The sequence below is a fragment of the Panicum hallii genome, chromosome 7 (assembly GCF_002211085.1).
Source record: "Panicum hallii strain FIL2 chromosome 7, PHallii_v3.1, whole genome shotgun sequence".
NCBI classification, from domain to species: Eukaryota; Viridiplantae; Streptophyta; class Magnoliopsida; order Poales; family Poaceae; genus Panicum; species Panicum hallii.
The window spans coordinates 16,898,768-16,970,856 of record NC_038048.1 but is presented as its reverse complement, the minus strand read 5'-3'; positions in this window follow the sequence as shown (position 1 = coordinate 16,970,856).

Genomic DNA, 72,089 nt, shown 5'->3' with positions numbered 1-72,089 from the left:
GATTCTAGTTAATCATCCATTTTAGGTAAGCACCTATAACTAAGCAAGCATGGTATAATCTTTGGTCAAACATCATCTTTGATAACCATAATATTGCTCTTGTTACTCTATGTGGAAAAGGGATCAAGCAGTCTCAATCTTCGTGAGAAGCGGACGATTCGAATCGAATTTAACCTTGCAAGGTAAACCTAACTCACACGCTTGGAACATCCAACGACAGTTCCGAAGCAACCGTTTACCTTTCATTCCGACTCGTGGATCAGATCCACCACAAGCGACTGCAGGAACATACGCACACCCAATGTGTGCAGGACATACGTCTGTAGCGCGACTACAAAACCCGTATTCCTGGTTGCCCTTGCAACACGTATTTCCCCAGTCGAACCAAGTAACCAAAAGAACCAAATACATGTGGTGGGAGGTATGTCCACTCCTCGGGCCGATTGGCTACTAGGCTTACCGCTTACCCATAACTCACGGTATGTGGCTAGTACTTTCAAACACTTAACCCGCACTTCCACACACTGCGACCTTATCAGATTCATCAACACAGACGGGGTATCATCTCGACCATGATACCTCATAAAACTCCCGTCCGGCATCCTTACAGTGATAACAGGAATGTAATCATTACAACTCCTATATCGCGCGAGTGACAGGAAATCACTCGACTTCTACCGGTCCTATTAGCATAGCATCTAGTCGATATGACCTCAGGTGCAATACATTGGTTCCTAGGATTCATGCATCTAGGGTTTCAAGCAATTCCTAAGAACTTAATGCATAGAATACGTAAATAAATATAGATTGCAATGTAATTAAAATAGTGGGTTATGTCCGGGGCTTGCCTTTACTGGTGGGTCTGAAGTCAGAAATGTTAACATCTTCCGAACTTTGGTTCGGGGCTTGCGATATTCCTTGGTGACATCCACTTGGTCTTCAGAAACATCCTCCGCAGACTCCAAGGAGATCTCGCAGGTACCGTTGCTGAAGTAGTCGCATCTACATGCAATGCGACATCACATTCAAAGTGTGCACACAAAACTATTTTACTTCACAACAAAGTTGCAATTCAACATTCATATAACACACTATTCACCTAACAATCAAAAAGATCTGAAACTAAACTTAGATAGAGCTTTAGGGGGACAACTAACTAGAATCGGCTGCTCGTTGAAGATCACAACAGAGTCGATTGGAAACAACAGAGGTTTAGCCAATGGAAAGGTGCATCGGGTTCCTAGATGATCGATGAAAGCATCGATTACTTTGGCAGAAGGATGATTCCTAAAGCAGTTGTGTCTTAACTGAGATGTGCTTAAGTGTTATATGAGGTAACTAGGTGTGGTTATATCGACTCGATTACGTCAACACAACAATTGAGTGACGTACAGCCGATTGGAATGTGGTTATGGGTATGTGACTGATAGATATATAGCCGATCTCTCAGTCGATAAATCGGCTGATAGAAGTGCGGATAAGGATGGAAAAACTAAGGATTGATCGGCCATATTTGACCGATACGGAAAACAACTAGAACCGGCTTGGATCGGCCGAAAGCAAGAACCCTAAGATTGAGTGTGCACCTCAGATTGATCAGCTACGTGGCAGCTGAGGTAGGACAGGACAATAGAAATGTTACCGGCAGTAGCCGATACTAGAAAGGTAACAACCGTATCAGCTATCCAGCCGATGGTAGAAACATATCAAGAGGAATGTTTCGGCTGATAGCTGTTACACAGAAACATCATAGATTTAAAGAAAACGGATGCTAAGTGGTTGGGTTGATAACCTGACATTGAAGCATAATTGTCGAGACGTATTAGCTAAGCAATAGATGCACACGGACTAACAAGAATCTATATACGGCAAGGAACTTAAGGAAACAGCAATCAAGACAAGGATAACGTCTTGACGGTAGGGATATGAGCATTTGTGTAATGTATTAACTAATTACCACACTTTTCCACTTGAAACATACATCCTATGATTTATCTTTCAGCTAAAACACATGCATACAATATATGGTACAAACAAAGCATTCATTCCCTAACATTTAACCTAGACCACAGATCAAGATTTTCAATTCAAGAGCATAACACGAACTTGTAAATGTTCACTGATTTGAAACAAAGAAAGTTTTGAAAATTTTACAAAGGACACCCTAGAACTTTTTAAAACATAGCAATTAAGTCCCTGGTCCGGGAAAACAGATAACAGGAAGTTAACGGCGGTATTCCGGTAAAGGAATCGCCGGCATTAAAAAGATCTCGCAAAACAGGGCAAACCTTGGGTAGCCTTGGTTATGAAGAGGAACACGCGGAATGTGAATTCCCGCGGTGAACAGGTTTGGCGATGAGAAGAGCTCGACGGTGATGAGATTTCGTGGTTGACGAAGAAGTTCGTCGGGGAGGGTTGCCATGGGTGGAAGATGGCCGAAGGAGTAATCTTCATGATGATTCGTGATGATAGCGGTTGAGTGATCCACGAGGGATACGAACTATTGGAGGTCGTGGACTCCTGGGACGAGACGACAGAGTCGGATTGGTTCGCTAGGACAACTCCTCCACGAACCTCCAGGGTCCAACTGCTCACAGGCTAAGCCTTCCTTTGCTTCCGCATCCTTGGCCCTCAACCTGCTCGCGCATAGCCTGTTGCCTTGCTCGCGTATACGCCAGGGCCATCTCCATATCCTCCACGAGTAACTCGCAGTGCCACCTGACCTCGTCTGTTGCCTTCATTTTGACGGCTTCCGACGTTCCCCATGCATGGCTCTACTGCCCCCTGGGCGGGTCCGCCCCAAATCATCACGCTGCATCTCCTCCCGCACTGCGTGCGACTTTTGTATATATCAATTCAGTCACGGCGTCGCCACCCTGTACGTCGTTGCTCTACATAGCTCCTCTTCCTCCTTTTGTTGTTGTATCCGCGCTTGCTCTGGTCTTGTCACGTCGCTCCTGCGCACGCCCGAACTGCGTGCATTCTTGGCCCGTGCTACATCTGCTTACTCCGCCCATCTTCTGCTCGCACGCTGCCATGCCACGGCCGCAGCTCTGCTCGCACGCGCGCCATTGCTTCCTCGGGCCACCTGTTCCAGCGCCGCCAATATCTGTGCCCGCTCTGCTCTGCCGCGCACACGCTCGCCCTGCACTCCAGCGCCTGGGGCCACTCATGTCCGTGACGTCCGCTCCCATACGCCACCGCGTGCACGCTCGCGCCGTTCCTGCACAGCGCCCGCGTTCACGAGTCCATACTTCAACGCCACCCAAACCGCCCCCGCGTCGGCTCGTTCCCGCGCGCCTCCACACCTGCTCGCGCGCCAGGGCCTGTCCGCGCCGTGCGCTCACGCCCAAGGCTTGCACTGTCCGCGCACGCGCCCCACACATTCCTGCCCAGCTCCACGTCCGCCGCCAGCACCTCATCTGAGCCGTTCGTGCTCTGTTCACCATCGTGCTCCAGCTCGCGAGCCACCGCGCCGCGTCTGCCTCCGCGTGCTGCCGGCCTCACCAACCGCGCGCTCTGCACTCCGCGCGCCGCCGGCGACCACCTGCACGCCACCTGCCTCCACCTGCGCTCCAGCTTCTGCGCCGCCACCAGCGCTCGCACGAGCCGGCCTCCACACACGCCCGCACCCGCCTGGTGCCGCGAGCCGCACGCCTCGCCAGCTCGGCCTCCACTCCTGCGCAGCGCCTCCCCGCCTGGGCCCCGCGTCCGCGCGCCTGCGTGCCTCGCTCCGCCAGCCGCGCGCTCGCGCCCCAGCGCCGGCCCGCACGCCCACCTGCGCCGGCCGCTCTCCGCCTGCTCCGCGCCCAACCCACCGCGCTGCTCGGGCCCGCTCCAACCCCGAGCCGCTCTGCCGCCAGTGCGCCTGGGCCGCGCGGCCGCTCGCCCGCGCGCGCCCCGCCTGGCCTGGGCTGCTCGCCGCCCTGGCTCCCGCCGCAGCCGCCGCTGCTAGCCGCCCGAGCCCGCGCTAGGAGCCGCGCCTGCTGCGCGTCTGCACGCAAGCCGCCGCCCGCCGCTCGGCTCCTGCCGAGCCGCCCGCTGCCGCCTGCTGCGCTTGGAGCTGCCCGGCCTGCTCCTGCCTAGATCCACTGCCCCCGTTCCGCTCTGGCGCCGCTAGCACTGCCAGACCGGGTGGAGGAGAAGAGAGAGGGGAACTCGAGTGGAGATAGGGATGAAGCCAGGGATGTGCCGCCGGTGTGGATAAGGAAGCCAGGGAGAAGAAAAACAGGGGAGAAGAAGAGATGGAATTCTCCAAGGACCTATATGTAAATACAGAAAACTGCGAGGGCCTGTTTGTAAAACAAAATTTTCCGTTGATTTAAAACCCAAATGAAGAAACGCCCAAAACGAAAGTTGGAGAGTTTTTCAAGCTCTACAATATTGCTTTAGGGCTCAAGTTCAAAAACTCAAAATTTATATTTTTACACGTGAATTTTTGAATAAAAGTTGGATTTGAATTACTTTTGTCCTAAGAGTGTAATTTTAAAATGTTCAGGACCTAAATGCAAGAATTTATGACACGTCATAATGACGGGATAGACTCGTCATAATGAGTGGATAGACATGTCATGATGACTTGCACTTTTACACTTTAGTCCTAAGTAATTTTGAAAGTTACTTTTGTAAATCAAATATTTGCATAAAAGGACTTGTACTTTTATAAAATTACATAAATACCCTTACTTTTACCATTTTACCCAAAATTTTTACACATTTCAACACACACATTTCAAATACAACTTTCAAATAAGCATACATTTTTTTACAAGGAATAATATAAGAACAACATGTTTATCAAAACCACGTTTCACTTATTTCGAAATTACCCTTATCCAAATACATTTTGCAAAAACAACCCTATGTTTTTCTGTAATTATAAAAATACCCTTTTTACTTGTACTTTTAAATTTCCAAAAGCTTCACATAAACTCACATAAGCTTTATATAAACAATACATATTTCACACTAACAAATTATATGCCTAGTTTACAAACACATGAACTGTCACATTTGGCATGCCTCAAGGCAAACTACTTGGGTTCATTGTCAGTAACTGCAGGATCAAAGCTAATCCAGAGAACATCAATGCCATCACAGCCATGGATGCTCCAAAGATGATCAAGGACGTCTAGAAGCTCACCGGCTGCATGGCCGCTTTGAAAGGGGACTACCTTTCTTCAAGTTGCTCAAGCTCCACGACAAGTTCAAGTGGACTGAGGAGGCAAACCAGGCACTACAAGATCTCAAACACCACTTGCAGTTGCCACACATCTTGATGGCTACACAACCAGGTGAGAACCCGCTACTCTACATCATCGCGACTACTCACGTCGTCAGTACGGCAAAAATGGTGGAATGACAGGAAGAAGGCCACGCCTTTTGGCGTGCAGCGACCAGTTTACTTCATCAGTGAAGTCCTCTCTGAATCTAAGGTTCGTTACCCGACGATTTAGAAAATACTTTACGGTATACTCATCACTTCCAGGAAGCTTCGCCACTACTTCAATGCATACAATATCCTGGTGGTCTCCGACTTTCCATTGGCGGATATCCTCCACAATCGGGACGCTACCAGGTGCATCTCCAAGTGAGTAGTGGAGCTGGGAGTCCTTACACTCGACTTCAAGCCCCGAATAGCCACCAAGTCGCAGGCACTAGTCGTTTTCATGGTGGAGTGGTGAGAAAACCAAGTGGAAGCCCAAACCAACCAGCCGGAGCATTGGGTCATGTACTTTGACAGTTCACTCAAGCTCGGTAGCGGTGGTGCAGGAGTACTCTTCATCAGCCCGAGAGGAGAACAGCTCAAGTACATATTTCAAATACTGTTCGAGGTCTCCAACAACATGGTCGAGTACGAGGCATTGTTGCACGGGCTACACCTGGAAATCTCTCTGGGCATCAAGCGACTACTCGTCTATGGAGATTCCTTTCTGGTGGTTCAACAAGTCAACAAGGAGTGGGACATCAACAAGGACACCATGGATGCCTACATCCAGGAAATATGCAAGCTCGAGAAAAAGTTCTTGGGGCTGGAAATTCACCATGTGGTTCGCGACAACAATGTGCGCGCAGACGTGCTCTCCAAACTGGGTTCTGATCGAGCTAATGTCTTACTGGGAGTTTTCGTTCATGAGTTGCATCACCCTTCCATTAGGGTATCAAACTCAAGCTCCTTCGCTCAGGGTCCGAAGGAACCCAATCGAGAGGTCTTGATGATCGAGTTTGACTGGAGGGTGGCTTTCATTGACTACATCTAGGATCACAAACTACCCCCCGGTGTCGACCCAAAAAGTGCTGAAGCTACTCGCATCGTACGACGCAGCAAAGGGTATGTTCTAGTCGGGGGCAACCTATACAAGCATGGATCAGCATCTGGCATAGTCATAAAGTGTGTCAGCACGGAGAAGGGCAAAGAGATTCTCCAAGAGATTCATGAAGGCGTGTGCGGGAACCATGTAGCCTCTCGTACAATAGTCGGCAAGGCGTTTCGATCTGGTTTCTACTGGCCAACTGCTTTGGCAGATGCCGAAGCACTCATTCGCCGGTGCACCAACTGCCAATTCTTTGGCAAACAACCTCATGTTCTGGCTCATAACCTCATCACTATACCACCTTCATGGCTGTTTGCATGTTGGGGCCTGGATATGATAGGGCCTTTCACAACTGCGCCAGGAGGTTTCACTCACGTGTTGGTGGCCATCGACAAGTTTACTAAGTAGATCGAGTACAAGTGAATCGCAACGCTTAGTGCAGATCGAGTTGTTACTTTCATTTGCGACATCTTACACTGCTTTGGCTTCCCCAACACCATCATCACAGATTTGGGATCCAATTTCCACTCGTATCAGTTCTGGGATTTCTATAAATGCAGCTCCATTGAAGTCAAATATGTTTTAGTGGCTCATCCGCGGGCAATTGGCTAGGTTCAACGCGCCAATGGTTAGATTCTTGATGGACTGAAGAAAAGACTTTATGACAAGAATAGCAAAAAGGACAGCAAGTGGATCAACAAGATCTCATCAGTAGTCTGGGGGCTTCGCACACAACCAAGCAAAGGCACAGGCTAGTCACCTTTCTTTCTCATATACGGGTTTGAAGCCATATTACCAGCTGATGTGATGTCGAAGTCTCCACAACTGGAAATATTTGAAGAAGGCGAGGTTGACACCGCAAGATATCTTGAGCTTGACTCAGCTGAAGAAATCTGATGCAATACATTGATGCAGTTGGCCCGCTACTTACAAGGAGTTCGTCGTTATGATGATAGGGATGTTCAATGATGCTCTTTCAATGTTGGAGATATGGTTCTTCGACGAATCCAGGATGATACTGGTCTACACAAGCTTAACTCACGATGGGAAGGGCCTTTCATTGTGCATAAGGTTACAAGCACTGGATCTTATCGATTACAATACCCGGATGGCCAGGAGGTTCCAAATTCTTGGAATATTGAACATCTACGTCGGTTTCATCCTTGATCTAGTAGGGACATTTTCTATTGGTGCCTGGAGATTGATAGTACCAGTACAACTCCGTCTTACCGGTTTACGACTAGTACTACGCATAAGTTTACTAAAGGGGCCTCGCTTCCATACTCCCAGTACCTAATTACTAGAGTACGACTAGTCTTTTGGGTTTCTGAAGGGCCTTTGTGCTAATACTTCCAGTACAACTCTGTTTTACTAGTTTATGACCAGTATCATGTGCAAGTTTGCTAAAGGGATCTCGCTCCCTTATTTTCCACTAACATATTACTTGTTTTCGACTTGTACACTATGTTATTGAAGGGGCCCTGCTCCCATGACAAGAACTTTACTTGTTTACGACTGGTTCCACACTTGTTCAACTACTTCGACTACTTGTCTTGACTACAATCCTAGTCGGGATTGATTCCGACTAGATGGCTTCATCGACTGCTCATGCACTAGCGGCTATTTGCTCTACGCTTGGGCTCGGGGACTAGCGCCACCTTTCTGCTATGATTACTTTATACTCCTAGCTCGGGGGCTTGATGTGACAAGGCACTTAGTTTTCCTCAAGGGGCAGCTCTCATGCTTACATGCTGGACGCTCTACAATTATTCGACAACGCCCGATCCAAGAGGCTTTTTAAGATTTGTCTTGGGTATATGTTTGTTAACCAATATTTCAGGGATTTTATTATGAAATAAGGGGTTTGTTCAACTTGTTACCCAGTGGTTTTATCTAGTCATTGGCTCAGGGCATAAAGATTAGTTTGAGAGGTAATTCTGGGCGTTTGTTGGGGATGTTATTTGTTTCACCATTTTTTTAGGGAACTCATCCCGAAAAAAAAGATTTTCAAATTTACTATACCAATTTGCCTATGATTACCATCAAATCTTTACCGTCATATATTGCATGCCGTTGTGACACCCTAGGTGTCAAATAGAGCAAGCCAATAGGAAAAATTGTTGTGTATGGTTTGAGTTGTGTGAAATTTGAGTGAAGTTATAAAAATAAGGGCATTTATGTAATTTCACAAAAATATAAGTCCTTTTATGTAACTTAGTTGAAATATAAAAGTAACATCCAAAAGTTACCAAGGGTCAAAATGTAAAAGTGGAAAAGCAATCATGACCAGCCATAAATGATTGCAACTAAGCCCAAGAGTCCATAAAATTTACACTACTAGGACAAAACTTATGAAAAGATTAATTTGAGTGTAAAGTGGTAAAATAAAACATTTTGCTTTAGGTTTCTGAATTTGAGCCCTAAAGCAAAGTTATAGGATTTGAAAAGTTCTACATCTTTTTTTTGACCATTTCCTCATTAGAGCTCTGGATTAGTGGGAAATTTCTGTTTGCATTGAAGTCCCTGAAGTTTTTGTAAATTCCAACGAGGTCCCCCGGACCTCTTCCCCTCATCTTCCTCCTCTGGCACCTCCTCTGCTTCGCCCGCTGCTCCCCTGCCGCCGGTGTCAGCGCCGCTTCCCCGGCCATGTGCTAAGTCTCGGCCACTCCCCGGTGCCACCTCCAGATCCTAGCCGCTCCACCACAACCCCCTAGGCTCTCTTGCGCGCGTGCCACGCCATCCCGCGACTCTACCGCCGCTATTTTGCCGCCGCCGTGGCACTGCCCGTGCACGCTCGCCCCCTCTTTTCTGGTTCAAGAGCAGCACTAGCTCCCTCTCTTCCCATTCCATTCTCGTTTCAGCTCTCTACTTGCCCGAAACCGTGAGCACCACCGCCGCCATCTCCTCCAACTCCGGCGCCCTCCTGTTCCCCGTGGGCAGCCCACTCCAATCCTCCCCGCACCACCACAACCCCCTAGGAAGTTTCCCCTTGCTCCACTGACGCTCCCAAACCACTCCCCGTGGCCGGACCTCCACCGGAGCTACCTTGCCACCGTTCTCCCCTTCGCTGGTAAGCTCTTGTCCGCCGTCAAGCCCTTATCTCCGCCTCTGCTCCGTCCAATTCAACTACTCCAATAGCTTCCCCTCATCCTCCTGCAGCTATCAAGCTCAAGCTTAGCCCTTCTCCTCGCCGGGAACCCCCTCGCCGGCCGCCACCTCGGCCGCCGTGGGAATACCCCCTCCGACCATCCCCTCCCCTTTCCTAAGCCCCCAGCAGGTGCGCCTTGAGCTTCTGAAGCTCGCTGACCACTTCTCTTCCAACCCCCGCCATTTTCCTCACCGGATTTTGGCCGGCAACCTCCCTGCCCTTCTTCCACGACGAGCCAAGGGCATCCCTGTAATGTTTTCAAAAGTTCTAAGGGTGTCCCTGTAAATTTCCAGAGCCCCCCCAAATTCAAAAGCTGTGAACTTCAAAAATGTGTAGAAAATTGTATAAAATTCAGAAAAATGCCAAACCAGTTTTGTTGGAATCCTTAAGTTAAATTCGACTACTTTTATATAGCAAGTTTGAGCTGTATGAGTATAGTTTTTGATGTAAATTAATTTCTATGAAATGAATGTTTTATTTGTATCTCATGTTATATGCATGTGTTGTGGCTAAAATTTGGAACTTAGATTGTATGTGCCATATATAGCTCGGTGTAAAAATCTCGAGTTCTTTACTGCTCATTTACTTAGATTTCAAGTACTTTTGTTATATGTTGATGAAATGCTTAAATTTTTAATTAAGGATGTTTCTATTAGTATTTGTAATTGCAATTTATATCATAACTTCCTTTTTGCATATGTAATCCATAGTAAAAATGTTAGGATTATTAGTAGGCTATACATCAAGTTATGAATTTTTGCTTGTTCCCCAAAGATAATTCATTTATGCTATTTTTCATGAAAAATTAAGAAAATATTTTGAAGTATTGTTCTTGAGTAGTGTAATACATTCCCAAATTCTCAACCCATGATCAGGTGTAGAACAACTAAAAATAAATAAAACTTGTTAAGTAGATCCATATTAATTAATAACCTAGGGTTATTAAAGATAATTGGCTAGTCCAATAAATAAAGGTGTTAAGTGTAATTAATTTAAATATCTAAGATAATCACACATGTTGCCTTATGCAGTCAGTTAAATGTTTAAGGTTGCCACCCATGTTACTTAATGTAACTAAGTGGTTTAATTAATACTCGATAAATGACTGTCCAGTAAGGGGCAATTGTGTTGTTTGCTAATATATAATGTTATATTCATTGGATTGCAACTTTATCGTGAAGTAGAATAACAATCTACGCATTTTCTTAACTGCATCATTTTCATCACATGTAGACTCGACGTCTCTTGCCGACGGTGATTATCAGATCTTTCCGGAATCCAAAAGAGAAGTCTCTGAAGACGCCGGGAACATCGTCGGAAATTAACTGAAGCCCCGAACCCGAGTTCGGAAGAATTTATTAACGTTCCTGACCCCAGCCCCGCCAGTGAAGGCAAGCCCCAGACATAAACCCAGTATCTTATTTACACTGCAATTTACCTCTATATATTTATATACTTGTGCATTAAGTTCTTAGGAGTTGTCTGGAAACCGTAGATGCATCTCCCTAGGAACCAATATACTGAATATTAGAAACTAAGTCCGACTAGTGCTATGCTATTAGGACCGGTAGAAGTTGAGTGATTTCCTGTCACTCGCGCGATATAGGAATTGATTGATTACAATTCCGCAATCACTATAAGGATGACGGACGGGGTTATGTGTAGTATCTAAGGGTACCCCATCTGTGTTGATGAATTTGGTTAAGGTCGCAGTGTGTGGTAGTGGCAGTTAAGCGTTTGAAAGTACTAGCCACATGCCGCGAAATATGGTAAGCGGTAAGCCTAGTTGCCAATCGGCCCGGCAAGTGGACTCGTCTCCCACCACTCGACTTTTATTTTTTTTTATGTTTACACGCACCGACTATGGGAGTACGTTCTGCAGAGCAGACGGGAATACGGTCATATAGTCGCGCTACAGACGTATATCCTGCACATTGGATGTGCGTATGGTCCTACAGTTGCTTGTGGTGGCATTGTTCCACGACCCGGAATGAAAGGCAAACGGTTGCTTCGGAACGACCTATTGGTGTTCTAAGCGTGTGAGTTAGGTTTACCTTGCAAGGGTTGAAATTCGATTCAGAATCGTCCGTTTCTCACGAAGATTGAGATTGCTTAACTCTTTTGCCACATAGAGTAACAAGAGTAATGTTGATGATAAGTAATACTGGTGTATGTTTAAAAAGATTCTACCTTGCTTGAGTAGTTACAGGTGCTTACTTAGAATGGTTAAAGGAATTAGAATCTGAAAGCTAAAATATGAAAGTAAGGACCTACTCTTTGTTGCTTTTCAGCTGAAACAAAACCCAAAACCCTATTAAAGCCTTCATGGTCTCGTTATGGGCTAAGTATACCCAATACCGGGTAAGCCTTGCTGAGTATTAGAGTACTCATCCTTGCCATATGATTTTATTTCAGGTAATGTCTCTGAAGACCCTACTCTTCCCATGCCTTGTGTGGCAGAACCGGTCGAATTATTCCGGCTCAAGTGCGCTATTGATCGCCGTACAACTGCAATCGGCTTAACGCACTTCAAACGGAACAATCCTTTGGTCTGTCGGGTCTCCGCCCGATTCAACCACGGTTCAGCAGGATCGAAGCAGGTTTATCTCGCACGAAGGCGAGTTCACATCACAGAATAGCTCATCAACTTTTAATTTACAACCATACAGCATTATTACAACCGAGTTTCAAAGATAAGTAAACTTATACATAACCATGTTCAACTGACAAGCATAACAGCTTGTCTAAACTCACAGCGGAAGAAAAAGTTTTACGCGACTACACACGTTGCGAAGACGGACGCCAAGCTTAGCCCAGGGCCTGGTGTCACTCCGGAGGGTCAGTGCCGGCCGGGGACGGGTCCCACTCCACGGACCAGCCAAACGGAACGGACGTTGGCCACCCAAGGTTGTCCGTGGGGTTCTCGTAGGTCATACCTGAAACAAACATTGGCAAGGCTGAGTATTCTAATACTCAGCAAGGCTTACCCGGGATTGGGTATACTTAGCCCATAACTAGACTCATGAAGGCATTGTAAAGGCTCTGGGTTTATTTTCAGCTGAAAAGTAACAAAGAGTATGAACTATTTTCAAGTTTTAGCTCTCATTTTCTAGTTGAGTATTTATTCTAGATTAGCACCTATACTAAGCAAGCAAGGTAGTGATTATCATTCAACAAGATTATCTATCCTTAGTTCCATTTCTTACTCAATGTGGCAGAAGGGATAAGCAGTCTCAATCCTCGTGAGAGGCGGACGATTCGAATCGAATTTAACCTTGCAAGGTAAACCTAACACACACGCTTGGAAGATCCAACGATCATTCCGAAGCAACCGTTTGCCTTTCATTCCGGGTCGTGGATCAGGTCCACCACAAGCGACTGCAGGACCGTACGCACACCCAATGTGTACAGGACATACGTCTGTAGCGCGACTACAAAAACCGTATTCCTGTCTGCCTTGCAGAACGTACTCCCGCACGTCGGTGCGTGTATACATAACGTAAAATCGAGTGGTGGGAGGTATGTCCACTTGCCGGGCCGATTGGTTACTAGGCTTACCGCTTACCATATTTCGCGGCATGTGGCTAGTACTTTCAAAAACTTAGCCACCACTACCAAACATTTCGGCCTTAAAACTTTTCATCAAAACAGACAGGGTAAACTTCCAGGTCATGACACAACACATGACCCTGTCCGTCATCCTTATAGTGGTTGCAGAAATGTAAACATGCAACTCCTATATCGCGCGAGTGACAGGAAATCACCCGACTTCTACCGGTCCTATTAGCGGAGCAACTATCCGATAAGGACTCGGGAGCATTACATTGGATTCCTAGGATTCATGCGTCTAGGGTTTCACTTCAACTCCTAGACTTAATGCAGGATATAATATAGATAAGCATAGATTGCAGTGTAAATAAAATAATGGGATATGTCCGGGGCTTGCCTTCGGGAGCAGGGGTAGGGGCAGGAGAGTCAGAGATTTCCGAACTCGGGTTCGGAACTTCAGTTAGTCCCTCGACGGCTTGTGCTGGATCTTCTGAAAAACCTTGGTCTTGTCCTAAGACCAGTTCGTAATCCCCGTCGTCGAGTACCGTTGATTCTATATGAGATGCAATAAAGTGAATAAGGTGAAATTTAAATTTGGAATTTCACGTTTCAAATATTATAACTCACCCAATTAGCACAAAATAAAGAAGTTTAGGTTTGAAGCACTATTTATAAAGAAATTACAAAGACATTGCTGAGTTTGTTGCAAATAAGTACTAAACATTTAAATTTGAATTTGAAATGAATCAAAATAAATTCAAAACTTTTAAATAAAAGATCATAGGTTTTGGAGATTTAATCATACATTAAACATTAAATAATATCACATTAAAGAAAGACAATAGATTTTAATTACAAAAGGTTACACAATAGGTTTAGTTAATATTTTAAATTTGGAGGTTCCAATTGAAAAAAGTAAATTTTAATCCCAATTTGAGTTTGAACTTTTGCACAAAGTTATCTAGAGCTTACAAAACACTCTTGCCAAACTTCACATGCAACAAGCATGAAATGACAAGGTTAAGTGTATATTACCCCTCAATCTTAGATTTAAAAATACAGGTAGAAATATTTTGTTTCAAACTAATCTCTATTAACAAAAGTCATAGAGTTTGAAATCTATTTTCTAACAAAACTGGTTTTGCTATTTTTAGATTTTTCTATGAATTACTACGAATTTCACAAGACAGGAAATGCTCTCACATGAAATAACAGATACTTCTATTACAGACTAGTCCCTAGGTTTTACACAAAACCCCTTGGAAAGAAAGCAATCAGTGCAATTGGGTCCACAGCCATGGCCGGCGGGGGAGGAGCTCGGGGCCGGCCAAATCCCGGCCGTGGGAGTCGCCGGCGGCGAGGGGAAAAGAGTGGGAGAGCATAGGGGGCCTCGGGCTACCTGTGGGAGGTCTCGGGGGGGCTCAAGGCGGTCGGAGGAAAGCTGCCCGCGGAGGACAGGACCGGCGGCCGGAGGCGCACGGCGGCGGGGTGCTTCCGGTGGGCGGGGGTGGAAGAGGGCTGGCTGGGGAGGCTCTGTAGGGCATGGGGAAGCTCACGGCGTGGTCAATTTGGGAAGGAGAGGAACGGAAGAGGGAGTTCCACGGGAACCCGAGCTTCACGGCGGCGGCAATGGAGAAATGGCGGCTCTGTACGCGCGCGAGGTGCTCCGGGCGGCCCTTTTATAACCAAACGGGGTGGTGGCGGTTCACTAGCGGCGTAGGGCAGAAGAGAAGGGGAGGGGATAAGGTCTGCCGCGGGGTTTTGCGGCGGCGGCAGGAAAGGCGCCGGCGGCGGTGCGGCAGCGCCGCAGACACCGTGGCGCGGGGTCAAGGCGCCAGCAAAGGAAGGGGTAGAGCGGTGGCCGAGCAGAGGGTGACGCGTGGATGGGGGAGGGCAGGGGAGATGGCCGGCGGTGAGCCAGTGCGGCCCATAACTCCGGCGACAGAGGAACAGAGAAAGCAGAGCAGGGGGGGGGCAGAACACAGGGAGGAAGAAGGGGTGAACTGACATTTGGACTGATCTGTGATTTCAGAGAAAGATAGGGACCTTACTGAAAAGGGCTTGTAACTTTTAAACCAATGCTCAAATGAAGATGGTCCAAAAATCAAAAATGCATGGTTTTTCAAACCCTACAACTTCTCTTTAAGGTTCATCTGCAATTGAGCAATAGTTTTTGAGTTAAAATGAACTTAGTAATAATTTCATGTTTTATGTAAATCCCTAAGTAAAATTACTTTTGCGCATACATCCTATGGTAATTTCACATATATTTTTACAATTTGACCACAGATACTACTTTTTGCAAAATAACCCTTATGCTTTTAAACTTTTCCCTCATTCCCCATCCATTTTGCATAAAAGGACCTTTAATTACATAAACATCTTTTCTTTTATAGTATTGCTTACATAAAGTATATTTTTGCCAAACTTTGAACATACAACATGCTTAAAATCTAAGGTATAACCCAACTAATTACCTGAGTGTCACAGCCTTCCCCCCTAAAAAGAATCTCGTCCCGAGATTCTGAAGCAGGATGAGATAGAAAGATCAAGCTCGAAGATTGATTTGGAAGAAATCGGGAAAGTTGTGTTGAAGATAAGATTCGGTTTCCCACGTTGCCTCTTCCTCTGTATGATGGTTCCATTGAATCTTGTACATTTTGGTGGTCTTTCTTCTGGTACTTCTTTCTTTCGTGTCGAGAATTCTGATGGGAGGTTCTGTATAGGTCAGATCTGGTTCGATTTCGATAGCTTGAGAATCGATGATCTCGGTGGGGATTTTAATACACTTTCTGAGTTGGGATACATGAAAGATGTTATGGATGGCCGCTAATTGAGAAGGAAGTTGGAGACGATAAGCTACAGGTCCACAAATTTCAAGGATTTCAAAGGGTCCGATGTATCGAGGAGCAAGTTTCCCCTTTACACCGAATCTTTGAACACCTCGGATGGGAGATACTCGAAGATATACGAAGTCTCCGACATAAAACTGTAATGGTCTTCTTCGTATATCAGCGTAGCTTTTCTGTCGAGATTGGGCGGCCTTTAGATTGTCCTGGATAAGCTTGACTTTATCCTCTGCTTCTACAACTAGATCGGGTCCAAAAATTTTACGCTCGCCGGTTTGTGACCAACTCAAAGGAGTTCGGCATCGGCGACCGTATAATGCTTCAAAGGGAGCCATTTTAATACTTGTCTGATAGCTATTATTATAAGAGAATTCTGCTAGCGACAAGTACTTATCCCAATTTTTGTCAAATTGGAGTACACAAGCTCTGAGCATATCTTCCAGAATTTGGTTTATTCGCTCAGTTTGCCCATCTGTCTGAGGATGGTAGGCAGAGCTTCGAATTAATTTAGTCCCAAGAGCCTCATGAAGTTGCTCCCAGAACCTAGCGATAAATTGTGCTCCACGATCTGAAATGATCGTTTTAGGTACTCCATGGAGTCGAATAATCTGATCTAGATAAATCTCGGCATACCTTTTGGCATTATATGTGGTATGCACGGAAAGGAAATGTGCAGTCTTGGTTAATCGATCAACGATTACCCAAATAGAGTCATGCCTCCGAGAAGTGTTGGGCAAGCCCACAATAAAGTCCATACTGATATCCTCCCACTTCCACGAGGGAATGGGTAGAGGTTGAAGGATACCAGCAGTCTTCAAATGACTGGCTTTGACTCTTTGACAGATATCACATTCTGACACATATTTGGCAATTTCTCGCCTCATACGGGTCCACCAAAAGTTCTGTTTCAGATCCTGATACATCTTCGTACTGCCAGGATGCATAGAGAATTTGGACAAGTGGGCCTCGTCCATTATTTGCCTGCGGAGCTTATGGTCTTTGGGTACAACAATACGTTCGTTGAACCATAAAACTCCTTCAGGATCTACTCGGAAGCATTTGTACTTTCCTTCACCTTGGATTAACTTTTGTTTAATGATTTTGACCCCTTCATTACGCTGTTGTGCTAGAACAATACTATCTCTAAGTGTGGCTTTAACCGAAAGATGGTTTAAGTCACCTTGGGAAATGATCTCTAGATTGAGCTTTCTCATTTCCCAACAGAGGGTCTCGTTGAACGCTTCAACGGACAAGCAGGAGCAATGTGCCTTGCGACTGAGGGCGTCGGCAACAACGTTAGCTTTGCCGGGATGATAGTGTACTTCTAAATCATAATCTTTGATTAGTTCTAGCCAGCGTCTTTGCCTCATATTCAAATCTGCCTGAGTAAAGATGTACTTGAGGCTTTTATGATCAGTATAGATGTGGCATTTCGTACCCATTAGATGGTGTCTCCAGATCTTTAGGGCATGAATAACCGCTGCAAGTTCGAGATCATGAGTAGGGTAGTTTTGTTCATGAACCCTAAGTGCTCATGATGCATACGCAATGACTCGGTTGTCTTGCATAAGTACACAACCAAGTCCAGTTCCTGATGCATCACAATAGATGTCAAAAGGTTTTGAGACATCTGGTTGAGCTAAGACTGGTGCAGTCGTAAGATGATTTCTAAGGGTATGAAATGCATCTTCGCATTTTTGATCCCAGGAGAATTTCACACCTTTCTTTAGTAGTTCGGTTATAGGTTTGGCTATTCTGGAAAAGTCAGGAATAAAACGGCGATAATAGCCAGCTAGACCGAGAAAACTACGAATTTGATGGACGGAGGTCGGAGGTTTCCAGTCCATCACTTCTTGTACTTTACTGGGATCGACGGATATTCCGTCACCAGAAATGGTATGGCCTAGGAATTTGACTGTATCTAGCCAAAATTCACATTTAGAGAATTTGGCATACAGGTGGTGGTCTCTTAATCGCTGAAGGATGACATGGAGATGCTTAGTATGATCTTCTGGAGTTTTAGAATAGATCAAGATGTCATCAATAAAGACTACGACAAACTTGTCGAGTTCTTGCATGAAGACAGAATTCATGAGGTACATGAAATAGGCTGGGGCATTAGTGAGACCGAACGACATGACGAGATACTCGTATAGACCATACCGAGTGGAGAAGGCTGTTTTTGGAATATCACTAGGCCGAATCTTAATTTGGTGGTAGCCGGAACGAAGATCTATTTTAGAAAACACCTTAGCTCCGGCTAGTTGATCAAAGAGGATATCAATGCGGGGTAAAGGGTACTTATTTTTGATAGTCACCGCATTGAGAGGACGATAATCAACACACAGCCTTAAGCTGTTGTCTTTCTTTTTCACAAATAGAGCTGGACAACCCCATGGTGATGCACTGGGACGAATAAAGCCTTTGTCTAAAAGATCTTGGAGTTGGGTTTTTAACTCGGCTAATTCATTAGGAGGCATTCGGTAGGGTCTCTTAGAGATAGGGGCTGTACCAGGTTGGAGTTTTATGATAAACTCGATATCTCTGTCTGGAGGCATTCCAGGCAAATCGTCTGGAAAAACATCTGGATATTCACAAACGACTGGAATATCCTCAAGTTTGGCCTTAGATGCAGCATAGGTGCAAGAGTTAAATGATTTTGGTTGTGGAAGATAGAGGATGGTAGGTTCGTGTTCGAGTGAATCTATCTCCACAGTGCGAGAAGAGATATCCAAAGACACATGGTGCTGTGCCATCCAGTTCATTCCTAAAAGGACATCCATTCCCTTTAGGTCTAACAGAAGTAAATCTGCTTTTATTACCTGACTACCCAATAGAAGTGGTACTTTCATACAGATTTGATTTGATAGGGTTTTCCCACCAGGAGTGATTATCTTATAATCTTCTTTAGTAGGGTACATATCCAATCCTACTTTACTTCCACATTCTTTACTGATAAAACTATGGGTAGCACCGGAATCAAAAAGAACAATAACAGGATGATGGTTAATAGAAAATGTACCCGTCATTATCGGTGCCCCTTCAGGGAGTTCGGAGAGTGTAGTGAGATTCACCCTCCCTTGTCGGACCTGCACCACTTGTTTCTTACCCTTGCCCTTGTAGTTTGGACCAGATGTTTGCCCTTGGAATGATTTCCTAGGTTGAGGGCAATCCCTAATGAAGTGGGACGGGCTTCCGCAATTGAAACAACGATTATTGTTGTTTCCTGGAGTAGCTGGCGGAAAGCTCGGCCGCAGACCTTGTTGAGGTTGTTGCTGATTTTGTGGCAGGGGTGGTCGATTGAATTGTGCTTGCTGGGGAGGGCGGGCTACCCATCTGCCTGAGATATTGCCTCGAGGCAGAGCTCGAGGGGCATTACTCGGGACCAACCGATATCGCGGCGACTGTGGAGTTGCAGGCCCTGTGGGTGCTTTTCGTTTCTTTTCCGCTCTATGGGCGGCGATGCAATCTTCCTGAGTAATGGCCATGTTGACCAACTCATTGAAATCGTTGGCCTTCACTAAATTCAACCATTCTTTGAGCTTGGTGTTTAGGCCTCGACGGAAACGATCACATTTGCGGGCATCAGTGTCCGCATGTGATCCCGCATACTGGCACAGGTGATTGAAAACCTGTGCATACTGTGTAACCGTACGGGTACCTTGGGTCAGGCTTAGAAATTCATTGAGCTTCCGCTCAATGAGTCCTGCTGGTATATGATGTGCGCGGAATGCAGTCCGAAACTCATCCCAAATGACCACGTGTTCGGCGGGTTGCATTGCATGAAACTGGTCCCACCAAAGACGTGCATGGCCTCGAAGTTGCTGGGCGGCGAAGAGCACTTTGTTCTCCTCTGAACATGGAGCGGACAATAAGGCGAACTTGGACTCAATGGTCCGCAACCAGGCATCCGCATCTAAAGGCTCCTCGGCCTTGTGGAATAGTGGAGGTTGGGTGCTGAGAAAGTCTTGATAAGTGGCCGATAGAGGTTCTCCTCGGCCTCGAGGTTGCTGCTGGAAATGGCCCATCTGAGCTTGTACAAGTTGATTTAGAAGCTCGGTTTGCCGGGCCATAACCTCGGCCAAGTTCGGAGGTGGCGGTGGTGGTTGCTGAGAACTACCAGGTTGTCCTGCCCGGAATCCTTCCGGGGTTCCTCGAGTAGCTCCAACCATCTGAAATAAAGGAGACATCCATTATCAACCATAATCTTGCTCCAATTCACTAGGATCTGTTGTGGCGAACAAACCTATAGGTTGTCCTACAACTTCCTCGGGGTGTTGACTGCAAAAAGCATAAATGGCTTCTAGGGCTGCTGCTTCAATGGCGTCCATAATTCTGTAGCCCGTCGTACTGATCTCAATAGGCTGCCATCGTGAACGGAAAGGATGCTGAGGTATACTCATCCTAACATAGGCCCTATGGATTCCGTCTTCCACATGTTCAACAGCGTCGTACTGAGGGGGTTCTGTATAATGGAAAGCCTGCAAAGATTCCCATAGCAAGCGGGGAAAACCCTCCCAGTGAAGAGCATTGGTGTGGAGATGCCCTTCCGGATCCCAGAAAACATTGGAAGGTGCTGCCATCTGCGACCAGGATGCAAATGGTAAAACTTGTTATCTTGTTAGAAGAATACAAGATAAACAGATCAAGATAACCAATTTGATAACAGCAAAGGCTGGAAATCAGATGGAAAACTAAGATCCCATATAAGATACCCAACTTAAAGCTATCCTTAACTCTTCATTACCCCATTCCAAAAACAAACAACATGTCCATAATGTATAAAATTTCTTTTATTGGCAAAAGATGCATGCACGCGCTACTCGCCCTCACAACCAAAACAACTGCCGAATATTTTCGGACTTACGTAGTTAATTTCGGTGGCATAACCATACGTCTCTCACTATATATAACTAGTCGGTAAACCCTACGCGTCCTAATAGCGTGAACGTGGTTAGTGTACCTGCAGAAGAAAACACAGATATATATATCTCGTGAACCTTTCATGGCAGCACGACATGAAAGCGTCCCCAAACATTACTGTTCACTATAGAAACAGCATCTGTACAATTACCGCCGTACAGACAACGTTAACATACGTTATCGAAACAACGTATTCACGGGGGTACCGCAATATGCGGGGGTATGAACAGCGATCGCCATACCCTGCGCCGAACCATATACTCCCAATATAATCAACCTAAGTTGGTATATTGGCAGCATCTCAAGTAGGCCACTGCTTGAGAAACAGCGTTCGGTTCGCATCACCGACGGGAAGGCCAAGCTCCCTCAGTTGGCTGAGGATCCTTACCTTCTTACCTCCGTTCGTAGATGTCGTTACAGGAAGTAAAGTTGGGTTGTGCAGGAATTTAAGTTTTGACGGAAATTAGTGCTGCAAGTTAGAACTATCTATACATATATAGATACCATTAGCCACCTGATACTTTCCCATATAAACCCTTAGGGCTTTACGTTCTAAGCACAACCTTAACGGATCCAACGTATTTTGTAAACTCATTTGTTGGCAAACTGTTATCCAGAAAACACCTTTTAAGAGCTATTCTAGATGTAAAGATAAACCTACAGCTCTGATACCAGCTGTGGCAGAACCGGTCGAATTATTCCGGCTCAAGTGCGCTATTGATCGCCGTACAACTGCAATCGGCTTAACGCACTTCAAACGGAACAATCCTTTGGTCTGTCGGGTCTCCGCCCGATTCAACCACGGTTCAGCAGGATCGAAGCAGGTTTATCTCGCACGAAGGCGAGTTCACATCACAGAATAGCTCATCAACTTTTAATTTACAACCATACAGCATTATTACAACCGAGTTTCAAAGATAAGTAAACTTATACATAACCATGTTCAACTGACAAGCATAACAGCTTGTCTAAACGCACAGCGGAAGAAAAAGTTTTACGCGACTACACACGTTGCGAAGACGGACGCCAAGCTTAGCCCAGGGCCTGGTGTCACTCCGGAGGGTCAGTGCCGGCTGGGGACGGGTCCCACTCCACGGACCAGCCAAACGGAACGGACGTTGGCCACCCAAGGTTGTCCGTGGGGTTCTCGTAGGTCATACCTGAAACAAACATTGGCAAGGCTGAGTATTCTAATACTCAGCAAGGCTTACCCGGGATTGGGTATACTTAGCCCATAACTAGACTCATGAAGGCATTGTAAAGGCTCTGGGTTTATTTTCAGCTGAAAAGTAACAAAGAGTATGAACTATTTTCAAGTTTTAGCTCTCATTTTCTAGTTGAGTATTTATTCTAGATTAGCACCTATACTAAGCAAGCAAGGTAGTGATTATCATTCAACAAGATTATCTATCCTTAGTTCCATTTCTTACTCAATGTGGCAGAAGGGATAAGCAGTCTCAATCCTCGTGAGAGGCGGACGATTCGAATCGAATTTAACCTTGCAAGGTAAACCTAACACACACGCTTGGAAGATCCAACGATCATTCCGAAGCAACCGTTTGCCTTTCATTCCGGGTCGTGGATCAGGTCCACCACAAGCGACTGCAGGACCGTACGCACACCCAATGTGTACAGGACATACGTCTGTAGCGCGACTACAAAAACCGTATTCCTGTCTGCCTTGCAGAACGTACTCCCGCACGTCGGTGCGTGTATACATAACGTAAAATCGAGTGGTGGGAGGTATGTCCACTTGCCGGGCCGATTGGTTACTAGGCTTACCGCTTACCATATTTCGCGGCATGTGGCTAGTACTTTCAAAAACTTAGCCACCACTACCAAACATTTCGGCCTTAAAACTTTTCATCAAAACAGACAGGGTAAACTTCCAGGTCATGACACAACACATGACCCTGTCCGTCATCCTTATAGTGGTTGCAGAAATGTAAACATGCAACTCCTATATCGCGCGAGTGACAGGAAATCACCCGACTTCTACCGGTCCTATTAGCGGAGCAACTATCCGATAAGGACTCGGGAGCATTACATTGGATTCCTAGGATTCATGCGTCTAGGGTTTCACTTCAACTCCTAGACTTAATGCAGGATATAATATAGATAAGCATAGATTGCAGTGTAAATAAAATAATGGGATATGTCCGGGGCTTGCCTTCGGGAGCAGGGGTAGGGGCAGGAGAGTCAGAGATTTCCGAACTCGGGTTCGGAACTTCAGTTAGTCCCTCGACGGCTTGTGCTGGATCTTCTGAAAAACCTTGGTCTTGTCCTAAGACCAGTTCGTAATCCCCGTCGTCGAGTACCGTTGATTCTATATGAGATGCAATAAAGTGAATAAGGTGAAATTTAAATTTGGAATTTCACGTTTTAAATATTATAACTCACCCAATTAGCACAAAATAAAGAAGTTTAGGTTTGAAGCACTATTTATAAAGAAATTACAAAGACATTGCTGAGTTTGTTGCAAATAAGTACTAAACATTTAAATTTGAATTTGAAATGAATCAAAATAAATTCAAAACTTTTAAATAAAAGATCATAGGTTTTGGAGATTTAATCATACATTAAACATTAAATAATATCACATTAAAGAAAGACAATAGATTTTAATTACAAAAGGTTACACAATAGGTTTAGTTAATATTTTAAATTTGGAGGTTCCAATTGAAAAAAGTAAATTTTAATCCCAATTTGAGTTTGAACTTTTGCACAAAGTTATCTAGAGCTTACAAAACACTCTTGCCAAACTTCACATGCAACAAGCATGAAATGACAAGGTTAAGTGTATATTACCCCTCAATCTTAGATTTAAAAATACAGGTAGAAATATTTTGTTTCAAACTAATCTCTATTAACAAAAGTCATAGAGTTTGAAATCTATTTTCTAACAAAACTGGTTTTGCTATTTTTAGATTTTTCTATGAATTACTACGAATTTCACAAGACAGGAAATGCTCTCACATGAAATAACAGATACTTCTATTACAGACTAGTCCCTAGGTTTTACACAAAACCCCTTGGAAAGAAAGCAATCAGTGCAATTGGGTCCACAGCCATGGCCGGCGGGGGAGGAGCTCGGGGCCGGCCAAATCCCGGCCGTGGGAGTCGCCGGCGGCGAGGGGAAAAGAGTGGGAGAGCATAAGGGGGCCTCGGGCTACCTGTGGGAGGTCTCGGGGGGGCTCAAGGCGGTCGGAGGAAAGCTGCCCGCGGAGGACAGGACCGGCGGCCGGAGGCGCACGGCGGCGGGGTGCTTCCGGTGGGCGGGGGTGGAAGAGGGCTGGCTGGGGAGGCTCTGTAGGGCACGGGGAAGCTCACGGCGTGGTCAATTTGGGAAGGAGAGGAACGGAAGAGGGAGTTCCACGGGAACCCGAGCTTCACGGCGGCGGCAATGGAGAAATGGCGGCTCTGTACGCGCGCGAGGTGCTCCGGGCGGCCCTTTTATAACCAAACGGGGTGGTGGCGGTTCACTAGCGGCATAGGGCAGAAGAGAAGGGGAGGGGATAAGGTCTGCCGCGGGTTTTGCGGCGGCGGCAGGAAAGGCGCCGGCGGCGGTGCGGCAGCGCCGCAGACACCGTGGCGCGGGGTCAAGGCGCCAGCAAAGGAAGGGGTAGAGCGGTGGCCGAGCAGAGGGTGACGCGTGGATGGGGGAGGGCAGGGGAGATGGCCGGCGGTGAGCCAGTGCGGCCCATAACTCCGGCGACAGAGGAACAGAGAAAGCAGAGCAGGGGGGGGCAGAACACAGGGAGGAAGAAGGGGTGAACTGACATTTGGACTGATCTGTGATTTCAGAGAAAGATAGGGACCTTACTGAAAAGGGCTTGTAACTTTTAAACCAATGCTCAAATGAAGATGGTCCAAAAATCAAAAATGCATGGTTTTTCAAACCCTACAACTTCTCTTTAAGGTTCATCTGCAATTGAGCAATAGTTTTTGAGTTAAAATGAACTTAGTAATAATTTCATGTTTTATGTAAATCCCTAAGTAAAATTACTTTTGCGCATACATCCTATGGTAATTTCACATATATTTTTACAATTTGACCACAGATACTACTTTTTGCAAAATAACCCTTATGCTTTTAAACTTTTCCCTCATTCCCCATCCATTTTGCATAAAAGGACCTTTAATTACATAAACATCTTTTCTTTTATAGTATTGCTTACATAAAGTATATTTTTGCCAAACTTTGAACATACAACATGCTTAAAATCTAAGGTATAACCCAACTAATTACCTGAGTGTCACACCTTGGCCCTATGCTTAGCCTGATGGTTGGTCTGTGGAGTGGGACCCGTCCCCGACCAACACCGACCATAACGAGTGAGGTCATGCTATGGCTTAGCATGATGTCCATACTGGCAACGTGTATAGTTATCGTACTTTGAATTCCGCTGTTGTGAACTTGAAGTTTAATCTAGTTTGTAATAACTTTTATCAGACTAAAACTTATGCTATTCTATAAACTCTTGTAATATAAGTGCTTGAGATGTAAAATATGATGATGATTGTATCTCTGGACTCGCCTTCGTGCGAGGTACCTTGTTGGATCCTGCTTTCGGTGGTTTATCGGGACGTTACCTGATAGGCCAAAGAGGTTACACCGTTTGAAGCACGTTAGAGCCCTCGAAAGAGAGGACTTGCGTACTTGAGCCGGTGTAATTCAGGTTGGTTCTGCCACAGCTGGTATCAGAGCAAACAAGTGTACCCAGGAGATATAATTATCTTTAAAAATGTCTTTTAGTATAAAATTAAACCAACAAAGTATTTTGCAAAACTACGTTGGTTTCGTTAAGGATTGTGCTTATGTTGTCGGTCAAAACCCGCCGGCGAGCAGTGACAGGCAACACGAGGAGCCGGGAGGCTTCTAGGACGGCTGGTGGGCCCCGGTCCCTCGGTCAACGGCCCAGTAATCCGGCGCGCACCCTGGCTTGAAGTCGCTAGGCGTGCCACCTGATCCTGCACCTGATCAGGAAGGTGTGACGTATCAAATTCCTGTATGCGCAGACACGTGTAAAAGTTAGTCCGAGCCGTGATCGGCTCATCACTTCCTCCCCGGTATCGGCTATGGAGAGCCGATTGCATCAATACCGGATCGGATCTTTGGAACAGGCAATATATATATATATATATATGCTTATCGACAAAATAAATCTTGCTTCACAAATATCAATCTAATCCAACCCACGATAACTAAGCCCTCACTTGCACGATCGGAACATCCTACACGTGATTGAGCCTAACAAATAGGCAACAGCATTGGAACAGAGGACCTAAACAGAGATCCTAAAAACGGCCGAAAAGCCGATTACTAGAGAAACCTCTATTCAAGCTACGACCCGATACTAAAACATACTGCCAGAACTTTCAACTCGTTTGCAAGGCCTAATCATGCACATATTGAACTAAATCTCCAAATAAATAGAAACTAGCCATAACAGATCGGATCTACTGATAAAGACAAAGCAAGATGCAACCATCATATCCGTGATCGAACACGACGATTACCAAGCACACGAGAGCAACGAACAAAGCATGATTGGGATATAAAGAGGTCAACATTACTCTATGCATGCTAAGATAACTAATGCTACTCGCCATCTACAAGGCTTCAGAACGAGCAACACATAAACAAACGAGCAAGGGTAATGCTACCCCGATCACGCGAAGCGTGATCGGAGCCGCATGGCACTTACCCGATGAAAACTCTAGAACAGGGGAGGCGATGCGCCGAGAGTTGTTGATGAATGATTCTGTTTCTTGTTTATTCATGGTACATATTTATAGTCCGTAGACTCGTCCTTCTTAACTAACACTAACCAAAACACAACACGAATCTTAACTACCTATATCTAAATCTACACGGCCCTTCTGGCCCCAATCACCCGCACAGGGTCCGATTCGCAAGCTTATCATAACTGTCTTCTAGGCCCATCTTGCTCCATGGCCCACTTCTAGCTCGGTCAGATTATGGCAATAACACATGCCCCCCTGGTTTCGGCAATGGTAATTCCGAAATCAACCATTTAAAATCGCCTCGACCCTTTGGCTTCCAGCCCGTACAGTCGCGCCCCTTCAACTTCCAATGGATGTGACTGCTCTGTATCAGTCTCCTAGGGAACCATCACGGTGCCGATTCACTTCACCTCTCTGTTTACCTTTATAAACTTACCCCCGGCATCTTCCCCAATCATCTTTCTCTCACAGCCATTAACAATTGCGCTCCTTCTTTTCTTTTGCCATGGCTTCTTCTTCTGCCTCCTCCATCATTTCTTTTGAATCTGAATCTTCCTGAGAACCTACTCCAGAATACGATCCAATAGCTGCTTATGAAGTTCGTGCCCCCTACATTGGGATGCGGAGGAATGGGACTTCCATTCCCAGTCAGAGGATGATGAATCCCTGACTGATGGTGAGGATCTCGCACTCCTCTTCGGAGCCGAGCTGGAGGAAGACAAAGATGATACAACTTGGGAGGAAGACTTCTCCCCCTCGGAAGAAAGAGTCGATTCCTTCTCCTCCGAGGAAGATCCGATGGCAGGCAACTTCCTCTTTGGCAGGTCATCGGACGAAGCTTCCGACGACACCGGAGAAGTCGAAGACGATGACGGCTTCACCAGCAACAGCAGCGGGAATGATGACAGCGGTGACAACAGTAGCGATGATAGTGGTGTTAGCGTTGCTCCACCGACCAAGCGCCGCAAGACCACTGGCGTGTACTGGTGGTAGGCTGTAGCACCACCATTAGGTTGTTTCAAGGAGCAGTTAGCTCTTCTTTTGTACTTGCTGCTTTGCTGTGAGTAGAATCCTCTTTTGCATCAGTAAATTTCTTGCACATAACAATCTGCTCAAGAGCCGATGGCAACGCATCGGCCTTAGAATATACCAATCCGGATCCGAAATAACCTTCCAATCTGCTTGACCCTCTGCCGGACCTCAAATCCAAAACAGATCTCTGGAGATTCTAGGATCTAGGTTAACTCCCAAACTTCTTTTGCTCATAAACCCTAGCCGCAAAAATCCTTCTTTGAACTGAGATGCACACTCGATCCTGCACCGCCAACCCTAGATCCATTCTCTAAGTTCTTGATTTGAGGCTTCCGATGGCGGAATCTTCAAACACCGCTACCGCCGTCTTCGGTCTGAAGGTAAACTTCAACCCCCGTTAATTTAATGCAGTAACCGTAAAATTTACTGCGTAGTTAAATGACTCCCCCTTCAGCAATCTTGTTTTCTTGGGGTTTTTTCAAGCTTCCGATATCTTCTTACCGCACCCTTCTTCCCCCAATTCTTTCTGCCTCGGGCCTCGTTCTTACGAGAAGCCCATAGATCTGATTTCATCCGAAGCCAATCGGATCCCTTTCGTGAGTCAGGACATAGATCTAGAGTCTTGGTCAGATAGCCTCCGCGCTTGGCCAAATCCTCCTGAAGGTTGGATAGTTTGGTATAACAGAATGGCGGACGCCTACCAGCCCCTATGGGAATCCATCGGGATAGCCGATGCTCTGTCTCTATCCCTTTCTCCTCTTGAAAAAGACGAGAACCTTCTGAAGACCATCGGCTACTTCTGGTCCGATGCCTTGAATTGTTTTCTTTTTGGGCATGGTCCGATGACACCAACGCTCCTGGATGTTATGATGATCACTGGCTTAGACATATCATCAGCTTGCCCCTCTGCTTATAGGCTCTCTGTAGTCCCCTTCAAACTGTCTTCCAAAGCAGAATGTACTAACTGGAGTACATACTTGAACCAACACCAGAAAAGCAAGGGTCCTGTATCGGAGAAAGAGCACATGGCCTTTCTAAATTTGTGGCTTGGACACTTCCTCTTCTGTGGCCCTTCCCTTGCTCCCATCAAGAATTACCTCCCTCTGGCTTACGAGCTGGCCAAGGGTCATCCTGTTGGCCTTGGTAAATTATTCCTTGGGGAAATTTACAGATACCTTCATCTGATGACTTCGAGCCTTCTTTCACAGAAGAAACTCAGAACTGATGGTCCGTGGTGGTTCATCCAGTTATGGGCTCATCTTTACTTCCAGAGCTTCATCCCCAATTTCCCTTCTCTAGTCGGCAATTCTTTCCCTGACCTGAGTGGGAGGCAGATTAGGTGCACTAGCTTCGGGCAGGCTCTGTACAGTCTTCCGAGCGGGAAATTGATCCCTCCAGACGCCTTACGTTGGTTCAAGATCTTTTGCCGAGGCCTAGACAGCCCAAACTTTCTCCCATATATTGATTCTGAACTCTTTGAGAACCAAGCCATGTTCCGGCTAGCTGATTTCGCCTATGATGCTGACACCAGGCATCTGTACTCCATTATGGTCTGGCCCTGTCTTCTTCCGGTTGGCATGAGTACTTCCAATCGGATTATAAAGCCAGGGTACGAGTTTTACCAGCCGGTCGTAGCAGCTCGGCAGCTTGGTCTTGGACAAGTACCACCTCATTTCCTTCTTCACTTCCTGACATCAAATAGAGTGGATCTCCCTGATGCTGTAACCACCCAAAGGTGTTTCAGTCTTTTTTCAGACCTTCCCCTATCTGTCCCTGCCAATCTTGTCTTCACTTCTTCAGCTGTTGATTTTGAGGGGTGGTGGTCGATGTGGAAGACTCACGTTTTTCGAAGAGCCCTGGGTCCGATGCTGTAGCAGATTCACTCTGAATACGAAATTCCTATCGGAGAGGTATTGCCGCTTAACTAACGTTTCTTTTTTGACTTTTATTGACCCCTTTCTGATTTTACTCTTCATTTTTGCAGCAAGAAGATGGCCCAGAGCCGATAAATGATGATGGGTCGCCCTTCTGTTTCTTGCCAATTGCCCCTGTGGTTCTCTTCGGCAAAAATGCACCTCCTTCTTCGAAGAGCATAATGCAGATCCAGCCGAGCACTGCCAAGCTGACTCCCAAGCGGAAGCGATCTTCTGAAGCTGTTGCCCCCGAGCTCATGCTAAGACGAGGAAAGTCCTTGTCAAGAAGGTCTAGAAGGAAGCTGCACCACCTTCCCCCAACCCAGAAGTTCCAGTCGCTCATCAGGTTTGGATCACCTTCCCCTTCTTATATGATCGGCTTTCTGTTCATGGCTGTCTTCTCTAATTGCACTCTTTCCCCCTGCAGCCTGTCGTTGTGGATGTCTCTAGTGGGGAAGAACCCCCACGCCAGCAGGGCTCAGCTTTGGAGGTATCGGAGGACGTGGACGTGCCCATCAGAGCCCTGATCACTCTTCGTGATCCTGATGCGACGGTCCTGGAGGGTCCTTCTGCATCGGTTGACGTCCCGGCTGCTTCACCAGGTTCGTAGGAGCTGGTCGTGACTGCATCACTTGTTAGCCCCTCTCTGGAAGGGCCATCCACCACCTCAGCCACTACCGACCTCCCTGCGCGAGAGACTCATCCAGCAGAGCCGACCGCTATCTCATCAGCTGTTGCTCCAGCAGAGCTGACCGCTATCTCATCGGCTGTTGCTCCTTCTTCTGGAGACGTGGCTCCTCTGGCCTCTACCGTCATTGTTCAACCTTCGGAAGGGATGCGCCCTCAGGAGCCGATCGTTTCTTCATCTGCTATCGCCACCTCTCTCTCGGGATAGGTATGCCTTATTCTTTTTTTTAATTACTTCGACCTTTTTCCATAGTGCCTTGCTCACCCTCTTTTCCTCCAGAATCTGGATCTTTCGGAGCTCCTTGCGTTCGATCCTGCCTCAATCGGGTCGGCCATACTGGAAGCCGATGACCCTCCCCTGGACTTGACCAGTACAGCCAATCAACTTCTCCGCATGAAGAATCTTCTGTCGGGTCCAATCGACGCCTTGATCCAGGATTCCAGCGCGGTGAAACAGATCCTTGATGAGGTCACTCCCAGCTCCCTATGAGCCTTCAGGTCAAGCTTTTGCCGGCCGGGTACCTCCCTTCCTTCCGAGCAAAGGTGGCAGAGGCTCGCCATAGGATTGAGACTCGGCGTTCTCAATCACTCCTAAGGACTATCATCGCCGAGATGTGCCAGTCAGTTAACAAGAAGAAAGCCGCACTCGACGCCAAGGTTGACACATCTGCCTCTGCCCAGCGGCTTCATCTCCTGGAGAGAGAACTAGAAGACCTCGAGGCTAAAGTCCGGGCCACCAAGCAGCGCATTCAGGAAAAGAAGGATCTTATCGCGGGTTCCAATCAGGAGGCAGCAGTCTTGACCGCCGAGCTGAAGGCGGACCTAGCCGAGCTGAGCGGCCTGAGCAAACAAGTGGTGCTGGGGGTGGACGAAGAGGACGAAGCGGTGATTGCTGAAGTTGACCGCATCCGTCTCGACGCCATTGCTGCCATCGATGATTTCCTCCAGAAAACCTGCCCAAGATGAACTCTGTATTTTCATGTCGTGACCCTAAAGTTGATGGTCATACATCGGCTATTTGGTAACCTGTGGTGTTTAATTGCTACAAAAAACTTCTAAAGTCGATGGTTTTACATCGGCTGTTCCAATGCCTTTTGTTAACGTATGGGCCGATCATACTCATCGGCCTCCTTTTTCATTTTTTGTCATGCCAAAATGCCACCGGCTTTGCCCGTGTCACCTTGCTTAACTTACTGGTCATTTCGGCTAATTGCTTGATGGCTACCATCGGCTTTACTGTTCGTGGGTACCATCGGCTTTACTGTTCGTCGGCCCACATACTTGGGAAGTATTTCTTAAGATGTTGACCATTGACCGCCACTGGAAACTTGACGCCATTAAATTCTTCAAGCATGTACGCATTCCCAGGTATGACCTGGTCAACCCTGTACGGCCCATGCCAATTTGGGGACCACTTGCCATATGCCACGTCCTTAGTTCCCAATGGTAATACTGCTTCCCAGACCAAGTCTCCTACTTGAAATTCCTTTGGTTTGACCTTCTTATTATATGCACGGGCTACTTTAGCCTTATTCTCCTTGATCTTCTCTAGCGACCAGAGCCTGAGTTCCGTGAGGTCCTCAACATTGTCACTCATCAGGGTAGCATATTCTTCAGCTGTTAAGTCATTCTGGAATTCTACGCGCCTTGACCCGGCCATAATTTCCCACGGTAGCACGGCCTCCTGCCCGTAGACCAAGTGATAAGAGGAAGTTTTTGTCGCCCCATGACAAGATATACGGTATGCCCACAATGCTTCTGACAAGACCTCGTGCCAGCGTCTGGGTATTCATCAATCTTCCTCTTAATCAACTTGATAAGGCTCTGATTGGACACTTCGGCTTGACCATTTGCCTGAGCATAATATGGAGATGATCTAATCAGCTTAATACCCATATCAGCGGTAAACTTCTTGAATTCCTTTGAAATAAAAACCGAACCGCCATCTGTTGTAATGGTTTGAGGGATCCCAAATCTATGAATGATGTGTTTCTTGATGAACTGAATAACATCTCTAGATGCCACCAATTTCATTGGGACCACTTCTACCCATTTGGTGAAATAGTCTGTGATAGCTAAAATGAACTGATGACCCTTGCTAGATGGAGGATTAATTTTGCTGACCATATCCATGCCCCAGCCTCTGAACGGCCATGGTTTAATAATGGGGTTCATCACGGACGCTGGTACCATCTGGATCTTCCCGAACCTCTGTCATGCTTGACACCCTTTATAATACTTAAAACAATCTTCCAGCATGGTGGGCCAATAGTACCCTGATCGCCTAATTAGCCACTTCATCTTGTGAGCTGACTGATGAGTCCCACACGTTCCTTCGTGGACTTCATGCAGGAGCCGATTGGATTCAACCGACCCCAGGCATTTAAGCAGTAACCCCTCCAAAGTCCTGTAAAACATATCATCCCCTATCAGAACATACCTCATGGCTTTGTATCGTATCCTCTTGGGTGCCCCCCGAGCCGAATCCTTCAAGTAATTGAAGATATCGGCTCTCCAATCTCCCTGGTCCAGTAGGTACACCTGATGATTTGATCCATCGGTTTTGTACCCTGAAGCCAGTTGCGCCAGATCATTGGCCTCTGCAATCTAAGCTCTAGGTATCCAATAGAAATTTATATACCTGAACTGGGCTATTAGTTCCTGGCATTGTACCCACAACGGGAATAGTAGCTCACTTTCGCACCTGTATTCTTCTGTGAGTTGGGAGATTATCAATTTTGAGTAGGAGACTTGGTCTGGGAAGCAGTATTACCATTGGGGACTAAGGACGTGGCATATGGCAAGTGGTCCCCGAATTGGCACGGGCCGTACAAGGTTGACCAGGTCCTACCTGGAAATGCGTACATGCTTGAAGAATTGGATGGCGTCAAGTTTCCAGTGGCAGTCAACGGCCAACATCTTAAGAAATACTTCCCAAGTATGTGGGCTGACGAATAGTGAAGCCGATGGCACCCATCAGGCAATAAACTGATATGGCCAGCAAACTAAGAAAGGTAACACGGGCCGAGTCGATGGTGTTTTGACAAGACAAGAAACAAAAAAGGAGGACGATGAGTATGATCGGCCCATACGTTAACAAAAGACATCAGAACAGCCGATGTGAAACCATCGACTCTAGAAGTTTTGTAGCAGTTAATCTCCACAGGTTATCAAATGGCCGATGTACAACCATCGACTTCAGGGTCACGACATGAAAATACAGAGTTCATCTTGGGCGGGTCTTCTGGAGGAAATCATCGATGGCAGCAATGGCGTCAAGGCGGATACGGTCAACTTCAGCAATCACCGCTTCATCTTCTTCCTCCGCCCCTGGCACCACTTGCTTGCTCAGGCCGCTCAGCTCAGCCAGGTCTTCCTTCAGCTCAGCGGTCAAGACTGCTGCCTCCTGTTTGGAACCTGCAATAAGATCCTTCTCCTCTTGAATGCGCTGTTTGGTGGCCCGGACTTTAGCCTCAAGGTCTTCTAGTTCTCTCTCTAGGAGATGAAGCCGCTGGGCAGAGGCAGATGTGTCAACCTTGGCGTCGAGTTCTGCTTTCTTCTTGTTGACTGATTGGCACATCTCGGTGGTGATAGTCCTTAAGAGCGACTGGGAACGTCGAGTCTCAATCCGATGGCGAGCCTCTGCCACTTTTGCTCGGAAAGAAGGGAGGTACCCGGCTGGCAAAAGCTTGACTTGAAGGCTCACAGGGAGCTGGGAGTTGACCTCGTCAAGGATCTGCTTCACCGCACTGGAATCCTAGATCAGGGCATCGATCGGACCCAATAGGAGATCCTTCATACGGAGAAGTCAATTGGCAATGCTGATCAAGCCCAGGGGAGAGTCATCGGCTTCCAATATGGCCGATCCGATTGAGGCAGGATCAAGCACGAGGAGCTCTGAAAGATCCAGATTCTGGCGGAAAAGAGGGTGAGTAAGGCATAGAGGAAAAAGACCGAAGTAGTCAAAAAGAATAAGTCATACTTGTCCCGAGAGAGATGTAGTGATAGCCGATGAAGGAACGATCGGCTCCTGAGGGCGTGCGCCTTTCAAAGGCGGAGCGACGACGGTAGAGGCCAGAGGAGCCACGCCTCCAAAAGAAGAAGCAAAAGCCGATGAGGTGGCGGTCAGCTCTGCTGGATGTGTCTCTCGTGCAGGGAGATCGGCAGTAACTGAAGCGATGGATGGTCTTTCCATAGAAGGGCTAACAAGGGACGCGGTCACGACCGGCTCCTGCGGACCTGGCGAAGCAGCCGGGACGTCAGCCGATGCAGAAGGATCCTCCAGGATTGCCGCACCAGGATCGCGAAGAGTGATCAAAACCCTGATGGCGCAGTTTCCTTCCGAACCTTTCTGACCAGGACCTTCCTCATCTTAGCGCGAGCTCGAGGGGCAACAGCCTCAGAAGATTGCCTCCGCTTGGGGGGTCAGCTTTGCAGTACTGGGCTGGATTTGCATGATGCTCTTCGAAGGAGGTGGTGCATTTTTGCCGAAAAGGACCACAGGGGCGATCAACTTGAAACGGAAGGGCGATCCATCATCATTCGTTGGCTCTAGGCCATCTTCCTGCTGCAGAAATGAAAGACGAAATCAGAAAGGGTTCAGTAAGGTCAAAAGAGAAACATTAGTCGAGAAGCAATACCTCTCCAGCGGGAATTTCAAATTCGGAATGAACGTGCTGCAGCATCGGACCCAGAGCTCTTCGGAAAATGTGGGTTTTCCACATCGACCACCACCCCTCAAAATCGACAGCCGAAGAAGTGAAGGTTAGATTGGCAGGGATGGATAGGGGAAGGTCTGTAAACAGACCGTAGCACCTCTGGGTGGTCAAGGCATCAGGGAGATCCACCCTATTGGATGTCAAGAAGTGAAGAAGAAAATGGGGAGGCACCTGCCCAAGACCAAACTGCCGGGCTGCCACGATCGGCTGGTAGAATTCATAACCAGGCTTGATGATCCGATTAGAGGTACTCATGCCAACTGGAAGAAGGCAAGGCCGAACCATGATGGAATATAGGCGCCTAGTGTCGGCGTCATGGGAAAGATCGGCCAGCCGGAACATAGCCGGGTTCTCGAAAAGTTCAGAATCGGCATATGGAAGGAAGTTTGGGTTAACTAGGCCTTTGTAGAAAATCCTGAACCAGCGAGAAGCATCTAGGGGACTCAATTTCCCGCCGGGGAGACTGTATAAAGCCTGCCCAAAACTGGTACACCTAATCTGTCTCCCACTCAGATCAGGGAAAGAATTGCCGACCAAGGAAGGGAAATTGGGGATGGAACTTTGGAAATAAAAGTGAGCCCACAACTGGATGAACCACCACGGACCACCAGTTCTGAATTTCTTCTGTGAAAGAAGGCTTGAAGTCATCAGATGAAGGTATCTGTAAAGTTCCCCAAGAAATAGTTTACCAAGGCCAACAGGGTGACCCTTGGCCAGCTCGTATGTAACGCCCGCGTTTTTACCTTATTCAAATTACAGCACAAATCGCTCGCTAGAAAAATTCTTTCGTCAAGCTCAGATCGCTCCTAAACCCTTACCGTCCGAGCTCCTAATCGCCCAAAACATTTCCCGACCTTTCGCCGTCTGACATCCGAAATTAACCGCCATCCTTTCTTTTTTCTTCTTTCCTCAACCCCACGCTCGCAACCGTCGCCGCGAATTCCGCCGACGCATCTTCCCCGCGTGCTCAACCTCGCGCGTCGCGCCGCACTCTCGTGACCGTCGCCGCGAAACCAGCCGATGCAGCCCCCCCTTTCCTTCCCTTCTCCCCTGATCCTCTTCCCCCCCCCTTCTCTTTTTTCCCCTTTCTCTTTTCCTCTTTCCTACTCCTTCCCTCGTTCCCCTGCACACGCAGCACGACGCCGAGCAGAGCTCGACGCCGGGCGCCCGGCCACCACCACCCCCCTTCATTGACAACTCCACAGGAGCTGCCTAACTTGGCCCTCCTCTGCGTGCGCCGTACCCTCTTGCCGCCTCGGCGCTCCGCTTGCCCCGGCGTGCCGCGGCAGAGCAGAACCGGCCGCCGCGCATCGCCTCGCCACGGGCCGCTTTCCCTTGCGCAGCGCGTCCCCAGGCCGCCCCTCCCCGCTACGCGCCACCACCCGCCCTGCGCAGCGACAACCCAGCACCACCGCCGCCCCCACCGCCATTACTGGCCGCCACCGGCCTCCACCGCGCCCCCCTCCTTCCCGCCCTCGCCGGCCTACAAATACCCCCACGACGCGCCCCGCCACCACCACAACCTCCCCCGCAGCCCCTAGCCCCCCTCCCCCGGCCCTGCATTGCCGCCGCCACAAGGCCCTCCGCCCACCGCCCCTGGCCCTCGTGGGCAGGCCGCCTCGCGCCGCCCCAGCTCGTGGTGAGTGGTGGGATGGGTCCCCCTTGCTCCCCTCTCCGTTTTGCCCCTGCCCCCGGCCGCCGCCGTGCCCTAGAGCCGCCGGAATCGGTGGCGCCGCCGGCTCCTCTCCCCCTCCTCTGTTCCTGGTAACGGGAGGAGGAAGAAGGGCGATTTTGCCCAGAGCCCCCTGCTCTCCTGCCTATTCCATTAAGAGCTCTCCCTCTCTTTACTCCCTCTTTCAAAATAGACCCCATGTTCACCCTATCTAGAAAAATAAACCCTTCCACTACACAAAATAATTACGATTAAACCCCTGACCCTTTTCAGAGTACCCTAGGTATTCCCAAAAATTCTAATCAAGCCCTCCCCTCCCAACAGTAATTACAAATAGACCCCTGGACCCTTATTTGCTCCCTAAACCCTGCTCGGCCTATTATTTTATGCGCCAAAAACCTTCCGTTTGCCCCGAAACTTTACCACGCCATTTCTAACATAATGCTGGCCACGCCATCAAGAAATCTCCCAGAAATATTCTTTCTACCGTTGTTTCTTAAGTTATTCTTGATTCGGGCTTGTAGATAAAATCTTTATTTCTCTTCTTTATGGAATGTTTATTTGTGTGCGCCGTAGATCACGAAGTGACCGAGGGAGAACCCGTCGACGAGAAGTACTGCGAGCAAGAGTCCGAGGACCAGTACCGCGAGCCCGAACCTGAAGGACAGTGCCTCGATCAGGACTTCCCGGAAGGCTTTGTGAATGGCAAGTCCGATTCCACCCTTTGATGCATATTTATCCCAGTTTTATAAATACAACCTATTGGCCTGTTTTATAAAATGCATTGTTTTATTGCAAAACATGGTCGGATAGCCACCCCTTGATTGCCAAGACTATTCCTTGATGACCTAGGATTTGCTCTGTTAGACGTTAACCACTGCTAGAGATGCTTATTGCCTGATTATTCCTTTATTATATTATAAACCATGACCACAAGCGATTTACCAAAAATAAGGGTACGAGTGTTTTAAAAGATAAAATGGGATTTTGAGAAAAATAAAAGAAAGACATAATCTGACGAGATGGATGGTGTTTTCTGTGTGAAATGCCACTAGCGTGCTCGTACCTTTGTGGTTGAGCATGGACGGGAGATGTCTGTCTGGTCATTATAAGGATAAACTGAGGTGTCATCTTGCCTAACCCATTTATCGTACAACCACTCGACCGTTGTGTGGGCAACGGCTTAGCATAAACCCCACTAGTTGTTCTGCTAGCCAAAAAGGAGAGCGGGTGAGCAACGGGAGACCATGGAAAAGGAATACGATCTGTGTGAGTTATGTCCCGGTTATGACCTGGTTGATGGGTCATCAACCCCATGGTAGCTTCCGTGTTGGCTAGTTAGATTCAGCTAAGGTGGGTAATGGCTTTGCTAGGATCCGCCGCGACATTAAGGTGTTCGTAGCGCGGTACCCTACTTGTGGGTAAAGTGTACCACCTCTGCAGAGTGAAAAATCTATTCAAATAGCCGTGTCCACGGTATTGGACGCGTTACGGCATGGTCACTTCAATAGATATTCTGGGATAGTTGGTTTTGTGGCGGTTGTTGTTTTGAAAAGTGCCCGGTCGCTGTGCCGTAAGCTACTGTGGACGTGGAGTCCGGTAGCAGTAAAACTAGGATCCTTTGTGTAGGATCAACCCCACTTATTATTCGATTACTATAAAACTGTCTTGAGAAAACTCTTTTATTAAACGAACCCTTGCATGTGTAAAATTTCGCATTACCGCAAATGAACCCAAGCCTTACCCTTGATATACCCCTGCATGATCCTTATCATTTCCCCTCCCGGGTGTGGTGGGACTTGTTGAGTACCTTTGTACTCACCCTATATATATTTGTGGTTTTCTTCAAAGGAAGACCCGAACTTTGTTGTTGAAGACATCGAATAGAGGTTGCGTCCGCACCCAACCTTGCCTGTGGTGCTAGCCCTCCGCAAGATGCTTCTGCTAGCGTGTTACTCTGAGCCCGAGCTGGATCCCGCGTGGGTCATGCTTTGGTGTATCACCATAGCTATTTTATTACTGATTATCGTTTGTATCGAGTGTTCGCCTCCTCGGAGGTTTGTACGGTAATGTACCATCTGATGTAATAAATGTGTATCAGCCTCCTGGGACTGATTTTTATATCACATTTAAGTCACCTCGGTTGAGGGGACGCTTCAGGTGGTATCAGAGCCGTAAGTTGGCTGTAGGACGCGATCCTTAAGACCAAGGATATTTTCTAAGCCATTTCCCGCTAGGTCTTTCCCCAATTAGCCCACCTTTTCACACGACACTCACTTTTGGCCCTTGTCTGATTCCAGATGGCTGACAATGGATGGGATGACGGGATCTGCCCCGCTAAGCCTGGCCTTCCGAAATTATTGCTACTCAGCCTGGGACGCGTCGGAGTTGTGGACCCACCAGAGTACACCTACCGGGAACACAGCTTCAGAGGGACCCCTCGGTGTGACCTGATGATCTTCGTGGGAAAAAGCACACTTTACCCCGACGTGGATCCCTGGTTCATCTCCACCACTGGCTTTGGGTTCCCTGACACCTTCCGAAAGGCTGCCCAAAAAGCTCTGCGACGCTTACGCGTGGTCTATAAGCATCATCTTCAGCGAACTCCTATGGGATTTTTCCCACCTGCCGGAGGGAGAGGACGCTCGTGGATTGCCCGGATGAGAGGATTAGGGAGGGAAGAAGAAGAACTAGAAGATACGGTTTCCCACCTATCCATTTACCTCACCAGCCTAGACCGACTTTACAGCGAACAGACACAACAACTGAAGCACCAAATCCGTAGGGCAGAAAAGGCAGAGCAAGAGTTGGAAATTCAATGCAGGAGAGCAATAGAAGCTGAAGCACAAGCTGAGAGTTTCCTAGCCTCTCTCCGAGACATATGGCAAAGCAACGCTCAAGAGAGGGAACGTGTCGAAGCACACAGAAGAGAAGCTAGGTTACTGGAAGGAGAACCCGAGGAAACCCACTGGGATAAAAGCACTCAGACCGAAGGGGAGGCATTGGAGCAATGTCTTCCACCAAAGAAGCGACCTAACCGGATCGGGGAAGGATTCCCTTGGGGAGAGTAGAGTACCTAAACTAGAGCTATCACCTTAGTAATAATGTATCCTGGGAAAATGTACCCAATCCTAATAAAGACCATCTATCCCTTTTGTACCCTACCTTGTGCGCAAAACTTGTTCACTCTACCTTTGTTTTCAGATGGCCGAGAATGGGTGGACCCAGGGCATTTGCCAAGAGGAACCTGGTTTTCCCCGCCTTTTGATCAACTCCCTGGAGAGCCTCGGTGTTACCGAGCGCCCAAGGTATTACAGCAGGGAGTACGAACACCTCGGTACTCGCCGCTGTAGGGTGGTTCTCTCCATCGCCAGAAGCACCCGCCACCCCGACATCGAGCCGTGGCGAGTGACTGCCACAGGATTTCAACATCGGGATGCCTTTCCCTTGGCCATCAGAAAGGCTCTCCGCTACCTGTGCCGGATCTTCGAGGAACACCTCATTCCCACACCAATGAGGCTTTTTCCTCCGGTCATCAGGACGCAAGTCTGGTAGGCCCGCATGAGGAACTTGGAACGGCGCCGCCATCAGGAAGACCTTTTGTACCATGTGGTCGCCTACCTCGTCTCCTTGGATAAGCTCTTCGACGAGCAAGCCCAAATCTTAAGGGAGCAAACCCACCGGGCTGAACAAGCTGAGCTTGCAGTGAGAATGCACCAAATCCGGGTGGCTCAAGCCAAAGCAAGGACCACGGCTGCTATAAGTAGCGAAGCCATCGCTCATGAAAGCCTCAGGCAGATCCAGGATCGGCGCATGCAAGAATGGACCAATGGTGGAACGCCCGTCCCGGCAATCGGGGAGACCCAAGTTCTAATTGGAACACCCATCACCGGATGGGGAGGACTTCTTAGGACCCCGCAAGCTTCACCTGAAGGTGCCGGAAGGACAGCCACAGCCGCAGAAGGAGGAGCTGTCGAACAGCCCCGAGAAAATGGGATCCTCGAGGACGACGAGGAAGAGCTACTCATTCCACTGGAAGTGCACTCCGCCCCGGAAGACGACTCGCCCCGCGAGTAGCATGCCTTGGAAGTACCCCGGGATGAAGCCGTTCCGGCCCCAAGCTTAGAGTGTGCCCACCCATCTGTCGTGCCCTTTTGTACCAGATCGTGTAGTGCTTGTTTTAGCCGTACCCTCCCAAGTGTTGTACCCCAGCGTAATAAATAAAACTATTTGCACTTGATGCTTGTTAGTCTGTGCGATTGCCGGCAGTAAGTGGAGTCTGCCTTTTCGAAAATAAATATCACTTAAATCCAAATTTAAGTCTCATAAAGGTTTTGCCCAATCCACAGACGGCCCCCAAGCGTAACAATAGGACCCCCCAAAGATAGGCACATACCACTCCGAGTACGGAGAGACAACAGGGCATGCAAGGACAAGCCCCCGGCCATGAAGATCAGGAAGATCAGGAAGTGAGTCAGCAAGGAGGAGAAAGCCAAGTAGGAGCACGTTATGCCCCACCCCCACCGGCCATTGACCTGGTGCAAGTATTGAACAACCAGAACCTCCTACTGGTAGCTTTGACCAATGTCATCACCAACCCAAGGCCCCGTGAGCAGAGTACAAACGACAAACTGACGGCTTTTCTGAGGACCAAGCCACCCACCTTTGCAGGATCCTACAACCCCTTGGATGCAGATGATTGGCTACGTACTGTTAAGAGAAAGCTCGAACCATTTGAGCATGGAGACCGTGACAAGGTCCGCTTGGCTGCTCACCAGCTCACTGGGACTGCCTTGGCTTGGTGGGAGAACTACTGTGCAGCTGTTCAGGATGCCTCCGCCATCACTTGGAAGGAGTTTGTGGATGAATTCCGTCGCTATCACATTCCAGCAGCCACTATGAAGCGCAAGGCAGATGAGTTCCGTGAGCTGCAACAAGGCAACAAGTCCGTTGAGGAGTACACACACCAGTTCATAGAACTAGCTCGCTATGCACCAGAAGAGGTAGACAAGGATGAAAAGAAGCAAGATATGTTCAGAAAGGGGTTAAATGCAGAACTTAAAAAGCTACTTTCCCCATGCATCTATCCAGACTTCAACACACTGATGAACATGGCTATCATCACCGAGAGAGCCATGGCAGAGGAAAAGAGAGACAATAAGCGTAAGTTCCTAGAAACCAGGGCCCGCCAGCAGGACCGTTTCCAGAAACCAAGGCACTTTGGCTTTCCAGTGACTAAGTCCCAAGCCCCAATGCAGTATAGGACCCAGTCACAAGCTACTGGCTCTCAAGCCCCCAGCACCCAGCTTAGATAGTTCAAGAGTCAGAACACCACAAAGGCCCCACAAAGCAATGCAAGCCAGGTTACTGCCAGCAGCAATGCCCGAGCATGCTTCAACTGCCGTGAGACAGGGCACTTCATTGCCAATTGCCCATACGCCAATAACAAGCCAGTAGCATCAGCCCTCTCCAACTCGGTGAATGGACCAAGGCCAGCTTTATCAGGAGCAACCGCGTACCCATCCGCAATAACAATACGGCAACAACCACAACAGATGGGGCCGCCCCAGCAGTCCTTCGGACGAGCCCGCATCAACCAAATCAACACGCAAGAGGCTCAGGACGCTCAGGGCGTAGTGCTCGGTGAGTTCCTAGTCAGCTCGTTTTGGCAACAATATTATTTGATTCTGGAGCATCACATTCGTTCGTATCCTCAAGTTTTGTGGAAAAGCACAATATACCTACAGTACTACTAAAAACACCCCTATTAACCCGAACGCCTGGAGGTGACATTAGGTGCCGACTGGGTTGTTCTGGGTAAGGATCATTTTAAGTGGGGTAGAGTTCCTAGCAGACCTAGTAGTACTAAAATCTAAAGGTATAGATGTGATCCTTGGAATGGATTGGCTAAGCCTGCACAATGGCCTTATAAGTTGTGCTGACAAGGTGGTACACCTAACCAACCCCGAAGGAGTACAAGTAACCTGCCATACTCGGGGAAGTGGACCGACCCAATGGTTTTTAGTATGGAAGCTAAATGCTTGGAAGAAGTTCCAGTAATAAATGAATACTTAGGTGTTTTCCCGGAAGAACTCCCGGGAATGCCGCCAGATAGGGATATAGAGTTGTCATTGACCTTGTCCCTGGGACCTCTCCTATAGCTAAGAGACCGTATAGGATGGCAGCCTCTAATTGGCAGAACTAAAGAAGCAACTGGAAGAGTTACAACAGAGTGGTTTCATTAGACCAAGTTTATCACCATGGGGAGCTCCGGTCTTGTTCGTCAAGAAGAAGGACGGGAGCTTGAGGATGTGTGTGGATTACCGTACACTGAATGAAGTCACCATCAAGAACAAATACCCCCTCCCTAGAATTTGATGACCTCTTTGATCAACTGAAGGGAGCCAAGCATTTCTCCAAGATAGACTTAAGGTCAGGGTATCACCAGCTCAAGATTAAGGAAAGTGATATTCTGAAGACGGCCCTTGTCACCCGCTATGGGCAATATGAGTTTACGGTGATGTCCTTTGGACTCACCAATGCACCCGCTTATTTCATGAAACTCATGAATAAGGTGTTTATGGAAGAGTTAGATAAGTTTATTGTAGTTTTCATTGACGACATACTTATTTACTCTAAGAGTGTTGAAGAACATGAGCAGCACCTACGAGTGGTTTTGGGAAAGTTGAGAGCGCACAAGCTATACGCCAAGTTCAGCAAGTGTGAATTTTGGCTTGAGAAAGTAGCATTTCTCGGTCATATCTTGACTGCGGAAGGAGTGGCAGTGGACCCCGAAAAAGTTGAAGCGGTCTCCAATTGGCAGCAACCAACCAATGTTAGTGAAATCAGGAGCTTTCTCGGTTTAGCCGGATATTACCGGAGATTTATTGAAGGGTTCTCCAAGATAGCCTGACCCATGACGGAGCTACTCAGGAAAGAGAAGAAGTTCACCTGGACCGAGTCATGTGAGAGAAGCTTCCAGGAGTTAAAAGGGAGGCTGACAACCGCCCCGGTACTAACCTTGCCAGACATTCAACGGGACTTTGTCATTTATTGTGATGCATCCCGTCAAGGATTAGGATGTGTCCTTATGCAAGGTGGGAAGGTAGTGGCATATGCTTCCCGACAACTCAAGCCTCATGAGCAGAATTATCCAACCCATGACTTGGAGTTTGCAGCGGTAGTACATGCCCTCAAGATTTGGAGACACCATGTGATTGGGAATAGGTGTGAGATCTACACAGACCATAAGAGCTTAAAGTACATCTTCACCCAGCCAGATTTGAACTTAAGGCAAAGAAGGTGGTTAGAACTAGTTAAGGATTATAATGTGGTAATTCATTACCATCCTGGTAAAGCAAACGTGGTAGCAGATGCCTTAAGCCGGAAATCTTATGGACCTAAGGATGCCCACCTATAAGAAGAAGTGGCACGATTAAATATGCACATCGTCCCCCAGGGTTCCAGTCGCAAGTTGAGTGTTCAACCCACTTTGGAGGACAAGATCAGAAGGGCTCAAAGTTCAGATAAGAACTTGATGAGGATCCGCATGCATACTGGAGAAAACAAGGCACCGGATTTTAGAGTGGATGACAAAGGAACCTTATAGTACAAAGATAGAATTTGCGTACCCAAGGAAGAAGACTTCCGACAGATTATTATGGATGAGGCCCACAACTCAGCATATTCCATCCACCCAGGATCCACCAAGATGTATGTGGATATAAGACAAAGGTATTGGTGGAATGGAATGAAGGCGGACATTGCAAGGTTCGTCGCCCATTGTGATACTTGTCAAAGAATCAAGGCCGAACATCAGAGGCCAGCAGGACTGCTGCAACCCTTACCCATCCCGGTTTGGAAATGGGATGAGATAGGAATGGATTTTGTAGTAGGTTTACCCAAGACACAGAAAGGACATGACTCCATATGGGTAATAGTGGACCGGCTCACAAAAGTCGCTCACTTCCTACCTGTACGGACCAATTATGGTGGTGAAAAGCTAGCCCGACTCTATATGGACAACATAGTGAAGCTGCATGGCGTGCCTAGCAGAATTGTTTCGGATAGTGGAACCCAATTCACCTCTAGGTTTTGGAAAAGTTTGCATAAGGCCATGGGCACCAAGTTGGACTTCAGTTCGGCTTATCACCCGCAGACCGATGGTCAAACAGAAAGGGTGAACCAGATTATGGAGGATATGCTGAGAGCATGTGTCCTTACTTATGGCAAGGATTGGGAACAAAGCTTACCGTATGCTGAGTTTTCATACAACAACGGTTATCAAGCAAGCTTGGGCATGTCCCCATTTGAAGCTCTCTATGGGAGAAAGTGCAGAACCCCCCTGATGTGGTCAGAAGGAAGCGGAAGAAAGAGTGGCCAAAATTAGAGAGAAACTGAAGGCCGCCCAATCGCGACAGAAGAGTTACTCAGACAGAAAGAGACGAGAAGTAAGTTTCAATCTAGGAGACTTCGTCTATCTCAAGGTTTCACCTATTCGAGGGACTCGGAGATTTCAGGTACATGGGAAACTAGCCCCTCGGTACATTGGACCGTACCGAATACCAAAGAAAATTGGAGCTGTGGCATACCGTCTAGAGCTACCGGAAGGAATGGCTGACATACACCCAGTATTCCATGTATCCCAACTGAGAAGATGCCTGAGGGTACCCGAGAGGGAACGGGTGCCGGAAGAAGAGATAGCTTTACAAACAGATCTTCGGTACCAGGAAGTGCCTGTCAAGATTTTGGACACTGTCATAAAAAGGACGAGAAACTCTGAAGTACGGATTTGCAGAGTTCAGTGGAGCAGACATGGGGTGGAAGAAGCTACATGGGAACGCGAAGATGCCCTTAAGAAAGAGTTTCCCCATCTATTTAGGAACCAGCCGAATCTCGAGAACGAGATTCATTTTAAGTGGCGTAGGTTTGTAACGCCCATGTTTTTACCCTATTTAAATTACAGTACAAATCACTCGCTAAAAATAATTTTCAAAACTTTTTCGTCATCAAGCTCGGATCGCTCCTAAAACCCTCTACCGTCCGAGCTCTTAATCGCCCAAAACATTTCCCGACGTCTCGCCGTCTGACATCCAAAAATTAACCGCCATCCTTTCTCTGTTCCTCGACCCACGCGCCGTGCCGCGTGCTCAACCCCGCGCTCGTGACCGTCGCCGCGAATCCCGCCGACGTAGCCCCCCCCCCTCTCCCTTCCTTTCTCCCCTGTTCCTCTTTTCCCCCCTTCTTCTTTTTCCCCTTTCTCCTTCTCTTTCCTGCTCCTTCCCTCGTTCCCCTGCACGCGCAGCACAACGCCGAGCAGAGCTCGACGCCGAGCGCCCGGCCACCACCACCCCCCTTGGCGACTCCACAGGAGCTGCCTAACTTGGCCCTCCTCTGCGCGCATCGTACCCCCTTGCCGCCTCGGCGCTCGCGCTTGCCCCGGCGTACCGCGGCGGAGCAGAGCTGGCCGCCGCGCGTCGCCTCGGCACTGGCCGCCTCCCCCTGTGCAGCGCATCCCCCAGGCCGCCCCTCCCCGCTACGCGCCACCGACCATCCTGCGCAGCAACGACCCAGCGCCACCGCCGCCCCCACCGCCATTACTGGCCGCCTCCGAGCTCACCGGCCTCCACCGTGCCCCCTCCTTCCCGCCCTCGCCGGCCTATAAATACCCCCACGCCGCGCCCCGCCACCACCACCACCTCCACCGTCGCCCCTAGCTCCCCCTCCCCGGCCCTACACCGCTGCCGCCGCAAGGCCCTCCGCCCGCCGCCACTGGCCCTCGTGGGCAGGCCGCCTCGCGCCACCCCAGCTCGTGGTGAGTAGAGGAATAGGTTCCCCTTACTCCCCTCTCCGTTTTGCCCCTGCCCCCGGCCGCCGCCGTGCCCCGGAGCCGCCGGAATCGGCGCCGCCGCCGGCTCCTCTCCCCCTCCTCTGTTCCTGGTAACGGGAGGAGGAAGAAGGGCAAATTTGCCCTGAGCCCCTGCCCTTCTGCCTATTCCATTAAGAGCTCTCCCTCTCTTTACTCCCTCTTTCCAAATAGACCCCATGTTCACTCTATTTAGAAAATAAACCCTTCCACTACACAAAATAATTACGATTAAACCCCTAACCATTTTCAGAGTACCCTAGGTATTCCCAAAAATTCTAATCAAGCCCTCCCCTCCCAATAGTAATTACAAATGGACCCCTGGATCCTTATTCGCTCCCTAAACCCCGCTCGGCCTATTATTTTATGCGCCAAAAACCTTCCGTTTGCCCCGAAACTTTACCATGCCATTTCTAACATAATGTCGGCCACGCCATCAAGAAATCTCCAAGAAATATTCTTTCTACCATTGTTTCTTAAGTTATTCTTGATTCGGGCTTGTAGATAAAACCTTTATTTCTCTTCTTTATGGAATGTTTATTTGTGTGCGTCGTAGATCATGAAGTGACCGAGGGAGAACCCGTCGACGAGAAGTACTGCAAGCAAGAGTCCGAGGACCAGTACCGCGAGCCCGAACCTGAAGGACAGTACCTCGATCAGGAATTCCCGGAAGGCTTTGTGAATGGCAAGTCCAATCCTATCCTTTGATGCATATTTATCCCAGTTTTATAAATGCAACCTATTGGCCTGTTTTATAAAATGCATCATTCTATTGCAAGATATGGTTGGGTAGCCACCCCTTGATTGCTACGACTATTCCTTGATGACCTAGGGTTTGCTCTGTTAGACGTTAACCACTGCTAGAGAGGCTTAATACCTATTATCCCCTTTATTATATTTTGAACCACAACCACAAGCGCTTTACCAAAAATAAGGGTACGAGTGTTTTAAAAGCTAAAACGGGATTTTGAGAAAATAAAAGAAAGATATAATCTGACGAGATGGACGGCGTTTTCTGTGTGAAATGCGACTAGTGTGCTTGTACCTTTGTGGTTGAGCATGGTCGGGAGATGTCCGTCTGGTCAATATAAGGATGAACTAAGGTGTCATCTTGCCTAACCCATTTATCGTACAACCACTCGACCGTTGTGTGGGTAACGGCTTAGCATAAACCCCACTAGTTGTTCTGCTAGCCAAAAGGAGAGTGGGTGAGCAACGGAAGACCATGGAAAAGGAATACGATCTGTGTGAGTTATGTCCCGATTATGACTTTGTTGATAGGTCATTAACCCCATGGTAGCTTCCGTGTTGGCTAGTTAGATTCAGCTAAGGTGGGTAATGGCTTTGTTAGGATCCGCCGTGACATTAAGGTGCTCGTAGTGCGGTACCCTACTTGTGGGTAAAGTGTACCACCTCTGCAGAGGGAAAAATCTATTCGAATAGACGTGTCCACGGCATTGGACGCGTTATGGCGTGGTCACTTCAATAGATATTGTGGGATGATTGGTTTTGGTGGCGTGTGCCCGGCAGTTGTGCGGTAAGCTACGGTGGACGGGGAGTCCGGTAGCATTAAAACTTGGATCCTTTATGTAGGATCAACCCCACTTATTATCCGATTACTATAAAAATGTCTTGAGAAAACTCTTTTATTTAATAAACACTTGCATGTGTAATACCTCGCTTTATCGCAAATAAACCCTAACCTCACCCTTGATAAACCCGTGCATGATCTCTATTATTTCCCCTCCGCGGGTGTGGTTGGACTTGTTGAGTACCTTTGTACTCACCCGATACATATTTGTGGTTTTCTTCAGAGGAGGACCCGGACTTCGTTGTTGAAGACGTCGAATAGAGGTTGCGTCCGCACCCAACCTTGCCTGTGGTGTTAAGCCCCCCTGCAAGATGCTTCTGCTAGCATGTTACTCTGAGCCCGAGCTGGATCCCGTGTGGGTCGTGCTTTGGTGTATCACCATAGCTATTTTATTACTAGTTATCGTTTGTATCGAATGCCCGCCTCCTCGGAGGAGGTTTGTACGGTAATGTACCATCTGTTGTAATAAATGTGTATCAGCCTCCTGGGACTGATTTTTATATCACATTTAAGTTACCTCAGATGAGGGGACGCTTCACAGGACGTAGGATATTACGCACATCGCGGCCGTAAAACACCGACAGCTAGCGCGCCAGGTAGGGGAGCGCATCGAAGATCCACCGGTGAACTCGATGGGCAGGCGGTAAAACACCGACAGCTGGCGCGCCAGGTAGAGGAGCGCATGGAAGATCCACCGGCGAACTCGATGGCATCATTCAAGTTCACCAGTGTCGTGCTCCCCGAGGGCACGACATTCATTTTCAGCTCATGGGTTTGCGTCGCAGATGGCGCAGGCGATTCCTGTCGACACACCATTAGCATCACGGAGCCTAAAACTCTGGCGGCAATTTTTCACAGTGAGCTCGATGAGTTTGTCGACAATCTCGATGACTTGTTGACCATGGCTCTACCAGGAAGATCAAGTAGTCCGTTTTCAATGCGACTCCACCCCGCTGCAATAACCATGCTCGAATCAGACTCGCTCCAATCTGAGGTCTTGCGTAGCCGATCATGACTCGGTCCGTCCAATTCGGCCACTGAACCTCAGGAGGCCAACGATTCCGAGTCCCTCTCCACATTGGAGAAGGACTTGGACCTTTTACTCCAAATCGGGAAACCCGAAGCCACGACACTCCAGAAGGTTGTTTCGTGCATTGGAAGGGCATGAAACTCTCCAATCTACTCGAAGATGAAGACCTACTCGTGGCGCACCTCGAGCCCTTGCCTTTTCAGGAGGGCAAGCCATTGGCCACCGCGGTAGAAGAATCAACTGAGCTAGTCGAGGCGAGCTCTAACAAACTCATATCCCGCCAAGTGCTGATGGCCGAAGAGGGCGAGGACGATGGCATCTCACCCAACGAAGCACTTGACATGATAGCCGAAGATGAGGCCACAGCTAACGCCGGCGACAAAAATGACGCCAAGTGCAAGGCACGAAGGGCCAGGAACAGAGCCCGCGCAGCCCGGCGAAGGAGGGTCAACGAGCGCATGCGATCTATGCATCGTGAGCTAGACACCGAATTCGCCACCGTGAGCGAGCGGGGCTTCAGAATCCCCATGGCTAACATCGCCAGGGTAACTGCCATACTTGAACGCAACAATGATCTAAACCTGCGCCAAGCACTTCGCTATGCGCAGAGAGCATGGATCAAGCTCGATCATCAAAATCCGGCATTAGCCATCGGAGAAGAACACATGGGCAAAAGCCGTAGCCAGGCTAACAGTCGAACGGCAGGTGGCTGTCCTCGGCATCAATGAAGCAATAACAACGACAACGCTCGTGGAAGTCAGGCCACTAGCGGGAGGCAGCAGCCACCGCCAGGAGGCAACCCGAGACAACCTAATCATTCCAACCAACGGAATCCTCAAGACCCACCCATTGAAGACCTGTGCCAGAAAATCAATGAAGGACGCGACGCGCGCTCCATAATTGATTCTAGACGCAGAGAGCGTGAAGTAGCCGATCCAGAGGGTATCGACTACAGTGATCGCTTTCCAACGTTCACAGCACGATTCAACAGTTACAAGTACCGATTGGGATCACCAAGTACGATGGCAAACAAGCTCCTCAGAAAAGGCTATGATGTTACTCTACCGCCATGGAAGTTGCAGGAGGCTCCAACACCACCAAGGTCATCTACTTCCCGATGGCTTTGGACCCTGCACCTCTCACATGGCTGGAGAGCCTCAACAACAACTCGATCGACTCCTGGGAGGGGCTCAAGAAAGTCTTCATCGACAACTTTCAGGGGGCAATCACTCATGCAGGTACTCGTCATGACCTTGCTCAGTGTAAAAAGGAACGCAACAAGCTCCTACGATCATACACACGCCGTTTATTTGATGTATGAGCCACCATTGCGAACATTTTGGAAGAGGACATCATCGACTGCTTCTATAGTGGCCTCACCGACCCAGGCATCTATAGTGACTTTGGGCGGAACAGACCAAAAACTGTTGCAGGACTTTGTGACATGATGCACGATTGGTCCGAGCAAGAGGAGAAAATGCGTGAACGGTTCACGAGGTGCAACGACAACAACCCGATGCGCACAAATGACAACTGTACCAGCAAAAGCCAGCGAGACTACTCGGGTACATCTCGAAAGTGCAAGCCAGACGACCTCATCGTGGCTGTGGATCATCCTCCGTGAGGCAGGAAGACAACAATGCAGGAGCAATTCGAAAAGCTCTTGCAGAAGAAATGCCCATGGCACCCAGGTGCCAATCATGCGGCAATTGATTGCTACCACCTCCGGAGGATATTCAGCAATCCCAGCAATAACAAGAAGAACAAGTCAGCGGATAAAGAGCCCGAAGAGGATGACCAAAGGGACAAATCGCACAACGCAGAGTTCCAGGATGCTTTGAAAACCATCAATGTCATCTTTTAAGGTGATGAAGAGTTTAGTTCCAGGAGGGAGCAGAAACTACTACTCCGAGAAATCATGTCCGTTGAGCCGTCGGTACCACGACCACTTCGATGGTTGGAGGTCCCCATCTCGTGTCCGAGAATCAGACTTCTTTTAGCTCTCGGGTAGCTTTCTTGCGGTACCAGGGGATCTATTCCTGACAAGCCCCCAAGCTCTTCGTAGCTGAGTACTGCAGGCTCTTCGAGTACTTCTGAAGCAGTCTTCGACTTCTTTTGAAGCTCCATCTTGAAATTCCTCTTCGAGTACTCTTTTAGCTGCATCGAAGCTATGAGGTGCTTATGCCCCGAATTCCTTCTTTTGTATGGGGTGCGATGAATAATCGCACTCCATATGGAGTAGCCCCCGAGCCTTAGGTTGAATCGAAGAATCAGGCTGAGGGTTAAATTAGTCTTGAGTCTTCTTTGCTTACTCTTCGAGTACTTTCAAAAAAATAAATAGTCGATGCCACGTATCCCACAGCCCCCGAGCCTTGAATCCAAATCTAAACTTTAGAAAAAGGATCCAAGAATCGTGGCTTTGGTGTTACTCTTCGCCTTCTGCACAGTGAAACTCTTCGCCTCCCGCTAGTTTATTTAACCGCGTGGTGACTTAAGGTTTCTTCTGCACTCTCAGTCTTCATATGAGTCATCTTCGAGTAGTTTTGCGGCGTCCAGCCCCCGAGCTTACGAGCCAGGAGAGCCGAAGGAGCCATGTCGAGTAGTGTGCATCATCTAGCCCCCGAGCCTGAGAACTGGCGGAACCGTGATGGCACGCCTTGCTGCCTGAAGGGTTGTTACCGAAGCTCGATCTGAAAAAAGACAATGCATACATTATGTAGCATAATGCAAAGATACCGAGTAGTAGTCAATAATAATGTGAAAAAGACACCAAAATTTATTCGGTGTGAAATTTGCTGTGTCGAGCTCTTTTTTTCTTAGGCCATTTAAATCTCCCATGTAGTCCACCCTTTACGTTCACTCGGTCCCAGTTTAGACTTCGCCCATAGCATGTACGAGTCGCTTAGGTCTTACGGCCTTCGCTCATATCATGTACGAGTCGCTTAGGTCTCCTGCCTTCGCTCATACAGGACGGGTCGCTTAGGTCATGACTAGGGACTCGAGGTTTCACGGATTAAGGCATTTGCTACTCGAGTAGATTAGCGACCGTTAAGAGGAGAAAGCGAGCGAAAAGTAGTCGCCATGCGACAAATAGGATGCGCTGCGCGCAAAAGCAATCGACAAAGTGTAGCTCTGGAGGGTTTCATTGCCCATCGAGTGTAGTACATGGATAAGCAGTCGATGAAGTGTAGCTCTGGAGGGTTTCATTTCCCTTCGAGAGTAGTACACAGACAGGTAGCCGATCATGGTGTAGCCCCCGAGGGTTTCATACCCGTCGAGAGTCATACCCCAAAAGGTAGCCGATCTTGTGAAGAACACGTCGAAAAAGGTATAAGTTACTTAGCTTGATTCGTGGACGAATGTCGACGAAGCCGTGGAGCTCATGGATGAAGCTGCGATGGTTTGTTGATGAAGCTCGACTAGTCAGAGTCGATTCTAACTAGTTTTCAAGTCGAAACGAGTAGTTGATGTAGTCGTTGCTGTGAGGCTCGCCCTCGACTAGTTTCTAGTCAAGACGAGTAGTCGAAGTAGTCGGCGGCGGCCCGCCGAGCCTTCTCGCGAGGTCGAAGTAGTCAAACTCGTCGCTGCTGCACACGGACATTGCGGCACAAGCCGAAGTTGAACCGGGTCATCGAGGTTGGCGGCCGTGGTGCATCAACGCTGCAGCGCGAGGTGAAGTCGAGCCGAGTAGTCGAGGTTGATGTAGCCGTTTGCTGAAGGATCCGAACTCGAACTCGATGAATCGATCTGCCGATGCATATGCATGAAATAGCAATCCGTCGCCTTGAGTGGATTAATGTTGATGAAGAGGTCCTTCAAATTCGCCCAATGATCGCGATGATCGGCCCCATGGTGGGTGCCAGCTGTCGGTGTTTTTACCGTCGGCCTACCTAGGGATACCCTAAGGTAGGTGTTTATTTGGTGAGGGATCACCGGATCTGGAACTTGAAGGTGAACGCAAGGACACAAGACACAGATTTAGACAGGTTCGAGCCGCTTAGAGTTGCGTAATACCCTATGTCCTGCTTAGGGGTGTTGAATATTGTGCCCTGCGCTTGGGTGTTGAGCTGCCAGTAGGCGGCTCTCTGTTGGATCTCTCCCTCTTGGTGGCTCTAATTGCTCTCCTAGTTGCTCTGCCTATCTAGGTACCCCTGCCCTCCTTTATATATCCCAGGGGGCAGGATTCCTAGTAGGATTACAAGGTAGGAGTCCCAATTGGATTATAGCATATGAGTCCTAATAGGATTACAGCGGAATCCTAGTAGGAATCAGACTTCTTTTAGCTCTCGGGTAGCTTTCTTGCGGTACCCAGGGGATCTGACTTCACAAGACCTAAGGTGTGGCTAACATACATGGTGGGGGCTTCGGCGATGAAGCTTAGGACTTTCTGCGGAGCTTCACGGAGTCGATCCAGTAGGGATTGCCCGTTTGCTGCACCGTCATCCTGTGGATCCACCACTTCAACCAGCTATCGAGCGGCCACCCTTAGGTCCTCCAGCTCTTTTTGGCGTTGTTCCTTCTATTCGCCTAGCGTCTTGATCTGTTGAAGGCACTCGATGAACTGTTGCTCAGTATCAGCGATCACCTTCTGCAGCTTCTCGACATCATTTGTATGGCGATACAGCATATTCTTCACATCAGTAAGTAACTCTTCTTTATAAGTTAAGAGTTTCTTAACCTCTGCGGTGAAGACAATGTTTCAGAACACAAGACCAAATGCTGGAGAAAATACTCGAGCAAGGAAGGGACTTGCCTTGATGTGCTTTTTTCTGTTCCTTGAGCTGTTCTTGGAGCTCGGAGTTGGACTTCTCAAGATTACGGATGTCGTTCTTGAGCAGCCATGTTTCTCGTGTCCGCTCTTGCTTCAGCTTGTCGAACTCTCTCTGAAGATAGATGTTCTTTCGGAGTTCCACCTTGATGCGTCGATCCTTCGCTTGGAGCTCCTGGAGGCCGCTCACAACTCCCTTCAGCTTCTCAGATTTTTCTTGAGAGTGTTTGGCCACATCCTGTATAAGGGGGAAGACTGAGAAGATAGAACAACTCGACAAAGCATAATGGCAGAAGAGCAGTCATGCCTTACCAGGGTAAACTTGTACATCTCCTTGGAGATCTTCTGGAAATACCGCATGTTGTCGGCCGAGAGGAGAGGATCATCCAATAGATTGTTGGTGATAATGTTCTTGTATCCTCTCCCAGACGTCAGCAGAGCTCCAGGGCTGCCAGAAGTACCCGCAACCTCTTCAGTTGACGGCTGCGGGGCACCTGCAAATCGAACAAGCGTTCAATACACGCAGTCTGCGATCTAAGCAGTTAGCCGCAGGGGGTCAGACACTTACCTATGCCATCCGCAGGAGCGGCATTGGTGGCCTCGACTTGTTCACCACCACTAGCGCTGGATTCGATTTGCTGGGGCTTGGGAGGTGGTGGGTCGGGCAGCATCGCGTCCTCATCCCCGGGGGCTGAAGTAGTCGATATGGGCTTTGGCTTGTCCAACCCCAAAGCAGACGAAGTCCTAACAAAGCGGCATCAAATGTATCATCGAACAAGTTGAAAGAGCAGAAGATATATTATGCACAAGGAGCAGCACTTACAGAGAGGATTTCTTTATGCCGGATTTCTTCAGTCTCAGTGCCCGTGGTTTTACAACCACGGTACTCATTGCTGGTGGCGGGATCACACCAGCTTAGGGCGCGGGATGCCCCGGTGAGGTACCCGCCATGGCAGTAGTCACGACTTCTGCAGATGTAGTCGATGGGTCCGTCCCAGCAGTTTCTGCGGAACCACCTACTGGAACATCATCCCCAGCAAATACGGTCCCGACCACCTTTCGGCGCTTGGGGTCGGGAGGAGAAGAAGAAGGACTACAACATAGAAAATGTTAGCATCCAACAAACACAAGACTTGACAATTCTACAAGACGGTAGCCCCATACCTGGTGGGTTCGACTATGTTTGCTTTACACTTCCGTACCACCCGATGACCCCAAGGGACTGATGGCAAGGCTTCTACCAACTCCACGGAAGATCCAGGGGAGTTGTTCTTGTTCGCCTTTCCTTGAGTTTCCTTCTCCGCCGGGGGGACCTCGCTTTCAGTTGTCTCGCCGCTAGGCAGATCGTCAGATGATTGAGCCTTTTTTTCTTCAGCTGCGGCGCTGGGAAGAAGGTGGTATGGTTGGGGGATGTCGGCTTGTGGCGGATAACTCCGGTACAACACCGTGTGTCCCTGCAGAGGATTCTTAGTCAATGGAAGTTCCAGATCAACAGAAATTATTCCAAGTAGTTGAAAACTTACCGGCTCTAGAGGATTTTCTGCGGAGAACAACTCCGGGGTGTAGGGCACCGTGTTGACATCCAACAGCCCCCGCTTGACCCGGATGAGCGCAGCATCGTCGGTCAATTCCTCTGTGCACATCCGAGATGGGCCTTCAGTACCCATGTACTCGAAGCCTAGTGTATGGTGTTGCTAGATGGGTTGGATTCGGCGTTTGAAGGATCACAACATTACGGATGCGCCGGTCACCCCCATTTTCTTATGGGCTGCTTTATGAGAGCTAGCAAATCATCAACTTGGTCCATGTCCCCCTTGGAGAGCTCCGTGTTCCACTCCGGCCGCAGGATAGGGGCCTTACCTGATCTTTCAGGGAGTTGGGGGGCATGGTTTCCGATGTAGAACCACTGGTTTTTCCATCCAGGGATATTGGAGGGGAATTGTAGGATAGATATTTGTCACCGGCCTGTTGCCTAAGCTGGATGCCGGCGCCCCTACAATGGATGGATTTTTGGAGGTAGGTTGCGGTTTTACACGGAAGAGATAGCGGAAAAGATCCCAATGGGATTCAATTCCAAGGAACACTTCACAAAAGTGGATGAAAATAGCAATGTGGCAGATCGAGTTCGGGTTGAGATGATGGAGCTCAAGCTCGTAGAAATAAAGAAGGCCACAGAAGAAAGAACAAGTGGGAAGGGCCAAACCCCATTCAGAGAAATGGTAGAATGAGACGATTTCGTCTACATTCTCCATGGGAAGAGGTTGGCGAAAAGAAGAGCGCCAGTTGATGAGATCTTTCCCCTAAAGCAAACCCTCAGAAACAAGATTCAGGAGGTCATTATTGGAGCACTTACTATAAGTCCACTCCCCGGAAGGCGGCTGTGATTCCTTCTCCTTCCCATCCTTCTTGTTGGATCTCTTAGGCGCCATTTTAGATCTGTTTGTCACGAGCCGCTTTACTCGCACGCGCTCGGGGGCTGCAGAGAAGGGGCGGAGAGATTTGGTTAGCTTGGGGCTTGTCAAAGGAGGTGAAGGTGGAGCTCGGATCTGATTGGGGATTTGGAAAGTACTCGGCAGATTGAAGATTGGAAGCAGGGATCTTACCTTAAGTTACCGCGGGGTTAATAATCAGCGGCCGAATACAAATTTACTGTTCCGAAGTTGAAGAGTCATCACATGGAATATTCGGAAGATGAGGTGTTATTTGGTGGATTTTTAGATAAATTATTCGATTAACCATTTTTTTAGGGTTAATTGTCCCAAAAAAAGGGATTTTCCAAATTCCAAATCTAACTTCTATCATCTATACCATCACACCAATTATTTCACAAGGGAATTTTTTTACTGCAAGCCATGACTGTTGGATCCTTTTTTCCAAACGTGAGAGATTTGGATTCAAGGCTCGGGGGCTGCGAGTTATGTGGCATCGACTACTTATTTTTCGAATATATTCGAAGAGTAAGCAAGGAAGATTCAAGACTAATATGACCCTCAGCCTGATTCTTCGATTCAGCTTAAGGCTCAAGGGCTACTCCATATGGAGTGCGATTTTCCATCGCACCCCATACCAAAGAATTAATTCGGGGCATGAGTACCTCATAGCTTCGATGCAGCTAAGGAAGTACTCGAAGAAGAACTTCATGACAGAGCTTCAAAAGAAGCCGAAGACTACGGGGCTTGTCAGACCCGGGACTACGGGACTGTGTACATCACATAGTTCATACAGGAATAGGAGATAGGACATGTCCTATACCTTATCTGTGTTGTACTCTACTCGCATGCGAAGTAGAACTAGTCAATACAGAAGGAAGCTACTCGGGTTGTATTCGAGTACGATTCCTAAGCTAGTGTCGGACTAGGATTCATGTAACCCTATCCTCCCGGATATATATGGGCGGGCAGGGATCCCTTCAAAACAAAACAACACCCAAGTCAATACAAACCACCAAACAGGACGTAGGTTATTACGCACATCGTGGTCCGAACCTGTCTAAACCTTGTGTTGCTTTCACCTTTAAGTTCCTGATCTCGGCGTCACCCTACCTAAAACTCACCACCTCAGGTATACCCCGCGGTGGGCAGGCAGTAAAACACCAACATTATCCTATTCCTCATTTGGATGACATGCTTGATGAGTTGAGTGGTTCTGTTATTTTCTCCAATATTGATTTACGTAGTAGATATCATTAGATTCGTATGGCTTTAGGGGATGAATGGAAAACTGCTTTTAAAATCAAGTTCAGTCTTTATGAATGGTTAGTCATGCTTTTTGGTTTAACTAATGCGCCCAGCACTTTGATAAGATTGATGATCAAGGTTTTATGTGATTTCATTGGTAAATTTGTGGTGGTTTATTTTGATGATATCCTTATTTATAGCAAGTCATATGATGCATATCTTGAACATTTGCGTGCGGTTTTTAATGTCTTGCGCGATGCACGTTTATTTGGTAACCTTGAGAAGTCCACCTTTTGTACCGATCGTGTGTCTTTTCTTAGTTATGTTGTTACATCGCAGGGCATTAAGGTGGATGAGGCAAAGATTGTTGCCATCACAAGCTAGCCACTTCCGACTATGGTCACGCAGGTTTGAAGTTTTCTTGGTCTTGCAGGTTTTTACCGATGTTTTGCGGGAGTTCAGCACCATTGCAGCACCTCTCCACGGGTTGACAAAGAACAGAGCACCGTTTCAATGGGGACCAACACAACAACAAGCTTTTGATGCTCTCAAATCGAAGCTCACACAAGCACCATTGCTGCCACTTTCTGATTTTGAGAATATCTTCGAGCTTGAGTGTGATGCAAGCAGGATTGGCACTGGAGGAATGCTAATACAAGGAGGTAAACCAGTTGGTTTCTTTAGTGAAAAATTGCATGATCCTTCGCTGAATTATTCTACATATGACAAAGAACTTTATGCTTTAGTGCGAGCGTTACAAACTTGGTAACATTACCTATGGTCTAAAGAATTTGTCATACATTCGGATCATGAATCTTTGAAGTACCTTAAAGGGCAAGCTAATCTGAACAAACGTCATGCTAAATGGATTGAGTTCATAGAGTCATTTCCTTACATCATTAAACATAAGAAAGGGAAAGACAATATAATTGCCGATGCTTTATCTAGACGTTATACCATGCTGTCCCAACTTTCTCATAAAATCTTTGGTTTAGAGACCATAAAGGGATTATATGCTACTGATTTAGACTTCAACGATGCTTTTGAAAATTGTAGAGAGGGAAGAACATGGTAAAAATTTCTGCTGCGTGAAGGCCTTCTCTACCATGCTAACACGCTATGTGTTCTAGCTTGCTCTGTTCGTCTTTTGCTGTTGCAGGAAGCGCATGGCGGTGGTTTGATGGGACATTTTGGTGTTAAAAAGATGGAGGACGTGCTGGCTGCTCACTTCTTTTGGCCATGGATGCAGCATGATGTGGAGCGCTACGTCTCGTGTTGCACCACATGCACCAAAGCTAAGTCTCGACTTAATTCACATGATCTTTAGATGCCTCTTCCTGTTCCTGGTGCACCTTGAGAGGATATTTCTATGGACTTTATTTTAGGATTGCCTAGAACAAAGAGAGTGAGGGATAGTGTCTTTGTGGTTGTTGGTCGTTTCTCTAAAATGGTATATTTTATACCCTATCACAAGACCGACAATGCTTCACATGTTGCTGATTTGTTCTTTAATGAGGTTGTGCGTTTGCATGGTGTACCAAATACTATTGTTTCTGATAGGGATGCTAAGTTTTTGAACCATTTTTGGAGAACTTTATGGTATAAATTGGAAACAAAGTTGCTATTTTTTACTACTCGTCATCCACAAACTGATGGACAAACGGAGGTAGTTAATCGTACCTTGTCTACTATAGTGCGGGCTGTTTTGAAAGATATTTTGAGGTTGTGGGAGGAGTGTTTGCCACATATTGAGTTTACTTATAACAGATCTATTCACTCCACAACCAAGTTAAGTTATTGGTAAATGGTACTGCAAAGCCGAGTTTAAGTCGGGATCCAAACCCGCAATCTCTTGCCTTGCGTGTACCTCTCTTACCATCTCACTTAAATAACAACAGTTTAAAGTAACCCGTGGAGAACCCTTAGATACCGGGTGGTGTTACTAATGTGGTGGAACCTTTAGTACCAGGTGGTGTTACCACCCGGTATTTAAAGGTCCCTGGACCTTTCCATCCACCTCAAAAGTATCGGTACGAATTAGTACCGGGTCATCTTGGAAACTAATAAGGCCACCTCCGGCCTCGATGACAACTCTATAAAATTCAAAGAAAAAGATAGATAAATTAATTTTCATGCCATGATAATATGTCATGCCGCAACAAACTACAAGACAACTTAATTTTCAGTTCTATGCACCACCGTACCAGACTGTAAGAGCCTCGCGCGCCAATTTCACATACATTCCCTGCATTCAACAAACTATTTGTAATTGTTTCATATCAAGCATATGTGTAAAGACTGTAAGAGTGATGTGCCCCTTCTATGGGTGTGTTTGGTTGAATTCTGGTTTTTGAAAAAGCTGCTGTGAGCTGTGGGCTGTGAAAAAACTGTTGTTAAAAACTGTTGTGGGAAAAGCAGAAGATGAGCAGCTGTGAACTGTGATAAACTGTGTGCTGTGGGTGAAATACCTGTAATACTCCTGAAAGTTTGTGGGACTGTCTATATACTAAAATACTCGTACAAATTTAATATATTCACTATTTCGCATGTAAATGTATCTTTTGGAAAGAAAAATATTAAATTTTTTAAGTTTTCCATCCATATGATCCCCATAAATAGAATTGTAGCAATTACACAAGGTAAATGGCTCATAAAATTATGATATATGTCAACATAACTATCCTTCTCTCGCACTAACCAAATTATCAGCGATCTTATCACGAATGGTATTCATGGTATGCTCGTTCTCTACATCTTCACTCCCATCTTCTTGTATTTATGCCGTGCTATTTATAGATGGTACCAAGTACTGCTCATCAGCATCACATCTCTCAAACTCCTTATCATGCAAATTGCTATCATGGATAAAATTATGCAAAGTAAGACAAGCTATGATTATATGCTTCTAAGTACGAGGTGAGAAATTTGGCATGCTCTTCAAAATACACCACTTCTGCTTCAAGACTTCAAAAGACCTTTCAATCACAGTTCAAAGGGACGAATGTAAGAAATTGAATACCTCATACTTTCCTTTAAGAGGGCCTGTACGATGCCAAAATTTAGATATGTGATATGTGCTTCCTTTGTAAGGTGCAAGGTACCCTATTCGGTTTGGATAACCCGAATTCCCAAGATAAAATTATCCTATAAAAGTAAGCAAGTGAGGCAAAATAAATAATACAAGTACAACTAAAGTAAAATGAAGAAAATGATGTACCATGCATACTTTTAGGAGGCATGGGAAATGAAGAAAAATTTGCTAATGCATGATTGAGGATACACGTGTCATGTGCAGCACTTGGCCACCAGCAACAATAAAAGTAAACCTCATATCAAAGTTACAAATTGCAAGCACATTCTGAGATGTATATCCGTTATGATATGTATGGTTAACCACTTCATCCATTGGCACTACTACTTTCACATGTGAACCATCTATTGCTCCAATTGCACGTATGGTCAAAAACGGTTATCTCTCACCCTTGCATAATCTGTAAAAAAAGTAGTATCTCTCGAAATAATATTATTTTTACCTAACTTACGCATACATTTCAACACTTTATGAAACTTCATGTGAACTACCCAAAGCGACCGAGTGAAACGATTTTCAGCTTGCGGAAATGATTGTGGTCCTCCGACAATCCACAAGAACATCGCTAATGACTCAATGGATCAAACATTGTTGGTAGAGATCAATCCATTGGTAGAGACTAGCAAGTCATGAAGTGCTATAAAAATCTCAACGCTCATCTGAAACATCCTCGTTTCCCTGTAATCACCTTTGTGCAAATACCGTTCATTGTACAACTCCCCCATTTCTCCCATAATAGCAGCATGTTGGGCTAGTTCAGCTAGCATCAGCAATCCTTTTTGCCCTTCTTTGGCGACTTGTGCTAATTTTCCATCCATCTACAGAAGAACAACAACATTTTTGTTCAACACAACATAATAATAAAAATTAGTATTTTACGTGCTAAATTAGTTCATATCTTTGAATCATGATAATGGTACATAATCTTGATACAATAAAATGGTTCAGATATAAAAATATTAAAACATTAAAACATGAAAATAAGAAATCACTGGCTCCATCATGCTCCCTCTTAATCAAATCGAGCCTTCCCTCAATTATTTCTAGCGAGCTAAAAACCTAGAGCTAAAAACCTCACTAAAATCTGGCTTCACAATAAGTGAGATAGTTGTATACATTAGAGCAGTTCCTTCTTCCACCCTATATTCTTTCACCATCTTCATAGTCATTGCTATAGTAGGAACATGGTTGGTTGGAGGAGCGGATGATGCTTCAACACTTGTGGAGATCTTCTCTGCAATAGTTTCTATTTTTGACAAGTGCTCTTATACGAACATTTGCTCTCACCCTTCTCCTCAGCACCAGTGGATGCACATTTGCGTTTTCTTTTTTCTGTGTTTCTTATCTTCTCAACATTCTCTACAGGTTTTGGTACCATATCCTCATCCTCATCACTTGCATCATCAGACGATATATCTCCAAGACATAATGCGGAAGACCCACTAATATGTGCCTTGCCAAACACATAATGCATATCATCAAGAAACTTTGGGTCTTGTTTCCGGAACTTCAAATGAGGGCATTTGATTGCTTTCTCTTTATTGTTGCACCTCTGAAATTAAATAAAAATAAAATCAGCAAGGCACAGTATATAACAAATATTAGTATAAAAATACCAAAGTCAGATTATTCCACTTACAACAAGATGTTCATCCCACCATTCATCCGAGCAGTCTACAGTTTATTTAGTCTCGTCCCATCCAAGTTCAGTTGCAAGATTTTTTAACTGCATAAAAAATGTATAATACTTTTTCAAAGTATCTTTATTGTTCAATTATTTTTTGGTAAGTTTAGCGCCAGATTTTTCTACAAATTTGGAATATAAGATTCTTCCAACCGGTAGTAGTGAAAGTTTCCAGTGGCCTATTTCTAGCTTCTATCTCTTCTTTACATGCATCATACACATGCCTAAAAAAATATCACCCCAATCTGCCTTGTCACCCGTTCTTGAGCCAAACAAAAATTTTCTAATCAATTTGCATGCAGTATGATTAAGATGGAATTGATATAGATAATATACTTGCTCAAATAGTTGTTTAAATGTCATACAGTGAAATCTGTATATGCTTTCAATCCTCGTGCACCAATTGATTTGCAACTTTTACCACCTTCTGAAATTGTTAACTTAGATGCTACACAATGTTCTGAATTTATTCTTAAGTTGCATGAAACTACTAGGTTGCAAATTGAAAAAATGAATGAAAGGTACGAATTGCTGCTAGTAAAGGTAGGAAGGAGATAAAATTGGAACCCGGTGATTTGTTGTGTGTTCATTTGAGAAAAGATAGGTTTCCGGATTTGCGAAAGTCCAAGCTCATGCCACATGCCGCTGGACCTTTGAAGGTTCTTGAGAAGATAAATGACAATACATATAAACTTGAGTTACCTCCCAAGTTTGGGATTAGTTCCACATTTAACATTTCAGATTTGAAGCCATACTTGAGTGAGGAAGATGATCTTGAGTCGAGGATGACTCCAATTTAAGAGAGGGAGGATGATGAAGACATCTCTCCCTTGCATACAATGCAAGGACCGATCACTAGAGCACGTGCGCGACAGTTAGATCTCCAGGTACGTTCTAACCTTGTCAATTTTTTTTAGAACTTACGCTTAGTTCCATACATGTTTTGTTGATTAGGAATAATGGAGAGGACCAGCAAGGACTTGGAGAAGGCTAAGGAGTCAAGGAGGAGGAGCTAGGACGTCCATACCAAGGAGGAATCCATGTCCAACTCGACTTCGACTCCACCTCGGATTCCAGAACCTGACTTCACCAAAATTGACGCCCTGGCCACATACGGAGTTCGATTTGGATGTTCTATATATGGTTGGAACCATAATTTTATAGAGCTTCCAATGGAACTGGTCCCACCTCAAAATACCTTCTGAGTCGACAGGAATCGTCGACACAAGTGGGCATCCAGAATCTATCAGGGTGCTGTGTCACTGTCTGTTGGGCCGTTGGCCCATGTACCGTGTTGGAACCCATTAGGGTTGTGTCCAGACGACTTGCATGCCCTTAACTCCTTTCTATTCACTAGCCGTCGTCACATTAGGGTTTGGGTTTTTCTTAGATTCAATCTATCACCTAATAGTGTCGCCGTTCATCGGTTTGTGAGACCCCATCACGTAATCAAGTTGTTTGCTTGCATCTTCTGTTCTTGCTTGTGTTCTTGATTGGGCTTGCAGGGATAAGCCTCGTGGCGAGGTCATTCGTGTGACACGGGTGATAACCAACAGATCAATGGTGTAGTGATTGCGAGGTTCTGTTCGATCGAAGCCTTGGATTATCAACGTCAAGTTCTCCACCAATCAAGTTTACCGTACCTCTCGGAAGATCGGGACTCATCCTCCTATCACATCCTCCATCAAAGATCATAGGACAACAGATCAAACTACAAGCAACAGAACAAAAGGACCCCTCAAAAGCACCAGCTAGTCAATCCTCTCAAGTATTTCATACCTTGTCTACTTCAGTATTCTACACATAATTTCAGCAACAAATATGACTCTTTGTTTTACTATTTGATATTAATTTGGGAAATATGGTTAGATATGGTCAGGATCCATACCTCATTTGAAATTGTTCTCCTTTATTTTTCCACCTGTAGCTGTTGTGCATACCTACTTGTCATAGAGCCATCAAAACAGATAGATATCTAGATGGCAGGCATCCATAGCTTGTACCTAGATCTAGATTTAGTTTTGATGGTTGAAACCAAATTCTATTCTATTATACTCTTCTTATATAAAACAGATCGCTTCAATATAAATGTTTTTATTGCATTAAACATAAAGGGTATCTGTATTCATGTGTTCACTAGTAAAAGATGTTAGATATATATGTACCATTTGTAGTTTCCCCATTGTATAAGGGATTTTGTGCACATTTGCTAATACCTGTACATGTATATATTTGAGCCTAGAGCCCTCATATTTAATACAAGTGCTATTCATAATATGGTATTAGAGCCAAAATTCAGGGTTAGTTCCTCTCTAGCCGAGTTCTAGCGTTGCACTTGTGCCTATCAATTTTTTTCCAATCTCGATTCTTCCTCTTGATCGAGCAACTTCCCTGGTCGTCGGCACATTGATTCGCGGTGCTCCTGCCCTACCGCCGGTCTTCATCGTCCCACCGCCTGCCACCATGGCACGCTGCCGCCTCAGCCCTGCCTCTGGACGCGCTGCCATCTCGGGCCATCGCCCCCTCGAGCTGCCGCCTCTGGACGCGCTGCCGCCATGGGATGCTGCCGCCTCGGCCCCGCCTCAGGCCGCCGCCTTTGGATGCGCTGCTGTCGCTCCCCGTCATCCGCACGGTTCTATGACTCCCATGTTGGTTGTGGCCCTCTGATTTGCTCGATTGATTTCAATCAAGCCTTACATAGGAGGTAAGCGTCGTGTGCAAAAAAAAACCTACTACTCTATGCTCTTGTTGCCTCTGAAGCACGCTGCTCTATTCTGCAGCGGCTGGGTAGGCTGTCGAGTACCAGGAGCACACAAGGGTAAAAACAATGCTGCTGCCACTGCTGCTTTTCCTTTGCCCTCTTACCGTCGACCGCTGCTTTTCCTTTGTGCTCTCACCGCCGACTGTTGTTGTTTGGGATGGCGACTCCTTCCGTTCTGTCATCCGGTGGTGTGCAGATTACGCGATGTCCGGTGCTTTTCAATGGCACCAACTATCACGACTGGGCTCCTCATTTACGCTACCACATGCGTGGGCTTTGTCTTTGGGAATTTCTTACTAGTGATATACCCTGCCCACCTCCTCCTGTTGCTCCTGTTAAACCTACTGTTCCTGATAAAGCTGCTGATGACGTGAAGATGAAGCTACTTGATGAGTATGATGCCATTATGGAGTCCTATGCGTCTCAGTTTGCTGCATACAGGACATGGTTGGATGAGGATGCTCGTGCTGGTGTTGTTCTTGCTGCTAGTATGGAGGAGCATCTTTTTGCAGATATTGTTTGTCACGACCCAAAAATTTAAAGCACGAGATTTAAAATTAAACAAATCATCATGAGCATCATCCAAGCATTATGGAGCATCATATGCACCTAATTACATGTGACCATCCATTTTTCTTGTGTGAATTATGTATAAGTTGTGAAGTAAGTTTAAATTTTGCTATGTGGCTGTGCCCCCAAATATTTTATTCAAATACTAGATTTCAAATGGTGATTTGTGGATATTTTTGTGCAATTTTTGAATGCCTAACCCGAGCCATAAAATTCTTGGAAAGTTTGAAAACTGCAATGTTGTTTGAATTTTTGTGAACAATCCATAACGGATTTTCGAGCTCTTGTTGTTGCATTGTGTTCTTGATGTTTTAATCTAGCTCCAGTAAAAATTTGGCGAATTTTGGAGCCCGGGAAGTGCACGTTTTTGAATTTGTAAGTTGAACCGTTGCTTTGTTTTCTCTCCCTTTCCTCCCGGCCCCACCTGTCTGTCTCTCTCCCCTCTCCCCCGCACGCCTGGGCCCGCCCGTCAGCCACCCTCCCCGCGCCGCCCGCGCCTCTGCGCCTGCCCGTTGGGCGCCCGCGCGGCGCGGCACGCCGGCGGCCGCTGTGCCGTCCAGCGTGGCCGCCGCCCCCTCGGGTCCCGCGCGCCGCGCCTCTTCTCCTCCCCCGAGCCGCCGTTTCCTTTTCCTCCTTCCCCATTCAAACCGCGCGCCCCCTGCCCCTTCCTCTCCCTCCGCCCCGAGCCGCCGCCGCCGCAATCCCCGCCGCCGGTGAGCCTCCGCCCGATTCCCCGCGCGTGGAGCCTCTCCTCCTCCTCCTCGCCCGAGTCCGGCCACCCTCTGCTCCCCCTCCGCCTGCTGCTTCTCCCCGGCGCTCGCCCCTTTCCGCCGCCGCCGCCCTCCGCCGCGCCGTCGCCTGCCGCCCCGCCCCGCTCGTTCGCGCCGCGGCCGAGCGTCCCTGCCGTGCCGCGCGGCTGGCGCGCGCGCCGCCCTGCCGCGTTCGCCCCCCCCGGCCGCTCGTCCCCTTTGCCGGCCGCCGCCGCGTCGCGCCGCGCGCGCGCGTTCGCGCGCGGGCTGCGCCGTGGGCGCGCCCCTGCCGCGCCGTGGCGAGTCAAGGCCGCCCCCCCTGGCCTTGACTCCGCCTGGGCCGCGCGCTGCCCGCCTGGGCCCACCCGTCGGTGCCCAGGGGTGCTAGATCCGGGTGGATCTAGCACCGGCCGCCTCGTTCTCCCCCGTTATCATTTCATGTGATTTTGTAATTTGCGCAGAAATTGCTGTAGATCTCCAAAAATTGTGAAAATTGTTTTGTTTGAATCCTCTGTAATAGATCTACTTAGATAAATTAAGTTCATGCATGTTAGAGTTCTGTATTTTAAGTTATAAATTATTCTTGTTAAACTAAGTTAATCCTTAATCTTATCTTGTGGAGCTCTAAAAATGTCAAACTAAAGTTTGTTATATTCCCTGTCAAATGCTCTTTCTCATAGTGCAAGTGGTGTATATGTTCCAGTACTGTTTGATAGGTTTTTAATGTGTTTTTAGTTTTGCTGCCTGCAATCTTATAAAATGAATATCTTTTGATAGAAAATTGATAAAATGGTAAAACCACTTCTGTTATCCTTTTTATCATGTCTTGTACCTCTGGTAATTTTATTAGGATTTTTGAAAATGTTTTGCATGGTTTGTAAGATTTATCTTAAGTTTAGTGGCTGAAAATTGTAAATATCATAAGTAATTCTGCAAATAAGTTTTTGATGCGAACTCAACTCTTATGAGTTTATTTTGATATCCTCTGGGTGCAGAAATTAAATCATGAATTGTTCTTGTTAATTTGTTGCATGAGCGAGTTTGCCTTCGGGCTTAGAATTTAAATTAGTAATCGATCTTGTATTACCCTAATGATATTGCTTTCGCGTAGATGTGACTTTTTCTTCTATGGTTATATCATTGCATATCATCTCATTTTCACATCATTGGCATCATCCTAATGCATACATTTCATTCATGCATTTTAGTGACCGAGACGCCGGAGGACGTATCCGTTGAGCCCGCCGAGTTCGTTGAGACCGAGCCGGGAGCCGAGTGTGTGGTCGAGCAAGAAGAGAACCAAGGCAAGCAGCTAAGCATGATTCCTTGACCTAGTTAACTTGCTTAAATTTAGTTACTTCACTTGGGTATCTATGCTTATGATAATTACTTATCTATTGCATCGTTGGTCCTATTTTCATGCAATGTCCTCCCTTGATTTGTATATCCATGTCCTTGGCACACGTAGCTAGTTGCAACTTAATTAACTAAATGCTTAGTTGTGCTTAGAGTTGGTATATATCTTGTAGGGAAAGTTGGAATAGAATCACTTGTTTCACCACCTTTGTTCGTCTTGATCATGTTATCCGGTGTCGGGTTGTTGGTTGGATCGGTCTAGTTGGAAGTGGGTTTTTGGGGTTTGAGCGGAAGGTAGGGCCTAGAGAAAGGAGTCTCGGAGGCTTAGTCCGCTCGAACCGATTAAGGACCGTCCGTGGATGACCTTGGAAATTGAGCACTTATCGTACTACCACATATCCATTCATGGGGTGGATAAACCAAATACCCTCTAGTTTTAATCGTTGATGCACGGTCCTAGATGCGTGGCCGTGGGGCTTTGTAGAGAGCCTTAGGGGTGTCCCCGGTGGACCTAGGTAACTCTCCGCGCAAGTTAGGCGTGATGTTCAACGGTTAGAACTCGTCGGGAAAGGTTGACGCGAGTACCCCCTCACCCCACGTGATCGGTTGGGTGAGTCGCATGGTCCTTGTGTCGTGTGGGTAAAGATGTACACCCTTGCAAGGTTAATGAATCAATTCGAATTGCCGCGCTCTCGGTTATGAGCAAGCTCAAGTTTCGACGAATTCTTCGTAGTGTATCAATCTTGGTCGCATGTGGTTTATGATGCTTATGTCACCTCTTATGGTTGGTCAATGTTTAATTAAAATTTTGTGGTGGGTTGGGCAAGATAATTAAAATGCTAGGATGCTAGAATAGGTTTGGATAGTAAGTTCATGCTTATTTAAATTACTTAACCCTAAAGCTTTCTTGTGAGCCCTCATTTGCATCCTCCTTGTTTATTTAACCGCGTAAGTCTTGCGAGTACCTTTGTACTCATGTTGCTATATATCTTAACTAAGTTGCAGGTGAGCCGGAAGTGGTGTTTGGCCATTTCTACCCCGCCGAACCCGGCGCGGGCGAGGAATAGGTCAATATGGTCAATGGCGTCCTTGAGCAAGACGTCATTAATATTATTTCTTATCGTTATCTTTCCGCTGCGTATCGTATTTGGGATATCATGTTGAACATTAAACTTTATGGTTTTTATATCTTCTATGTTATTTGTGAGCCCGAGGCTTGTATCCCTCCTTCGCACCTTAATAGACTTGGAACCTTTCTTTATGTTAAATTGTAATGATTAATGGCTTAACCTTGTATTAAAATTGCTCTTTGTGGATCAATGGTGATGTACGAGCTTGTGACGGTATGTGCATATGCGTGATTCTGGGCATATGTTGGAGCGCATACCGGGACTACCGGGTTTAATGTTATTTTCGGCGAAAGGCTAAGTTGGTCCTTAGTAGTTTAGATGTGGGTTAACCCGTAGCGCGCCATTGGTGCGAGTGCGTGTTAGCTCTCATCTTTACAATAAAGACCGACGGTTCGCTTAAAATGATATTAAATTGGGCGGTTCTCACAGCGGGTATCAGAGCCGAGGTTCCACAAAGTGAACTTAAAAGTTTGCTAAAAAGGGGTTGAGAGCGAAATAAAATTGAATACTTGCATTAATATTTATTTTTTAAAATTTGAACTTAAGGATTGATTGCTAACTTTCTCCCTTTGTCTTAGAGCTATTATTCTCTCTAATGCTTCACCTGTCAATTAAATATGCTTAATTTCTTATGTTTTATTGAATAGATGGCTACTTTGATCATGGCGACTCGCGCTCCGGACACGATCGGGTTCCCGGCGATCCTCAACGAGATGTTGAGGAGCTCGCACTACTTTTTCCAGCCCGAGTATGAGGTCTATGCTCGCGGCTGTGGTGTTGGTTTGGTGGACTACATGGCGAGCCTCCACCTTGAGCCAAGGTGGATGGTGGGAGCTGTGAGGTACAACTTCCGCGCCTGTGGTACCTCCGTGCAGATGGTGATTCAAGAGGTGGCACGTGAAGCCATCGCCCGTCTTCGTCACGAGCACCGTGAGCTTTGGGAGGCTCCGTTCACCTACCTTCCGGTGCGAGGACCGGAGGATCCCATCGCTCATGTTGTCTCGCCTCCGATGGGACCGTACACTTTGGAGACATGCATGGCGGACACCATTTCCGCCTACGAGATGGCGCACCGGAGTTTGGTATGGGAGTTGGAGGAGACAAGGAGTCGTCTCGTCCGCCTCCAATACCAAGTGGAGCCATACCTTCGTTCGATGAAGTTGCCAAGGAGGATCATGGACGACTGGGCGCGGAACACGCCGCATGAGGAAGCTCCTCCGTCGCACCGCTTTCCGCATGTGGTGGGTACTTGGGCCGAGACGCGGGTTCATACAATCCCATTACGATGGGGTTGCCCGTGCGTCGGTTCCGCATGGTGCCCGCCACCCGTGCGAGTCTCTTGGGGTTTCCGGAGCCTTTTGACCCATGATGGCTTATCGACTAGAGAGAGGGAAGGACGCCCATTAGTCCAAGTGCTAGTAGGAGGGACGTGGCACTTGGGGTAATGTGGTTGTAAGGTGGAACTAAGCGCTAGAACGTTAAGACGCGCTCATTTTGTGATGGTTAAACTCTTTTGGATGCTTGTGAGTTAAGGACAAGTTTATTGCATGATTATGGTTATGCCTCGATGTGTTACTAGTATTTTAGCTATGTGAGTTATTTGAATGTTTTCATACGTGCTCCCTTAAGAAGTTATATATGAGCCCTATATTATCATGTGGAAACGATGTGAGGTGACGACATATTGCACTCATATGTTGCATGCATGCACGCATACGCAAATAACAAATGTAAATCATGTGGGTGACCGTTTTCCGTCTTTCTTGCTCTCTAAACCTGCCCTAGCGACTTTGAATGGTAATGATCAAATCTTGATACTCGGCACCTTATTATATTTTCTTTGATAAGTTACCGTTCGAATCTCGATCTTAAGTCAAGTCATTATCTACGCCTTATCATTCCGTTGTTCTCCTTGAGATTATCATTTCTTCCTCGGCCGCTAACTTATCTTAAATTCTTGCTAGGATGAATTTGCGTTCGGGAACCGGCGCGAACCGCGGGAACGGTTCGGGTGGGAATAACAATAACAACAACAACAACAACAACAACAACAACAACAACAACAACAACAACAACAACGATCTTCCCGGACCTCCCGTCCACCCCACTTTCGCGGATGTGCTTGCCCAACAAACTCAACTACTTGGGCAATTGGTCAATCACATCGGCAACTTGGGCAACATTGGAGTTCAAGCTCCTAGGGAGGAGCCGCAAGTAAACAAGTTTGGGGATTTCTTCCGCACCAACCCACCAATCTTCCGTGGCTCCAAGGACCCTCTTGACGCGGATTTTTGGCTTCACGTCATTGAGGAGAAGCTTAATCTCATCCAATGTGATGAGCATGATAAGGTCTTATTCGCCGCTCACCAACTCCACGATGCCCCGGGGGCTTGGTGGCGTAATTGGAAGGCTTCTCAACCCGCCAATCACCGCTTCACGTGGGAAGGATTTCGGACGGCTTTTCGCTCCTTCCATATTCCTAAAGGTATCATCGACATCAAGAAAAAGGAATTCCTCAATCTCACCCAAGGCCATCGGGATGTAATGGCCTATGTCAATGCCTTCAACACTTTATCACAATATGCACCCGATGAAGTGTCCTCCGATGCCAAGAAGCGGGAGAGGTTCTATGACGGCCTCTCGGAAGAGCTACAAGACAAACTATCCACCACCAAGTTTGATGATTTCAACGACTTGGTGAATATTGCTATCCGTGCCGAGCACAAGATGAAGAGACTCGAAGCTAAGCACAAGCGTCCCGCTCCTACCTCGGCGGGTGGTAGCTCATCTCGCCCACGTGTGGGGCCACCTCCCCCACCGCGCGCGCCGGGTGCGCAACCACCGCGCCCGATGTGGGTGGTACGTCATCCTCAACCACCTCAAGGACAACCCCCAAGGCCGGCCAACGCCTTTTGGAACAACCCAAGCGGCGCTCCAAGGGGTCCGTGCTACAATTGTGGTGGCACGGGTCACATCTCCAAGTATTGTCCTTCACCAAGGCAAGGCGGCACCTCCAATGCACCAAGACCGAACAACCCTCCACCGCAAGCCCCACGCCAAGGAGCCAAGCCATCGCAAGCTCCTAAGCGTGGCCGTCTCAACTACACCACCGCGGAGGAGGTTCCGGACGATGCCGAAGTGCTCATGGGTACGCTTCTTATAAACTCCCATTCCGCCCTCGTTCTTTTCGATTCCGGAGCAACCCTTTCCTTCATCAATAAGAAATTCATGATGCATAGCAAACTCCAAATGCAAACCCTACCA